Source organism: Eublepharis macularius, chromosome 5 (genome assembly GCF_028583425.1).
Source record: "Eublepharis macularius isolate TG4126 chromosome 5, MPM_Emac_v1.0, whole genome shotgun sequence".
Taxonomy (NCBI): domain Eukaryota; kingdom Metazoa; phylum Chordata; class Lepidosauria; order Squamata; family Eublepharidae; genus Eublepharis; species Eublepharis macularius.
The window spans coordinates 72,998,781-73,059,728 of NC_072794.1; the positions used below are offsets into that span (position 1 = coordinate 72,998,781).

The following is a 60,948-nucleotide window of genomic DNA, read 5'->3' on the forward strand; positions in this document are numbered from 1 at the left end:
TGTCTGATAGAAACAAACATTTTGCAAAGGAGGGAATGGCCACGGGGACAAGAAAGAGCTAACACTACACTAGCAAGTTCATGGTAAGCAATTCTGTGACTGAGCAGATAGCTCAAAGACAAAGAGAGATGCTATGAGGAAAAGAAGATGTGGGTTTAAGGCCCATCCCTAGGAGCCATTGACAGGTTTTCCACAAGAACAGTCTTAGTGGTTTTGGTGTACTGCCAGCAATGAGTATTTGGAACAGAAGAGGGAGAGGCAGCAGGATTAGAAATCCAATTCCCCAAGAGAGCAACATCCTACTATATAAGTATGACAGAGATTCACAATAGAACCTGACCCTCCCAGAGGCCTAACATTACATGGCATGCCCTTTCCCTGGCCCCTGCCTCAAGGACAGAAGCAAATGAAGCTAGACATATAGGGGTCCTATATGAAGCTGTAGTTAGGTGTAACAGTATAAACATGGCATACAAACCGTCCAAGATAGGATCTCTTGCTGTGATCTCCTAGGAGAGAGAACTAGGAATAACACAATGCTATAGCTCGAGTGCATGGCCCATGAACCAGTCATCTAGTAAGTGCTTGCCTTAGACCCCAAGATGCCTTTCATTTAGCCTAGCTCATAATAACCCATCTAGACAAGTTTTCTTCATGCTTCTTTAGCTACTTAAAAGTACTTGCTGGCTATTTACCCAGTGGCCATTCTTATCATTCCTCCCCTTCTGCTTCTCCACCTTTGGTTTATCACACTAACAGTAACTGTGGGAGCAAGAGAACCTTAACTTTTTCACCTCTGCTAGTGTTCCTGGGTCAAGGCCATAGGAGTAAAATACAGTTTGCTATCATTCCTGACAGAGTTTTATAGTAAAAAGCCCACTGTCAGCTCCCCATTGCTCATCTCATTATAAAAACATCTCATACAAGCTGGGGTGTTGGGGGGTGTTGGAAAGGTTCACTACGTAATTGAAATAATGACAGATACTATTCATCAATATCAGAGATGGAGTTCTTTCTGTCAGCATGAAACATAATTGACTTTTTTGGTTGTTTCTGCAGGGTCTCTGTGCCTTTGTAAGCTACATGAACAAGGGAGATGTAGTCGGTTCCGCAGCCACTGTTAGCAGTCAGACCCTCCCTCGTACTGAAAGGGAAGTTTATGAATATGGCAATATCATAAACCTCTTCTCCTCATGTGCCTTGAGCACAAGACATGCTACCTGGCTAGGCAGAATGGTTTCCAATCCAGATGGAATGGGAAAATAACTGGAACATGAGTCATGAGGCACCCTGGAGATGTGCAAAAGTTTAAGACAAAGGAGGTCTGCCAAGAGTTCCTGAGTTTATCTCATCCACATCTGCCTGATCTTCCCTCTTCCTCCTTCCTAATCTGGGCTATTCAGAGATCTGATAGCCCCTCCTATCCTACGATAAGGGGTCATCAGTCACTATTTTCACCTATAGTTTTGTCTAGATATGCACAATCAAGCCTTACCTAAGTCACGAGCTCACTCCCAGAGACAGCCTTTACATTATTGTTTTGGGTGCAGAAGACATAATTCTACCCCAGGATACATTTCACACCACAATTGGACTGCCCTGCCATGTGCTCAGTGTGCTGGATCCACCCACGCACTCTCAGATTACATCTGAGCCCTCTCTTGTATTCCATGAAGCATTGGTTGTTAAGTTGCTCCTCCACAGACCTATTCTCCTTCTTCAAGAATGGTAACTATAGTCCTCCCTGAAATTGCTTTCCAATATCCTCACTGTTTTTCTAGTTTGCCCTGTGTGTATGCTGTGTGTGATTTTCTGTGCAATTGTTTTTTACTGTTCCTTTAATAAAAAACAGAGCTTTTCTTCAGCCAGAATGCAGTGGAATGGCATTCTGGTACCTCTTGAAAGTAATCACACGTCCGGTGGCCCCACCCCCTGATCCTGTTTCCTTCCATGTGCAGCCCAAGGCGTCAAGCTCTTTAGCTTCAGGCAAAGAGCAACCATTTTTCTTGCTGCTTGCAACTAGCAAGAACTGTTGTTTCAAAACCCCTGTGCTTTTCAGCTGATGGGAGGGGGATCCCCCTTCAGCTGAAAAAAAGCTGTGGGTCTTGAAAGCAGCAACAATGCTTTCAAATGCCCACTTGCTTTTTTCAGCTGAGGGGAGGGTGAGGAGGGACCTCCTCTCCTCCTCCTCTTCCCCTCAGCTGAAAAAAGTAGTGGGGCATTTGAAAGCAGCAACACTTTTCTTGCCTCTCAAGAAAAGTGTTGCTGCTTTTAAAGCTGGCAGTTTTTTTCAGCTGACAGGAGCAGGATTCCCCTCCCATCAACAGAAAAAAGGGGCTTTAAAATGCCAGCAGCTTTTTCAGCTGAGGGGAGAGGGAGGAGGGACCCTTGCTGAAGTCCCTCTCCTCCCCAAATACTGCCCTCTCCAGGCTCCTCCGCCCCACATCTCCAGGAATCTCCCAACCTGGATGTCGTGTGCCAGGCTAGCCCAAGTAGAGTAGTCAAAGTCCAGTCCAGGGTCAGAGCACAAGTCCAAAGTCCAGTTCAAGAGCCAAGTCAGGGTGTCTGTAGGTCAGTACTGGTAAAGTCAGGTCCAGATGCGAGCAGAGACAGGGCACAGTCCAAAAGCTACAGGAGCAGGGCAAGGTTCAAGGGAGTGGTCACAGCAGTAGCAGGAATTCAGCTCGTTGCTTCCACACCTAGCTGTTCCTCTAGACTGGCTTTTATATCCAGGCATGGTTTGCAGCCAGCTGCTTGGGCTCTATCCTGATGCTACTCATCATCACTATTGACAAGCAGCTGGCGTCGTCCCAGGAGGAGAGCACTGCGCCTTCTCTCCTGCAGCTTCACTCTCTGCCTTTATCTGCAGCGTTCTTTGGGTGTGGGTGAACCTGGGGGGGGGGGGTGGAAGCCCCTGGCTGGGCTTCCCCTGTGGTGTTGGACATCCCTGGCTGGGCTCCACCTGTGGTGTAGGAGCTGGAGGGTGCTGGTCGCTCTGCCTCAGCTGCTGGCTGTGGACTCCGATTAGCCAGCAGCTGTTCTTCCTGATCACCAGCATTGGCTGAATCAGGGCTTGTTACACGAGGCTCCTCTCCTCACTTTCACTGAGCCCAGACTAGCCCATGACACCGAAGCTGGCAACCTTAACTCTATGGCATTATTCTTTGCTGAAGTCCCTCTTCTCCCCAAACTCCACCCTCTCCAGGCTCCTCATCCCCACATCTCCAGGAATTTCCTATCGTGGAGCTGGCAACCCTATGAGAAAGGTGCTCAAAATAATAATAAAAAATTATGATGATGATTATTATCAGATGAGTAACCCGCTAGGCTTAGCTTCTGAGCCTGGCTGTGGAACAGAAGCTGGTCAAGCACAAGCTGCAAATAGCTCCCTCTGTGACTGAAAATCCAACAGCAGTTCCTCGCTGCCTAATTGCCTGCTGGAAACTGAAACCACTTGTCTGAGAGCTGGGGGTTACACTCCTTCTGCTCTCATAGAGCAGAATGGTAGCTCTCTGGTTGGCAGCCAGAGTTGCCTGTCCAGCTTTGGAGGGCTGACATTGGTGTTTCCAGGGCTGCAGAAGGTCTGCAGAAGTCCACTCCCCCCGCCCACCATTGATTTGTGTCTGCAGTTACAAAACAAAAAACAAAACAAACGAACCACCCTAAAAATCATAGCGGTTTGTCATGGTTCATCAGAAATGCACTCTGACAAACTGCTTGTGTGAACCACGAACTGACCCAGTTTGTGACGAACTTTGGTTCGTATTTTGATTCGTGCCCATCTCTAGTCAGTACCTATACTCAGGCATTCACTGAATGAGAAGAGGTATTATTATCACCTAGAAGCATTCCCATTTTGTGTACCCCAGCCCACTCACTAATATCCCATTACTATTCCACTGTATGTGCACCCTGATGATATACATTTGGAGATTCTCATGTCAGGAGAGAGTCTTATCATGAAGACAATACTCACATGTCCAACATTACAGTTTGTTTTTCTACCCTGACTATGACCCTAAGGGTGAATGATTCACAAATGTTTGTGCAGCCATACCAAAAGTGGCTTTGCTTCCCCCTTGCCTTCCATGGTACATAGTTAGGCTTTTTGTGAGGTTGGAATTCTGAAGGCAAAGGGGGCCCTCTCCTAAACTGCACTTATTCTGTGCATGGTATGCAGAAGATGTCACTGTTAGCTGTTGGATTAGTTAGGTTTGTTTAGCCAATATGAAGTTTCCCCATTTTCCAAGGTGACTGGCAGACATTCTGAGGCCTTGGAGATTTGAGTGCTTATGGTGCTTTGGAGAATGGATTGGATAGAAAATGTTTAGGCATCCTGCTGTTGGATCCCCTCACTGGTGAGCTCATCCACTTTGCTTACCTGTGTGGGGTGCTATGTCTTTGCAGCAGTGGAGCTGAGATGCCAGGAAGGAAAGCAACATTTTTTTCCTTCTCTTGGGGCACTGCTCATACACCCACAGTGATGGTAGCAAAGAAAGCAGATATGTGGGACAGGGTATTTGTTTGACCCTTTTATAACTCATCTTCAAGGCATGTTTATTTGAAGTCATTACGGAGAAATCGTCTTGAGTTTCCTGGAATGTGTTCCAATGTGTCCACTTGATTGTTCATATTTTAACGCTGCATTTGAATTAATGTGTGTTCTTGAAGTTTTGCCATTTTTGCCATGTCTAGTTTTTATTATAGAAAACTTGCCTTAGGCACTATTTATTATTTAAAACTTGCCTTAAGAACTATTTATTTATTTAGGCAGGATACAAGTTTTCCAAATAGAAACCAAACAAAATTCTCTCACCACCAATTAAACCTTCCATACTAGTTCCTCTTACACACTTATATACACACACTTCATTTTAACCCACTCCCTAAAATTTATGGTCTGCTCACTGAAAGAATGATTCATTACTGAATGTATCATTTATCCCCCTGGGAGGAAGAACTAACAAATATAAACAATATCACCACACATGAACTTGAATTATAAGGTATGGTTTATCAAGCTTAACTTGGCATCTCTGGACTTCTGTGTATTTATTTACTCATTATTACATTTTTATCCTACCCTTCCTCTGAAGAACTTGGTGGCATAAATCCATTTCCTCTCCTCCATTTTACCCACACAATAATCCTATGAAGTAAATTAGGCTGACAGAATTTGGCTCGCCCACAGTCACCACCTAGCAAGCTTTTGTGACACAGCAGGTCAACCACCACATCAAGAAACTATGAGAAAAAACATCTTTACACTATTAGGCTTACAACAATATTTGCATTCTTGATATTTAACAGGAAGAAGAACTTTGTAAGTATAATGTATCCAATTAGGTTGCAGTAAAATGCACTGCTTAAAGTAGAAATTATCTGATACTCTAGGTTCTGAAGTTAGTAACAAAGCAGTAGCCACTAGAGTGAAGGCCTGGGCTCTGAGCTTCATCTGCTCTTATGCCTTGAAAGTTTTAAAAAGTGCTTGCTGCTTCCAAGGAAACAAGTCCTCCAATGTCACTGTACTGAGCCACTAGGGAAAAAACTCCCATTTTCAAATCCATTACAAAACAAAAGCCACTTTGGTGTAGTGGTTAAGAGCGTGGGACTCTAATCTGGAAAGCTGGGTTTGATTCCCCACTCCTCCACTTGAAGCCAGCTGAATGACCTTGGGCTAGACACAGCTTTCTGGAGCTCTCTCATCCCCACCCACCTCACAGGGTGTTTGTTGTGGGGATAATAATGACATACTCTGTAAACCACTCTGAGTGGGCATTAAGTTGTCCTGAAGGGTGGTATATAAATCGAATGTTATTATATAATGAGAAGACTTATTTAGGGTCGAATCCACATTCACCCATTACCCGCATGTTTATTGGATATCTTCCGTTTGCCTCCAATCCACGATTTTTTCCTCTTCGTTCACATTCCTGCTTCCAATCCGTCTTTCTCGCGTGTCCCTCTGGTCACACGGTTGCTTGAAAACCGCTTTTTTGGGTGGGACCTTTTTTCCCCACCCATTTTTTTTTATTTTTTTGAGCGCACTTTTCCGTTATTTCGATCTTGCCTTATAAAGAAACATCATTGAAGATAATGATGCCTCTCTTTCCCCCACTGACAGCACTGATGGCTCTCTCCCGTTTCTTTTTTGGAAATTTGGAAGCATGTGGGAAGCTTTCGTGGGCATTTCTTATGCAGGACAGTTCAGTGCCTCAATTTTACTGAAGTTTCACTTCCTTGGAGTGTCATTATTTCAATATTTCATAATTTCAATATTACAGTAATATGAAATAAAAAAAATAAAAAACAGTTAAAAAGGAAGTTTCATGAGTCCGTTCTGAGGATGGATTCACCCCAAAATGATTTTTCAAACTACCAGATTTGATTCAGAAACAGCATAATCAATAAATCCAATGCTATGAAGTCAAAAACAGTCTTTTGCAGACTACGGAGCACTTGCAAGTTGAATCAGCCAACAGGAACTCTCGGAACGGCCGGAGAGACAGGAAGGGGGGTGGTTTTTAAAAAAACCACGTAAATTGCGCATTGGCCCGTTCACGGCCACCGTGAAACTCCCGTTGAAAACCTGTGACCACATATTCGGGAGAAATGCGAATGCAATGCGTCTGTTTAATGAGGTAATGTGACCCGCACTCAGGATTGCGTGGGGAATGCGGGGAACATGCGACTTAGAATGAGTAATGTGGATTTGACCACAGTGGCAAGCAATGGAATTTCACTCCTCTACAGTAGCTAGTCAAGATAAATGTTTGTGGTAACAGTCAAACCAAAATATTTACAAATAACACGAGAGATCTACCTCATTATTCAAACCTTTAGGGTGTAAGCAATTAAGTCTGAAAATCCAATACATTTCCAAACACAAGAGCTCTTTATCATGGTCACATTGTTTAGATGTATCCACTACTCCTACTACAGATATTTTTAATTCCTTCAGGAGGCTATGTTTCTGCAAGAAATGGTCTACCAAAGGGGCTTCCATGGTTTTGTTCCTTATGCGAGAGAAATGTTCTTGGACTCTTACTTTTAAGGGTCTAGTTGTACTTCCCACATAAGTCAATGGGCAACTACATTGTATAATATATACTACATATGAGGTCCTGCAAGTGCAAAAGGACTGAGAATGTAAGGAGGAGTTTAATCCAGAAAGAATTTCTGGAAGTTTTACCATATACTGGCAAACATTACAGTCCCCACAGGGAAAGTGGCCATTAGGAGAGGATCTTAAGGGGATAGTGCTTAAGGGGATAAAGCAATATTTTTACCCTGTCCATCTTCCTTTTAACAATCCCTGGAGCCTCTTATCTACCTGTTAATCCTTTTCAAAGCCTCCCCCCACCCCTGCAAACTTTCCATCTGGCATCTCCTTCACTGATAAAACTAATTTGTCACAATTCCAGTACCTACACCCTTTATCCGCCTGCACCTCTTTTTCATGCCCCTCTTGCACCTCCCCCTGATGAGATGGTCCCTTGACTGTCTTCATCTAAACCCTCTGCATGCTTTATTATTAACCTATTCCTTACCAACTTAGAGAGCAATCCTAAGAAGGTTTACTCAGCATCCTACTGAGGTTCACTCAATGGGGCTTACTCCCTGGAAAGTGCTCCTAGGGTGTCACTGTTAGACTGGAGCCCCTTTCGCACTCAGTTTAAAGTGCCATTTTTAAGCAGCCGCAGTGGCGTCAGCTTTGCACTGATCCTTTCACACTTCCCGGCAGTTTCGATTTGGCCTCTCGTGATTCCTTTCAGACAACTGCCTGGAAGTCTCTGTTCAGTTTTGGACTTTCGGGGCATTGCAGTGCACGTCAGCTTTTTTTTTTTTTAAACGTTGAGCATGTGTGGTAACGACCCTGCATTACATCTTTGGACAGACAAGCCTCCCCCATGCTGCCCCTTCAACCACCCACCCCCACCTCACTCTTCCTGGGATAAAGCAGGACTTGTCTCCCCAGGGGTTAGGCACAGTGGGAAAGGAGCAGACTTATACCCGCCTCTGGCTCTGCTGAGATGCGCCAAGCCGGGGCTTGGCATGCCTTCTGAGGGGCTGTGAAATTCTCTCTTGTGTGGGGATTGCACACATGCGCACGCACGCGCACTCCAAAGAGGAGAGGCTGCAGCAGCTCTTGAACCGCCGGCACAATTTGGCTGAGCTTAGCATGTTGGCTGCATCAAGTGGAGAGCCAGTTGAGAGCCTCTGTGGTGTGTGTACACCTCTCTCTCTTTCCCTCTCCCTCACATCAGTAATGTAACTTTAACATCCCTGCCACCCACTCCTCCTCCACCACCTCATGCTCTTGCTCACTGGCTTGAAAGGGTGGAGAGGGGGAGATGAAAGAGAAGCCCCGCCACTCTGACTGACAGCGTTTTGAGAGACACTCTTGAGAGAAGGAGAGAAATGGAAATGGATCCACGCTGAGGAGAAGGGGAGGAAAACAACCCAACCCGGCTTAAAGAGTAAACAGGCAGCGCTCACATGAAATGTGCCGGGGCACAGGGATAGCACATAAAGCTGAGAAAGGGGAATGAAGTTAAAACAATCCCCCCTTCCTTGCAGGTCCCACCCAAAGGAAAAGTATATGTCAGAGTCATAAAGCAAGAGAGACTGTATGTGCAGCCAAAAAAATGGCGGAAAAGAGGAGTTCAGAGAGCTGATTTATGTGGGTGTGGTTAATTCCACACAAACCAATCAGCAACCAGGGAAACGAAGAGGGTGGGGAGCACTGCAAAACGTTCACATTGGCATTAATCGGTGATTAAAAATTAACATTGGGGTATATCCGCAGGGAGAAAAATCGGGGTAATGGGGGGAAAGAGCGGCACTGCATCCCATGACTAGCTTGCAAATGTGAAACCCCTGCAAACATGGGATGCAGAACAGGTACAGACATGCTTTAAAACCCAAGTGCAAATAGTACCTGGGTGAGGTCAGATGTGATTTTCATGGTTTTGCCCCTCTAAAAACTGCAACTCCAAGGTGCTTTTATGTCCACTGGGAAAATCTTACAAATACAACTGCTTTGTGAAGAGTCTTTCAGCTGGAAAGTCACATGTAGAAAAAGCATGTTTTAAATTCATATGCAAGTCTCTCCCTTCAAATTATACCTTTTGAAAAAGAACCTCAGAACAACACAACTACAATGTGCAGCTGTACCCTGAGAAAACTGTTCCTGCACCATCCCTTTCAATTGGTGTGCACTTCTCAGCTAGAATCATTCTGAACAATTGCTATTACTGAAAAATGATAATGAAATAGATGGAGGAGGGGAGAAGGCCTTGAAGTCTTTCAGCTTGCAAAGATATCACAACTTATTATGATAACATTTGCTTGTGCATATTACCAAGAGAGAACAACACTTGGCTTTAGTCATATGGCATGAAGGCAGCGGAGGACTTCTACATTCAAACAAATTGAGCGAAAAACCCACACAAATCACATTTTATGTGCTGCACTTCCTGTAAGCAGAAATTTTTATTATGTTATAGAGGATCTGCCAAAACCCTGGACTGCTTTAACAACAGCACAGTGAGGTGTATAAACCAAGTCATTAAGTTTACAAGAGCACACACCACTTGATAAACAAACTGTGGGATTTCTCCCTAATGGCACTGAATCCTGTTAAGCTATCCCATTCTATTGGGGGGGGGGAATAATTGATAAACAGGCGATAAGAGACAAAAAGCGATAAACAGAATTTTCTGCTTTAGCCATCTAGAAAATGGTGGTTCCTGTGGAAATCTCTTCTCTGGTTACCTAAACTACCCCATTGTGGAGTGAATAAGAGAGACCATACTGTATCCTCCAAGTTAGCTGGAAGGTTAGCAAGAAGTGCACATGCTTCTAAACTGAATGACTTTGGTTATTCCTCTCAGCTCTTTTGTGTTTTTACCTGAGTGTGACAGAAAATTCAGCATCTAAACACATTGGATCAGATCCTCTGAATCTATCCGCTAATAGCAGAGTCTTCCTCAAGCAGAAGAGCCTCACATTGGTGAACAGATCGGCTGTTAGTAAAATGGGTTCATAGAATTCAAACTAATACTAAAAAATTAGTATAAACATACTTTAAGAATCTATATTGTTGTTGTGACAGACCGGACTGGTTCTAGCTCCTCCTCTAGCTCCTCATCTCTTGAGAAACCAACCAATGGGAGGGGAGAATGCTGAGCCAGGGACAGTTGGAGTCCATTGGAGAAAGTGGGAGGCTGTTTTTCTAGACATGCAGATTTTTAAAGAGTTGGTTCTTCCTATAAAAGGGAGAAGGATAAGGGCAAGAGGGGGAATCATCTCAAAATAACCTATTTAGAACAAAAGCATAAATTGACAGGAAGTAAAAAAAATCTATACAAAGTTGCAAGCTGAGAGGAAAATTTTGGAAACATTGGAAACTTCTAAGATACAAAAAGACCTTTTATTCCTAAAACAGAAGTACTGGCATTCTCATCCCAGGTCTTTGCTAGAAAGTCAGGCAAAAGAAATCCTGAAGTTTTATCAACCACATTACTGGATCTAATAAAAAACTGTAACAAAATCTTCTCAAATTTTGAACATATTTGCTAATTACTATAAGGATCTATATGCATCTTCCAATCCAAACTCACATCAGATTGGGGAGTATTTGATCTCCAAATCAGCCGTTCCAAAACTTATAAAAGAACACAGAGACCTAATGGAAGCCCCTACCACAGCTCAAGAACTTCTAACTATCAAATCCTTGAAAAACAATAAATCCCCAGGCAGAGATGGATTCCCAAGTGAGTTTTACAAGAAATACACAGATATCCTTATAGATCCCCGAGCCAAGGTTTGCAATGATGTCTTATTCACTGGCAGGGTTCCTTAGTCATGGATGCTTTCCAGAATAGTAGTCATACCAAAACTGGATAAGGACCTAACTAACCCTTGTTATTACAGACCAAAAATATTTGTAGCCACCATCACTAATAGGTTAAACTAATTCATCACACATTATGTTCACCAAGACCAAACAGGATTCATGCCAAAACAAAATATAGCAGATAATATCCGTAAATCACTTGATATCATAAATTATAATAGGAAAAAGAAAATTGAATCTCTTATACTATCAATTGATATAGAAAAGGCCTTTGACAAACTAGAGCCTAAATACGTAATATCACTCCTGAATCACATGGAATTTGTGGGACATTTTTTGTGCACCATCCAAGCCCTCTATTTGTCTCCAGTAGCCCAAATTCGAATAAACAAACTATCCTCTAAATCCTTGGTATCAAAGTAAAAGGAGATGAAACTCAGCCTGTTTGCAAACAATATAGTATTATATTTGTCTAACCCATTACAAAACATTTTGGCTGTTGACGCAGATTCTCAGCAATTTCAGAGAATTAGCTGTTGCCCAATTCTCAGCAATTTCAGGTCTTCAAGTTAACCAAATTAAAACAGAAATATTTCCTATACAACTTTCCCAAGCGACTACCTTCCAAATCAAGAAGGCCTATGATTACAAATGGGTCTCTACATTCTAGCATCATTTGTGGATCAAGATCCTTTGATTCAAATGATTTGTTTAAATGTAATTTCCTGGACTTACGCTAAGTAAGCCTAAGAATCAGGGAGGACTAGGTTACCCAGATCTAAAATTTTATCGGGATGCATCAGTCCTAGCAAGTCTATTAAAAACTTTAAATCCAATTCCGACTTGAGGTTGGACACACACAGAGCAGAGATTTGTTTATCCAAAAATCTTCAATCAATATTAAAACCCAGATGTTTAAATTATTAATGAGATGGTATCTTACACTAGTTAAAATTCATCATATAAATTGCAATCAACCTGCTGGAAAAAATGTGGAGACTGAGGTTCCTATTTTGATGCTTGGTGGTCTTGTAAACATGTCCAATCATTCTGGTGTCTCATTCGAACACAAAATATTTACTATTACAACATGTTTCATTCCTTTTAAGCTGGAAGTAATGTTGCTAAATTTCTTTCAAAATAAAGGTATACCCCGGTTAATACTTAACTTAATTGCATTTTTATGTGCCACAGCCTGCTTAGTCATTGTGGCAGCTTGAAAGAGCAGTAAACTCCCTTTTTTATCTGATTGGTACAAGGAGATACGGGACATATTTGTAATGGAGAAAATTCTAGATCAACAATAGCAGATCGAATCAGACCAATATATCTCTGATTTTGCTGAAACATGGCAACCTATAATTGACTTTATAGGAAGAAATGAGGCAACATTCCACTTCACCCACCCCAAATGGTTCCTACTTCTGTGATGTAGATAAATCGCTAGCTGTAGTTATATCCATGATTGTAACTTTAGTTGACCCATTGTTTTTTTAATTACTTTGTAATTCTTTTGTATACTGTTAAAAATTTAAAAAGAGCCTGAACAACTTCAGAATGCCTCCATGGAGCAAGGAGGTGCTCCCCCTTCCCCTCAAGAGGTTTCCCTATGTCAAAATAGAACAAGGGGAGCCCTCCCCTGTTTTTACTGCTCTACATGAGCAGAATAGTCTGTGTGGAGCAATAAAAACAGAGGACAAACCTCACTCCCCTACTATTTTGAGATGGGGAAACAGCTTGAGGGGGGGGGGAGTGCCTCCTTACCAATGGAGGCATTCTGAGGCTTTTTGAGCTCCCCTCTATTTTTTAACAGCTATTTTCCAAAGCTGCTGTATACCTGCAGGGATCTTGAACACAAACCCAACTCTTTAAAAACCTGCACATATAGCTTGACCCTGAGAGAAGGGATTTGGATGCTACTGAAAGACGGCAACAGAGGTATTTGCTGACTGATTACAGACCTGTTCTGTTGCATTGAAACATTCCCCGTTTAACTCAAGTGTATTATATTTATGAGTTTAAAACCACTCACTCCTATGTTTCATCTTGTAAATAAAGTTTCTTTTGTTTTGTTTTACCTTGACTGGCTTGTAGTCGTTGGCTGAAAGAAAATACCACACTCAGGGACCTCGAAAGCTCTGGTCATGTAAAATGGACCCTTGCTTTAATTTATGAGCAGTGGAAATCAACAGGAAATCTATTATTTATTATGGCTGTAGTTCATTCATCTCAAATTCTGGAAAAAGATTTATAAAAAATGCCCAATATATAAACAAGTATTGTAACCAAAAGATACAACTTGCATAGCTAAATATATATACTGGCAATTTCAAAATAAAAACCCAAAGTATATTCAGGATTTAATTTTTAAACACAGTGAGTTGGATCCAAATGTGTCAGTGGAAGGTGATTGCTTGTTAATGTTTCCTGCTTCCCCTCCCCAAGCAGCTTCCACAAAGTACACTTTGCTGAGTTCCTGAAAGAGGAGGAGGAAGCAGGGAAAGAGATTTCACCTGATTCCAACTTACTCAGAGCATTTTCAGGCTGCTGTGAGAAGACAGGAAAAATGAAAATATGTGAGCTCCTTCTGCTTATATATAAGTTTGATCCCAGGCCAACGCATACAGTACCATGCAACTGATTTTGCTTCATTTTTCAAGATTGCACAAAAGAGAGAAATAACACCAACGAAGGAACTTATTTGACATCACCTTTTGCATCTGAAGCAGCTCTGAACATTTTTTTTTAAAATTCAACAACCTGACAAGGAGGAGCAGAATGAACAAAAGGATATCATAGTGATATCCTTTTAGCACAGTCAGATATGATGAACTATTTTAAATATCTTCAGACATTACTAGATGCCCTGTTCCAAGTGTGAATCACAGTCACCTCAGATTTACTTCTGGAAAGAATGGTGACCTTTTTTGTTTCAGCTCCAAGAACAAGACGCTGATAGAAGGCATAGGCTTAGTCAATGGGATGATGTCCAAAGGGTCCCGCTTAAAGTTGGCTTGCTTTCAAAACATTAAAGATAAATGGTCATTTCGAAGAAATTGAATCACGGAAAATTCGTGAGTAGCACAGATTATCGGTTCATTTTCCTTATACTACAGATGCACAGGAATGGAGTCTCCTAATTGCGGACTTTATTATCGGGAAACTGTAATAAGAGAAAACAAGTGGAACAGTATTAGTATTTTTCTTTCATGGCCTGAAATATCACAGAAGTGACACATTTGGTGTGCAAAGCACAGTATACGCCCGGTTAAGCTTTCCAACTCCTTTTTTTTATTTTTTTTATTGGATTAGAAATCACTATGATATCCATTACAATCAATTTCCTTTAAATATTCCCATTCTAACCCCCTCCCTTTCCCCCCTTTTGTTGACTTCCAACAGTTTTCCAACCCCTTATCCGTTTTTCCCCCTACTCATTTCAAACTTATTTTATTCTATTAAACATATACTTTCACTCTCTTCTACGCTTCTCTATTATAACACAGTGCTATCTCTATTCCCTTTCCCACTTAACTTATCAACTAAATATTACATTCCTGGCATATATTCTTTAATAATAACAATCATTTGTCAAATTTTTGGACTCTATATTCTATCTTATTCATTCTTGTCTCGTCAATATGGGACAAACAATTTGTCCCTTATTCTACATAACTTTAAGTACTTCTATAAGCATTGTATACATTCGCTATAAGTCAATCAATTTAACTTGTACTCTATATGTTGCTCTTTACTTCCTTCTGTCTTATATTCATTCTATTTTAGTTATATAATTTCTCCATTATACAATTATCTGCCAGAAATAAAATTAGTTAGTTTCTATCCTTATAATTCTTATAATAACACCTCTATTACTTAATACTATATATAGTAGTCAAATAAAATATTTGCTTAGAATTTCTCATTTAACTCTCCTCCCCTCGGTAAAGTCACTTCCCTCTTCTTTTGTTATATTTCAGTAATTTTCAAACTGCCACAGGTAATTTTGGCTACTTTGCAAAGAAAAGGAATCATCATGAAAATTACACACATTTTTGGTGAGGGCTTATTCCAAGATCTCCTGGTTGCTATTACTCTCATAAGGTATTTTGTGACAAACTCCAAGTAGTATGTATAAAGCACCAGGAGGGGTCCCTACCGCCTGTCGGCTTTCTCAAGAGAAAAAACTGAGCAGTGGAAAGGTATAGGTGGTGGAAGAATATTGTAACCTGCACTGTGCCCCACCTAGCAGAAGTGTTTTCAACATCAGGAGATGAACTCCATAAATACTGAAGGAGGTGAGAGAAGAGGCCAATGCAGTTAGAGCAGGGATGATAGCTTGGGCAGCGGAGTGAAAACTGGCCACATTTGAATAGACTAGATCTGTTGGCAGTTTCTACCCAGGCAGGGAGTAGAGGGAACACTGGTGTGAAGGAGGGAAAGTGAATACATGCATGAGTGCACAGGTCAGGTGAGTGTGTTGGTAGAATAGTATGTGTGCATTTAGGGGAAGAGTACATACACCCTGCCTGAATATACACTGTGGAATGTGTTCACACAGACAAGTCTTATCTGAAGCCTAGAGAACTCTAAAGCCAAATCTCTTGCTATTCATAAAAAGGCCAAAATATATTCTACAATATTAAAAGTGTATGGGCTTATTGCAAAAATATTTTGCTTTGGTCTACCAGGTGCATATTGCAAGAGGAAGTTGTATACACGTGAAAAATTATATGCATATCAGATGAGTCATATCCACCTGATATGGGCGTGATTCTTTTATTCTTTTTAAATCTAAGCTCCTGCACATAAAATAAAAGCCACGGAGTTTTACAGAGCTACTTCATTTCGCTATGTTATCTGCTCAGCTAAACTTTTCAGAGGTTTCAGGACTCACTGAAAATATGATTAAGCAATAAGGGATCTAAAAAGAAGGAAAGAAATTTCAATCCTGGAAGTGACTTACTGCTGCTTTCAGAGCTTGGTCTAGATCTTCCAGTAAATCTTCCGAGTCTTCCAAGCCAATAGACATGCGGATTAACGTATCAGAGATTCCAAGGGCTTCTCTTTCTGCCTTTGGAATGGACGCATGAGTCATGATGGCACTGAACAAGAACAGACAGCCCATGGGACCAGATTAATAGATAAAAAGCAACATACAGACATATAACAATTTAAAAAGAACAAGGTACCCCAAAATGTGATAGGAACGAATGCATTGTTAATTCACTGGTCTGTTCCTAGTCAATCACAGGCTAGCATTTGGGGTCATGTCAGGCTACTGCCTGAAAACCGTAGATCACATACTCTAGGAGTCTGGAATTGCTATGCCACTATATGCAGGGAAGCAGCTGACTCTATGAACCTTGGCTCAGTATGCACAGAATCTGCTGGCAAAAAAACACAGCAGAGGGTGAAGACAGGCATCATAAAAACTGACCTCACATTAGATGCTTCACAACCAAGAACAGGTTTGCAACTGAAAATACAGACAGCCATACCAGCAAAGTAAACACTGGAAGAGCCATTAGTGCTTGCCTTAGGCACACAGTTTGCTTTTTAGCTTTTTATAAGAGAGGCATCAGTTTGTTAAACTATTTATTTGTCATTTCATTCAACTCCCTTTTTAAAGAGCAAAGCTCCTCTCGTGATCTGTCTGGAATGGCAGAAAAATCTTCTTGGTGATATCATGGGGCTGGACTGCCAACCAGTGCCATACATAGACAACTTGCAGAAATGCCTTTTTCACAGATTAACCTGGGATGAGAAATTTGCATTTGGACTATAGTGAAGATGCTTTTAGAATGGTTTCACAGCCTTAGTTCCCATACAGTGCCCAGCTCAATTCAGCTCAATGCCTTATTGATGACCTGCAACTTATACTGGACAATGACACTGCTTTCTCACAGGCATTGGGAGGCAAACCGTTTCTTGCCCATACATATCTCCTCAACCTTAAACAACTCCTCACTCACAACAATGCACTTCCTAACATGGACACGAACTCTGGGACCAGGGCCTGCAATAAACTAAGATGCCAACTGTGCCCCCATATTCGCTCCAACAACACAATCACTGGGCCTAGTATCTCCAGCTATATCATGTCAGCTATATAACATTATATATGCTGTCATCAAGTGTCAGCAATCTCCTTCAACCCTCTATACTGGACAAATAGATCAGTCCCATTGCAAAACAATCAATGAACATAAATCTGATACCAAAAATCACAACATTCAAGAAGCATTTTAACCTTCCAGGATATCTCACCTCTCACTTAATTAGTTCTCAAGCAGAGGCGAGATTGCTGAAATTGAATTTATTTGCAAGTTTGGAACAATGGACCCCCCAGAGATGAACTGGAACACCTGATTTTTTTCACCCTACAGATATTAATTTTCTGCAATTTGAAACCATGCTTTATCAAGCTAATTACAATATGTATTATAGCCAGCTTACTGACTCTCTATCTGTATTATCAAGCCATCTAGCTTTTTCTGCTCCTTGGATCTGATGGAGCTTTGACTCTCAAAAGCTCATACCTTGGAAATCTAGTTGGTCTTTAAGGTACTATTGGACCTGAATCTTGTTCTTCTACTCCACTAGACTGTGTGGTATCATCCTTCCCCATTTTCTGAAAGTGATGTTTGTGTCTTTATGCAACCTCATTCTCAAAGCTCCAAAGGGGAGAAGGCGGACCAATTCACAACTCCACCATCTGGCAACTTAGTGGTCTTGATCATGGGCTAGAGGAATTTGAAGAGCTCATTTCACATGTAATGGTGACTGCACGCACGACACATCGGGAGACTCAAAGGTGGCATGTGCTCCTGGTACATGACAATATAAACTCTGAAAATGTCTAATGAAGACACTAAACCAATGTTCACACCATTATGAAAAGAGTAAATTTAGAACATTATTCATTTATACAGAGAATATTAATCAGGGATACAATGACTGAATTGGGGTGGGAATGGGCTATATGACTGTATTTACTTCAGCTTCTATGATTTACCATTCCACCAGATGACAGAATGTAATAACAATTTGAAAGTATTCTTTTCAGTCTAACCCACAGAGCAGGAAAATGTGGTAAACTAGCAGGTACAATATGGCTGCTAGACATAACACACAAGGAAAAACAGACACTCCTTACTACCCCATATATTTTCCCTCTTTCTGAAGTAGGCAAATGATGGTGTCAGATCAGCTTTAAATCAGAGTAATTTACAGTCTTACAAGTTTACAAGTATTTATTTAGCGCTTTCAATCTCTTCTGTGTCTTTGTTTAAATATCAATATATCCACTTCTCAATGTGGTCAGATCTATAGATAATTCCAGAGACTGGAACCAGGAACAGACAAGACAGATCTCTCTACAAAGCTGAAAAAGCCCCAAGTTTGTAGAAAGATCTGAAAACTTGGGGCGGGGAGCTTAGCCAATACCTTTAAGCAGGGCTTTTTTTCAGGGGAAACACGGGGGAATGGAGTTCCGGCACCTCTTGAAAATACTCGGAAATAGTGCTTGAAAATAATATTATTTCAAAGAATCCCATGTGTTTCTTCCTCATTTTCCTCTTGAAAGTTCCACCACCTCTTTTCCCAGAAAAAAACCCCTGCCTTTAAGAAACAAATGTGCTCTGCAGTGGCCACTGTGAGACTTGCTAAGCAACCACTATACTGTCAACCTTCAAGACTTGGTTCCTGTCAGTAAAAAGCAGGGTAGGGGGTAGGGCCCTTTTCAAGGCTGTTTTAGCTCTCAAGGACTTCTCTGGGCCAGAAGCAACCACTAGGAAACTTGCATGACTCATCTAGGCTCGGCTGCTTGCTACTGTTCAACAGCAGCCACGCCAAGAAAGCCAGAGTGGTGCAGCGGTTAGAGTGTCAGACCAGGATCTCGGAGATGTAGGACTGAATCACCACTCTGATGAGCAGGATTTGAGTCCAGTGGCACCTTAAAGACCAACAAGATTTCCAGGGTGTAAGCTTTCGTGATTCAGAGCTCCTTTCTTCAGATGTGGAAGCTCACTAGGTGACTTTCAGCCAGTTACACATTCTCAGCCTAACTTACTTCACAGGGTTGTTGTGAGGATATAATGGAGAAGAGGCAAATGATGCAAGCCACACTGGGCCCCAGTGCAACTTCTTGGATCCGGCAGCAGGCACTGCACAACTAACTGGGTCATAATAGAGGCTGCCTGGGGAGGGCAGGAGGAAAAAACTGGAGATAAGGGGCAGAAAAGGCCGGCTGGTGGATAAGAAGGAGAGAAGAAAGCAGGAAAAGGGGCAATAGGCTATGAGGGCTTTCAGGGAAGGCAAAGAAGAAATAATGGGAGAAGGGAAATGAGATGTCCCCTACAAGTCTTTGCAGGTTCCCTGCTTTTGCTCTCATGATTACTGTCGTCAAGTGGTGCTACTGAGTTTTCTGTGCCAAGTATGCCCTCCTGTGTGCAGCGTTTAAACTGCAGACATTTTGTCTTTCTATGACTAGACTAGACTGAAATGAGTTCACGGACAGTCTTGTTTCATTGGCCTTCCTTCACTTAAAAAGAATGCAAAGACAGCTGCCAAAACACAGTTTCTGGAATTCTCATGAAAAGAAAGGAAATCACATTATGGTAGCTTATTACTATTTGCCAGGAGATGATAACTTCCTTCTGAATTTGCTTCTTATTTTATTTTACAAAATTTATACCTCCCCAACTTCTGTCCTCATATGGTCCACCATGGTGCTCCTGAATTATATATATTAATTTTTTAAAACTAAATCTTATGGCATAATTGGACCATTTTTCCGTAAGACATGGCACATTTTGTATTTCTCTGCTGGGGTAGGAGAGGACAGGCTCAGTCGCATACAATAATGAGCTGAATCCGCAAATTAGACTGTAGCCCACTAGGCAGACCCTGTCTTTTTAGGTTTTCTACTTTGCAAAAACCACCCCCTATTTGTACAGCTAGTTTTAAGTAAAGCATGTTCTTTTCTTTTGTTTCTCTGAAGACATAGGAATAGGGGTTCAAAATACTGTGATAAATTAATCTTATGTTCACCAGATTATACTTGTTTATATTTTAAAAAATTCATATTAATCTCAACAGAGATTTCAGATGAAACTTTACTTACGGATGCTCTGCCAGACTTTCGCAATCTCCCAGACTTACAGCCAGTGCAAAAAGCTAGAGAAATAAATACAGAACATTATGATTGAACAAACATTCACCTTTTTATTTAACACACACACACAGAGAGAAGAATTAAAACCTAAGAAGATTTAAGTGCAGCTGAGAGGCACAGCGGTAAGTATTTGGGCAGAAAAAATAATAAGAATGTATCAACAACAAAAGGATACACTTTTAAAAATCTGAAACCAATGAGATAGTAAAAGATGCATCTGGTAAGATTTATGTCTGGAGACGCTTCTCACCTGACTATGAGAAAGTATTCTAGATGCCCGAGAAAAGCTTGGTAAAACTCAGCTTCTCTCACAGAGTCGGACCATGAAAATTACACTTGACAGCAGCCCTGCACAGAGATACACTTCTAGATAATGGGGCTGAGGCAGAAGAAAAGAACAGCGTCTCAGCAGCCTTATCTCATGAACCTGGATGGAACCACAGAGCCCCAGCTGCACCACTCAGTTGCCTAGTAGTAACTGCAGACACAGGCGCTTGCCATTATGCAAGGACCAGAGCTGATGGTTTAGCTCCATTTGATAAAGACAGGATGCTACAACATCTGTGACATGGAAGCTGTCCTCTCTTCTGCTATAATTTCACAGGCAAGACCTTACAAGCAATGAGACTGAAGATGCTTTCATGTGGAAATGGGGTGTGATTTTCCGGCATTTTTGTACTTCCATTTTTCACTATGTCAGAGGCCTTAAGAATTACATTTCTTCTAGTTCTACCTTCTGAGCTGAGTTCAAGTTCTTAGCAATGACATGAATCCCTAGATCTGGCAGTCTTAAGAAATCATTTGGGCCCTATCATGAACACAGAGATAGGCCAGAACATCCTCTTGAGTCTACTATCAATAGGCCGAGATCAGGTACACAAAGAGATTTCTCAGAGGTCTGCCATGTCTGACTTTAGACAACTTTTGGAAGTAGAGTTGCCAGCCTCCAGGTGATGGCTGGAGATCTCCCAGAACTATAACTGATCTTCAGGCCATAGGGATCAGTTCTCCAGGAGACAATGGCTGCTTTGGAGGGTGGACTCTCTGGCATTATAAGCTTTTGTAAGTCAGAGCTGACTTTATCAAATGTATGAAAAAATCATAAATTAAACGGGGGAGAAGTTGTTACAGAGAGGACATTTAAAAGTGATTTGCAATCAATAAGAACAATAATATTTGATTTATATACTACCCTTCAGGACAACTTAATGCCACACACAGAGCAGTTTACAAAGTGTGTTATTATTATCTTCATGACAATCACCCTGTGAGGTAGGTGGAACTGAGACTTCTGGAGAACTGTGACTGCTCCAAGGTCAACCATCTGGCTTCAAGCGGAGGAGTGGGGAATCAAACCCGGTTTCTCCAGTACTGCCGCTCTTAACCACTACACCAAACAAAGGATCCACTCACATTAGGTGAGGACTAAATTGGTTTTTATTAGCCATGAATAGACACAGTTAGGACCAGTTTGGGTTTTTATCATCAGCATATGGTTACCTGCCAGGAGCCCTTGGTATGGGTTGTTAATAAACTGAAATATATCATTTCTCTTACCCTCTTAGGGATTTCTGGATGAGACAATTTCATTAGCCGTTATTCCTGTAGCAGAAAGGGAGCTTTTTGCTCCATTTTTGTTAATTTGGTTCTAATGTGCTGAACAAGTTTTCTGAAACAGGTGCAAATCTGTCTAATGCCAGTGGGCACAAACCTAATAATACCTTGCTGACACTTAAAGGAAGCGCATACAAAATGCACAGCTGTATTTAAGGCAATGCCTTTCCAGTGATATGTAAAGATGCAACACCGATTTGTTGGGAGTCTTTTGAAGACAAAACATTTATTTAAGCAGTTTTAAACAGTAAGCTGGTGTTACATCAGCTAAAGCACCACTGTTTTCAAAATTCCATTCATAATCGCAGAGCAAAATTAGGGAGTAGTTGGCACCAAAAGGAATGACTTGCTCAAAAGTATTAGGCAAGCACCAGATACCTGAATGAAGAGTTCCCATTAATTCTAAGACACCCTTTCCCTTCCCTCTCATTAGTGCCACTTCCCATAATTATATCATTTAGTTGCTGATGCCAGACATAACTACATTTGCTCCATAATACATAGGCAGCTTCTTCCCAAAAAGATTAGCCACTTCTTCAAGTTTCCAAACCTTAACCAGGTGGCAATTCAGTGTTCCTCTTTCAAAGGCAATGTACATTCAGAAGGTTTATCTTTAAGTTTTTGAGAAAGGTGGTGGCATGTTCAAGGTTCCCTTTTATGTAGAAGGAAATCATTCCTGGGCAGCCTGTGCACTGACGCTTCACCAGCTCATATTGTGGGTGTGAGGCCAATCCTGAAACAAGTCATGCCATAAACAAATCACTTGATCTCCAACACTACAAAAAGAAGCAGCTTGTTAAATACGGAGGAGGTAACCAAGGACATAAGTAAAATAGATGTCAAGCAGCCCTTAGGAATGCCTTAATAATGTTGAGACCCAAACTGCATAGGTTCCAAAACAACGTTTGCCAGAAATCAAAGAAAGCATAATTCTAACTGCAATTGTAACAGCATGTTGTCATGAAATTTTGGAAGGCTCTGCCTGGGATGAGAGTGCATGATGGAAAAGAAATAAAGCAATGGAGCCATTTATGTGGAAAGACTGGTGGTAAAATGCTAAGAACGGACTATATTGTAGCCCCCAGGGCCTTTACCAAAAAAAGGGCCCCCCATTTTTGATCCCCATCCTGTCTCAGCATGGGCCTAGAAATAAAAGATGGAGTCTGCATCTAACCAGTATCAAACAGCAGTCTGTTACCAGAACTGCTTTTTATAAGGGGGAAATTAGCTTAGCAGTCTGTAACTAAAATTAGCGCGGATCTAACCTATGTTTACGGAGGTCCCAATTCCAGACACTCTAGTGACAAAGAGGCAGACTACAAATAGGTTCCAAACACGTGTATTTTACTAATAGTGTGGCGTAAGCCTGAACTTGCACATACACACAAGAAAGCATACAAGAACTAGGAAATACAGAGTAAGAAACATAGAGACGGTCACATTAGCAGGTTCCCAACGATGGTAAGGGAAATACTCACTTATCCTGAAGCGGAGCAGAGACACAACAGCGGGGTGGTCCAATGCCAGCAATGGATCCACAGACAGACAGCAAGGGGTTCTGGATAGGGAATAGCCTGGGCCACAGACAGCAAGGGGTTTTGGATAGGAATGGCCTAAGCACTGTGTGGTCTGAGAGACCAGCTTAAATACCCCAAAACGTACCCTGGGGCTGGTGCTGTACTTGGTGGTTCTCACAGATTAAAACAAAGACTCTAATGGGTTACTGAATGGCTTGGATGGGCCACTTTGGTAATCTGATTGTGGTAAGTGACACCTCAGGAAGAGGGGACAAAGGAGGGAGGGGGAAATCCGAGTGGGCTGAATGGATGTTCCAGCGGACAGGGCTTGCCCTGATGTCATCAGCTCTGGAATGCGGAGGTTTCTTTGAGATGTATTCTCTAAGTGCTTGGGATGGTCGGCACATAGTTCCTTCTCTGGGGCGGCTCCTAAGATATGCAGAGCAGGGCGAGGTACTCTCGCTGCGGACGTGGTGTGCCCGCTTCGCCGAAATGGCTTCTCAAAGCAGTCTTCTTCCCTGGGTCTTCTGGCTGCCTAAGAACATGGTTGCCGGCTGGGCATAGCTGAGGCTGGTTTGCAGGCTGTCCGATAGCGAGGGCAAGCTCGGGGACCGCCCCGCGAGAGGTTCCAGGCGGGAACTGACCAGGGAGCGCCTAGCCAGGCTCGCTGGAGGTTTCCCCGGCAGGAGCCCGGCTGCTAGCAGCGGCTTCGGCCCAGGTGAGGCAGGCTTCCATGGAGGCAGGGGGAACAGCACGTAAAACACAGTCCAAAGCAGGGAACAGGACGGTCCGTGGCAGATGGCAATGCAGGCACGGGGCACACTGGTAATAAAGTCCAAACACATACTGGGAAGTCCAGATATAGGTCTGGGCAGGGCTGCCCAGGAAGAGAGTCCTTTTGTGCAGTTATCCAAACATGGAGTCAGAGAACTAACACAGTCTATTGCAGCAGCAAGGTAATCAACAAGCAGGCAGGAAACTGACACGTGTACCAGAACACACACGTGCAGGGCACTCTTTGTGTAGCAGTAAAGCAGCAACGCAGGAAACTTTAACACAGTCCATGGCAGGCCTTAAAGCAGGAGAGGGGGCCTACTTGGCAACAAGTCAGTCATGCCAAGAATGCAATGGAATGCAAGGCAACTCATCTGTCAATCATACAATGCCCATCGTAAGTAGAGATGGGCACGAACAGCAATATGAACAAAAAAAAGCCACGAACAGCCCAATCTGCTGTTCGCGAACAAGCTGTTTGTGAGGCCCCATTTTAAATGAACAGGTGGTCGTTGCAAAACTCGTTCATTGCTGTTCGTCAAACGAGACAGTCTGGCACCTGCGATCAATTCCCTTGGCAACGTAGGCAGGGATTGTCGGAACTCTGTCTGAACTCCTGCTGTTGCCCTGGAAACCCCAATCTAAGCCCAATTTAGCTTGATAGGCAGGTCTTCCTTTCAACTCTAGAGCTCCAAATTTGTTACAAGGGAGCAAAGAGCAGGGGGAGGGGGCTCCCAGCTCTGACTTTGCAGATAGTGGAGAGGGAGAGAGACAGTTGCTGTTGGCATTTTGATAGAGTGCATTGGAGCTTGAATTTTCTTTGTGTGTGGTGGGATAGGGATCTACCCCTTCAAGTTCCAGGGCTGCTGCCAGGCTCTGGGCCAAGCTATTATTTATTATTGTTACCTTTCCTGCTGCCTGCTCAGGTAAGGTTTTTGGGAGTGGTGTGCTAGGGATCTACCCCTTCAAGTTCCAGGGCTGCTGCCAGGCTCTGGGGCCAAGCTATTATTTATTATATTGGTACCTTTCCTGCTGCCTGCTCAGGTCAAGTTTCTGGGAGTGGTGCAGCAGGGATCTTGACTTGGATGATGGCTGGAGGAAAGCCTGCTGGCCCCCACAAACAGCCAACCACGAACATGTTTGTGAACAGGGCCATGTTCGTGATTGTTTGTGAGTCCGTGTTCGTGGATGGCAACGAACATCATGTTTGTGGGGGGTTTTTTGTTCGTGCCCATCTCTAATCGTAAGAGAGATTAAAGGAAACGTCATTTCCCCAAGGACTTTGAAGCATCCTCCCTAAGCAATTTCATTCTAATGAACAACCCAGATTTCCAGCCAGCCCACCCCCCAATATCTTAATGACTGAGGAGGAACTCTCCTGCCCTTCCCTAATTTTATCAATCACCCAGCCATGATTCTACCTTTTCTAACCTGCTCAAGGGAGCATACTTTTATTTTGCTCTGTTAGTCCTTCCTTGCTTTAGCTTATTGCTCATTTTCCTCTATGCAAACCAGGAAAAAATCCCTTTCACAATATTAACAATACTTCCTTTGCAAGACTGGATTTGTAGCATGCAATCTTTATCACTCTCCCATTCAAATTCCAATGTTTCTTCCCCTACTCAATTTTGGCAGAAAAGATATAAACAGTTATCCCTCAACTCCAACTTTTGTAGCCTGTTCGGCGGTCCGCCAGTTATCCCAACCATATGGTTGGCCTCTCTCTCGGACCTCCCTTCTTGCAGTTTCTTCCCTGCCTTATCAATTTTCAAGTCTTGACGCTGCTTCACCACTGCAAAAATATCCTCCCCTCTTCTCACTGAGATCAGGCTTCTACATCTTTGATTCTTCCCCTTTGTTTCCCCCTTGTGTATTAAGAATGCTTATTTCCTCTCATTCTTTTGTGTGACATCCTGAATCTGGACCTCAGTATACATTGGTTGAAGATCCCAAAATATTGTTTTAAATATCCTCTCTCCCGCCCCCCCCCCGCCCCCAATACACATTTGTTCCATGCTACCAAGGGGACACCTTTGCTTGATTACAGAGTCTTCACAAGTATAGGAATTTGGGTAACAATATATTGGGTGGCCATGGAAGAAGCCCATTGCCGGGATCTGTTGTTGCTTGCCTAATTTGGTCGTATCAGGCTCCAAAATGAGTTGCACGTTTGCGGAATCTTTCTACTTGTCTGGACCTCTCCAGCTTGTGCTGGCAAAGAATTGTGTAATTACAGCCAGTGGCATTGTTTTTTCAAGGAAGTCACTGCCAAATTCTGCAAGATCAACTTACCAGGGAAAAGGACCCTTTCCACCCTGGGATCTGACTCAAGGTATCGAGCAATCACCTGTGCATTGCGGAAATGTTGTTTCATGCGGATTGACAGTGTCTTTAAGCCCCGATTGCAAAGATAGGCATCAAAAGGGGATGGAACTGCTCCAAGGGCTACATAAGAAACAGAAACAACGCTCTCTTATCTGCTTTAAGCCTTATGAGTTTACTCTAAACAAGAAGGACTTGATAAAACAGTTCTAAATGCATGCCAAGTATATTCTCAGGACCAGAATATCAAACCTTAGCAGAGTTTTAATCTGAAAGATGAACTGCAGAATCAATACGGCACTGAAACTGAAGGATTCCATGGCTTGGACTGGGACCCTCAAGTCTGGAGGTATGAACCAAATGTGGGCTGCCTAAGCCTGGACCTCAGCACCTTCTTTAGGCCCAGAGGGAAATACGGAAGCCCAGCACCAGCCCCTTCCATTCACAGGGAATATGAATCATCTGGACTAATGATATTTAATACAGATTTTAAAAGCATGGCAGTCTATCTTGCCTAAAGATTATCATCAGTTAACTTTTGCTTGCTTCATTTTAAGGAACAGTTTTTCCAGCTCAAGTCACTTACTTCACCTGAGTTGCCGAACTCCCTGTCTGGGTCCAGGATGTGGCGCATCTCTAGCTCCACTCATATATATTGTGTGCTAGATAGACCGCATCACTGTGATGCACTTCGAGCATAAGACAGATTTTATTTTATTTTTTGAAAAAATTTTTATTGGGTTAGGATCAAATGTTTACACATTACAGTCAATATTCCCATTTCCCAATTTCTAACCCCCTCCCTTTCCTCCCCCTTTTTTTGACTTCCAACAGTTTTCCAACCCTTTGTCCCTTTTCCCTTACTCCTTTTAATCTCCTCTATCTAACAAATATATATTCTCCCTTTATTCTAAGCAATACTTCTTTAACTATTTTTAATACTCTGTACCCTGACTATGAGTCCCATTTTCCATAATGGATAAACAATTTATCCCATTTTTCATTATTTCACTTTCAAATATTTCTATATATCATAAACTATGTAAACCATACATTCATATAAATCAACCAGTTTAACTTATACTCTATATGTTATTCATTCTATCTTCTTCTTTCTATTTTAGTTATATTTGTTTACATTAGTATTTCTATTCCCCTTCAGTCATAAGTCTATATATGAAATCAATCAATTTGACTCATATACAACTTCAAATAAACATATTCAGTTTGGTACACTGTACGGAATCAAAAAGAAAATATTATTAGTTAATCAATCCTTATAGTTAACCCTTATGATTAATTATTTTCTATCAATATTCTATTTATTATTCTATATATATCAATCTAATATCATAACTGCTTAGAAATTCTCTTTTACCTCTTCTCCTCCCCGGTAAAGTCACCCCCCTCTACATTTTATTGTACTTCAGTAGTTCTCAAACTGCCACAGTTCTCCTCCCACCTCCCATTTCTTCTCCAAATATTGTTTCAGCTTCTCCCAGTCTGTGTTAAACTGTCCTGAGTCCAGGTTTCTCAATTTTCTTGTCATTTTGTCCATTTCTGCCATATACAGCAATTTGTGGATCCAATCTTCAATAGTTGACACTTCTTGTATTTTCCATTTTTGCGCATACAAAAGTCTAGCTGCTGCCGTCATGTAAAATATCAACGTCCTATGATGGGCTGGAATTCCCTCCATTCCCGATTTTAGTAGCAGGAGTTCTGGGTTCTTATTAATTTGAAATTGTAATATCTCACTCATTTCTCTTATTATTTCCCCCCAGTACTGCCTAGCTACCTCACACGTCCACCACATGTGGTAGAGGGAGCCCTCATGCTTCCTGCATTTCCAGCATTTATTAGAAGTGTTCAAATTCCCTAGCGCAATCTTCTTTGGTGTCATGTACCAACGGTAAATCATTTTGTAAATGTTCTCTTTAATACTAGTGCATGTCGTTGTCTTCATTGTAGTCTTCCACAAGTATTCCCATGCCTCCATTGTTATTTCTTTGTTGAAATTTATGGCCCATTTCACCATTTGTCCTTTAACTATTTCATCCTCAGTATACCATTTCAGCAGTGCTTGGTATACCTTAGATATTCTTTTCTTGTCCTCTTTAAGAAGGGTCTGCTCTAGTTCCGAGTTTTCTGTTCGTATACCTCCCTTTACAGAGTCCGAGTTATATAAATCTCTAATCTGTCTATACTGGAACCAATCATAAAAAGGTGATAGTTCCTCCTGAGTCTTTATTCTGAGTTTAGATTCTTCAGTTCTAGTTATTTCTTTATAAGTTAGACATTGTTGCTCATTATCAACAGCTCTCGGATCTATCACCTCATATGGAACTACCCACAAAGGGGTTCCTTCTTCCAGATAGATTCTATACTTCTTCCAGATTATATATAAACTTCTCCGTATATAGTGATGCAGGAACATCGAGTTCGCCTTTACTTTATCATGCCATAAGTATGCGTGCCATCCAAATATTTTTTTATATCCCTCTAGGGCTAGTAATTTCTTATTCTTTAGCGTCATCCACTCCTTCAACCACACCAAGCAAATTGCGTCATGGTAAAGTCTTAGATTGGGCAGTTGCATTCCGCCTCTTTCCTTTGCATCTTGTAAAACTTTCATTTTCACTCGAGGCTTCTTGCCTGCCCATACAAAGTCTGATATTTTCCTCTGCCATTTCTCAAATTGCTTAGAGTCACTGATGATTGGTATTGTCTGTAGCAAAAACATTACTCTTGGTAGCACATTCATCTTAACTGCTGCAATCCTTCCCAACCATGACAAATTTAGTCTGTTCCATTTAATCAAATCTCTCTCTATCTGAGTCCATAGTTTTTCATAGTTGTTTTTAAATAAGTCTATATTCTTAGCAGTCAGTTCGATTCCCAAATATTTCACCTTACTTGTTACTTCACAATCCGTTATTTCCGTTAACAATTGTTGTTTCTGCTTAGTCATATTTTTGCATAGTATCTTTGACTTCTTTTTATTAATATAGAAACCTGCCAAATCTCCGAACTCCTTAATCTTATCTATCACTTTTGGCATGTTCTCCAATGGGTCTTCTACAATTAACATTATGTCATCCGCAAATGCTCTGACCTTATATGAATAGTCCTTTATTTTAATTCCTCGAATTTTTTCATCTTGTCGTATTTGTATCATCAGGATCTCCAATACCAAAATGAACAGCAGTGGAGACAACGGGCAACCTTGTCTTGTTCCTTTACTTATAATCAATTTCTTAGTCGCTTCATCATTCACCACAATTGCTGCAGTCTGGTCTCTGTAAATTTCCTTAATTGCTCTAATGAATCTTTCTCCCAATTGTAGCTTTTCCATAGTGGCAAACATAAAGTCCCAGTTTAAATTATCAAACGCCTTTTCAGCATCAACAAAGAAGAAACCAACCTCTTTGTCACAACGCTTGTCATAATATTCAATAGCATTAATCACTGTCCTTAAATTGTCTCTGATTTGTCTGTCTGGCAAAAAGCCTGCTTGTTCCTCCTCAATGACTTCCGTAAGCCACCCCTTCAGTCTCTCCGCCAGTATCTTCGCAAAGATTTTATAATCATTGTTAAGTAGCGATATAGGTCTGTAGTTTTTCACATTAGTCAAGTCTTGGCCTTCTTTGGGGATCAATGATATATTCGCTTCATTCCAGGTATCTGGAATCCGCTGGTCCTTTAAAACTCCATTGATCACCTCTTTTAGGAATGGTGCCAGTTCATTGGCCATTACCTTATAAAATTTCGCTGTAAGTCCATCTGGCCCTGGCGCCTTTCCTAGATTTGCAGATTGTATTGCCTTGTTTAGTTCCTCATCTGTTACTTCACTGTTCAGTTTATTTCTCCAAGCTTCCGAAATTACTGGAAGTTTCATTTTCTCCAAATATAACGCTATTGACTCTTTATTTACCTCTTTCTTATTATACAACTTAGCGTAGAATTTGTAAAAGGCTCTACTAATGGTAGTCTGTTCCAAATATGTTTTATTATCTTCGCAAATTCTATTTATTATTTTCTTTTCCCTTCTCTTCTTCAGTTGCCATGCCAAATACTTCCCAGGTTTATTTGCACCTTCAAACGCTTTCTGATTCAATCTTTTAAGATTCCACTCCAATTCCTTATGATTCATTGCTGTTAACTGTTCTTGAAGTATTTTAATTTCCTGATATAATTTCTTTTTCCCTGGTCTCTTTTTTAACTGTATTTCTTTGGCTTTTATTTTCTCCTCAATCTCTTGTCTTTTCTCCTCTTTCTTTTTTCTTGCTCTACCATTTAAGTCCATTAGTATGCCCCTTATAACCGCCTTATAAGCGTCCCAAACTTTGTCAGTTGGTACTTCTTTATTTACGTTATATTGTATGAAGAACTTTGTCTCTCTTCTCAACATCTCCATACTCTCTCCTTCCTGTAGCAAGTCCTCATTTATTCTCCATGCTTTCCTTTTTCTCCTTTTCCCTAATTTCCACATGATTGGATTATGATCTGAGCCTACCATCGGCATTATTTCTACCTCCTTAGTCCATAACGCTAAGTCTTTTGAGGCCCAGATCATATCAATTCTTGATAGTGTACAGTGCCTTGCAGAATAAAAAGTAAATTGTCTACTTTTAGGATATTCTCTTCTCCATACATCTTCTAAAGTCTCCTGTTGTATCAAGTCAAAAAAAAGCTTTGGTAATAGTCCTCTTTTCTTTTGTGCAGTTGTTGTCTTTTTATCTAATTCCAAGTTCATCACTCCATTGAAGTCTCCGGCAAGAATTATCTGGTCGTATGAAAGATCATCTAGTTGCTTCCTCAAATCCTCAAAGAAGCTTTCCTTTGCACCGTTAGGTGCATAAACTCCGACTACCAACACTCTCTTTAAGTCCCAAGTACATTCCACTGCAATAAATCTGGCTTCCACATCTTTCATTACAAATTTTGGCTGTAGCTCCTCTTTTATGTACAACACCACTCCCCCTTTTTTTTTATTGGAGGCCGCTACAAATTCTTTGCCCAATTTTCCTGATTTTAAATATTTTACATCCTGCTTTCTGATATGGGTCTCTTGCAAACAAACAATGTCACATTTTTGTTTTAATAGCCAGTGGAAAATATTTTTTCTCTTATTCGGTGAGTTTAGTCCATTTACATTCCAAGATAAAACTTTACACTCCATACTCATAGTCTTGTTGGTAAGTCTTTTTCATTGTCCCTTATAAATCGCTCCATCTCTCGCTCAGATCTGATGCGCTTTTTGGCCCCTCCGAACTCAAAGGACACACCTTCTGGTAACTCCCATCTGTACCTGATTTTCATGTCCTTCAAGATCTGAATTAGCACTTTGTATTTTTTCCGATCTGATAACACTGACCTGGGTAATTCCTTCATTATGATAATCGTCTTGCCATCAATCTCCAATGGATCTTGAAACTGTTTTGTCACAATCTTCTCTTTCATATTTCGTGTCATAAACTGCACAATCACGTCTCTTGGTAATTTCCTCTGGGTTGCAATTCTCGAGTTCACACGATATGCCACATCTAGGATAGCCACAACTTCCTCCTCCTCCTTCCCCAGGTATTCAGCTAACACCTCAGTCATCTGTTCTTGCGCTGATTTTCCTTCCACTTCTGGCAAGCCACGAAAACGTAACTGCTTCTCCATGTGTTTAGTTTCTGCAACTGACATTCTCCCCCTCATCAGTCTCATCTCTGTTTGTTGCGTGTCTGCTAAGTTCTCCATCGCGTCTTCTACTGTTTTAACTCTCTGCTGCGTTCCTTGTAGTTCACTTTGTATTGTTTCCATACCTTTTTTCACTTCTGACAGCTCCGATTTTACTGTCTGTGTAACCTCTTTAACCTCTTTAATCAACTCCAATTTCGTGTCCTTAAGTTCTTTAATCACATCTAAAAGTTTTTTATCCAGGTTTTCTATTGCCAATTGCCACTCTTTTTTTGACATCGTGGGGCTTGCTTTGGCTCGCTCCCACGAGTCCGCTCTCTTCCCTAACTCCGTGGCGTAAAATTTAATGTCCTTTTATTTCAAATGTCCCGGTCTTCTTACAAAAATTAAATTTTAAAGAGTCCAAAATGTCGGGCATCTTTTCTCTATGGTTTCTCTATGATTTTGCAATCCAAGATGGCCTACTTCCTTTTCCGCTGAGGCCGCGACCCTTCCCCTTTCAAAGATCGCGATTCCCTTCTTCCTGCCCTCCAGCAAGGGCCGCTTCTCTCCAGCAACTCTATTGTTGTTACGCACTTCCTGTCTCCCGACTTCCCACAGTAGGTCTCGCGATGGTGTCTTTTTCTCACAGCTCCATAACCGCAAGTATTCAAAACAATAGTCCAATTCCTTTAATAACTTCTTTAAACTGAGTCTCTTTTCAAATACAACTCTTGCCGAGTCTTCCCCTCTTTATCGTTAGCCTGTTGCAGTTTGAAAATCTACTTTTATTCCTCTCTGCTTTAATCAATCTGTCCCGTAACAGAAGATAGTGATCTTTACCTTCTCATTCACTTTTCTCGGGTTGTAATCGCTGTTTCGATTTTAACTTCTCCTCTCCGTTTCTTCCCTCAATCGAAGCTTGGGTATGTAGGTCTTATGCCAGCCGAATTGGCCCCAGAACTGCCGCAGAGATTGTAGCCGACCCGTCGCAGGGTGGGACCTCAAGGATCGGGAGGGGACCCGTTGTGTAGAGCCCCCCCTCGTCCGAGATCTAGCACACCCTAGGGTCTTGAGCGTTCTTTGCCTGCTCTCCGCCTGAGAGCAGTCGGCCGCGGGCTATTTTTCCCCCGCCGGCCACTTAAAACGGCAGTCCAGTCAGCTCCGCAAATGGAGCTGCGTCAGACCTCCATGAAGCCCAAACCAGAAATCGAGCATAAGACAGATTTTAAATAGCATATGAAGCAAAATATACTGCCCTCCAAGTACATTTTTTCACTGCAGCGTTACACCCTTCTAAGCCCATTAACTTAAATGGATTTCAAAGGGTGTTACTCTGCTTAGCACTGCCCTGTTATGTGACCCACCACTAATACAGAGAAAGATTGGGGTACATTGACATGTCTAGAGTAAGAGAAGTGCACTGAATCTTGGGATTCTTAGAAGGGACTCTTATTATTCCCTTTCTGTCCCTCACACACCCCTCCCCAAAGGCACAGCACCATCAAAAACCCAATAGGTAACAGGGTCTAACATCCCACAGGAAGAGATTGTTTTATGATGAAACATTGGTTCAGATTAAATATTAAGTAAAATAGCTTTAATGCAAGAAAGGAGAAAGCTGCCTGAAGTAGTAGTGGAACTCTTTTACTGGAGGTGTTTGAAAAGCCAGATAAGCTTCAGGCACAAACTCTACATCCCAAAAAATGCAAGTGTGTTTCTGAGACTGGCTAAACAGATTCATGCATCACACACTTTTCAGCATGCTTCAGCCCATTCACCGCTTTCCGACTTTGATTTATACTCACAGTATTGTAAAAATTTGAGCCTCTCATAGAGATCATTGTCATTTACTGATACCAGTCCCATTACAACATCACTGTGACCTGAAGACACAAGGAAGTAAATGAAATAGCAATTTGCTCTAGTTAAACAGAACACACAAGCTTATTTTGTTATAGCTCTACACAGGTGTGATTTTAAGCCACACCAAGATTTGTTCTGAGTGTTGCCATCTTTTCTGAACTGCTTCCATTGAAGTCATGGTCAGGGCCATATTGGTGTGCCAACAGGCCTGCAGAATAATGCCCAGTCCCTTTAAAGATATTATGTACCAGGTGATGCCATGAAAAGCTTCATGCCATGAAAAGCTTCAGCTGTCCATTTCCACACATTAAGCTTCTGCGAAAGGGACAGGGCATTCTGGGCATTATAGGGCCAGGCAGGTGCTGCAGGCAGCTATACGCCCGATTCCAAGAAAGTAATCCTAAGCAGTTCTCCTTGAAGCTATTTAGTGGGGATTTATCCCAACCAACTTTTGACTGTACTGCAAGTTTAGTAAGACTGGTAGGATCCACTTGATTTTGTTTAATTTTGGCAAACTGCTCGTCTGATATAAAACACTATGTGAAAATAGGAGACATCAAATAAACTTGTGTAATAGATTAGTTTTTGTTTAGGAATTTAAGAACAGCCACAAGGTTTTGTTTGAATCCAGGTACAAGACGGTGCAGAATAACCCACTGATAGAGAAGTTACTCTGATGGAGAAGTTACCATGTGTGAAAAGTTACTCAGATCTAGATCAATTCTTTGAAAAATGGTCAAGTGCTTCAAACAGTTTTCACTTGAAATTTAAAATAGGCTTAGCGTTGTAATTCCCACGATTTATTAGCCATGCTTAAATATTCTTCTTTATTCGATTGCATGCACAATTGTCCTGTGACCCAATGCCTTATTTTTTGTTTTGTGCTTGCTTATATTTGTCTCAGCTAGAACAATCCTAATAAATATATACACATATAATCTAAAGAGCAGTACCAAAAAACCTGGCAAGCTGTGACCTATGAGCCTGGCTCTGGTAAGCACACCCTTCAACTAGTTCCGTACACCTGAGGTGTTCCAGTCTTGTGCTTCTTAAAGAGCAATTACATAACATGGCAAGCCACACTTGAAATTGATGGGAGTTCCAAAAGTAGCTTGTGGTTCACTAGAGGAGTGTGCTGTTCAATGGAAAATAGTCCAAATTACTGCCCTAAACACAAAAGCCTTTCAAATAAGACTTTCCCTCCTGGACCAGGACTGAGAAAGCAAAAAGGAAGATGCTCCTAATTCAACAACACGTTGTGCAAATAAACTACTGCCTTGTAGATTTACTGTTAATTAAAGACACTTCAAAGGGGAGCCAGTCTGGACATATAATATATTGGGAGAAAGGCAGTTGCTTCGTGCTTTTATGAACATCACTATAAAACAGGAATAATTGGCATGAAAGAGTCAAGAAATGCAGTTTATAATGCTATTTAAAAAATCAAGATAACGTGAACGCTTTGCATATGCAGACACGTACCGTTCATGTACTTAGTTGCTGAGTACATACAGATGTCTGCCCCCAGAGACAAAGGACGCTGAAACAGAAGGACAGCAAATGGATGAAACCAGATAGAAGAATCCATTCATTTCCTGTTGAAAGAATCAATAGGAATTATACATTGGAGACGAGGTGGCGGTTAGCACTGCTGAACTGGACCACACAGTTCAGCCATGAAGCTCAGTGGATGACCCTAAGCTAGTCGCTCTCTCTCAGCCTAACCTACCTCACTGGGTTGTTGTAAAGATAAGGAGGGAGAAGAATCTCCTGGGCAAGTTCCTTGGAAAGGAAGCATTAAAATTTGCTAAATTAATAAATAACTTGACTAATAGTTCTTTAAAGTAGAGTGTGCCCAAAGTTTCTGTTACAAAGAAACCAAAGCCATCATCCCTGGGAAAGTGTCCAGGGACATCATTTCCACAATCTCGACAATGCTCTCTCGAGAGAATGAGCAGTAATAATTCTTGCTTTAAAGTTTTAAGGGGGCATAGCCATAAAACATGGTGAGGAGACAAAAGTGGGAGAAGGATCTGAATCCTGATCTTGCTGAGAAGCATGCAAAACTGAAACTCAGTCCTTCATCTGCCATCTTCACATCTGGGATTCATCCCAAGATTGTTCCCTCAGAAATAAGCAGATTTCAACAGAGTTGCAAATGAACTCTGGTCTTTCCAGTCCACATCTAAATCCTCACTCAACAGTATAACTTGCTGGATGGCTTTAGGCAAGCTATTACCTGTGCCTTTGCTTCCTTGCTAGTTTGCAATGAAGATAAAATGGGACATCTCTGCGTATGCTGAGCTCTTCGACTGAAGGGTGGAATATAAACGTGGACAAGAAAGTAAGCGAGCTGATGTCACATTTGAGTGATTGTAATTTTGCCGGTGAAAGAGCCTGTAAGGAAGGCACTCAGGACTGTTCTTGGACCTTCATACCAGGTAAATCATACATGACACCATTGGTTTTTCCCTAGCCAACCAGTAGCCACTTACCTGAAGCAGAGGCAAAGAAACATATAATTCAGTTTTATCACCCATATTCCATATTACAGAGGAAAGGGAGGAAAAAAAGTAGAGAGTGCCATCAACACCACATTTTTAGTAACATAGAATTCCCGCCTTCCTTGGATGCCTAAAGCCCAAATCTCATACTTTATCTCATATCAGAAAGAAAGTTTTCTTCAGGAGAACCTGCTACTTAAATCTTGGAGTTTCCTTACATTTTCATAGGGTATGTGGTATAATCTGCTTAATTCAACATTAGTTTCTGTCCTTTTTAAAAAACAATGATTTCCCTAAGAATAGGGAAATCATGTCATGGCAAATTTTCTTTTCTTCTGCTTTCTGCTTGCAGCTCATCATGGCACTTTGAATCATCAGATGCTATTCTATTGGCTAATCTGCTAGGAATGTTTGGTCCTAGAGGATTAGGGTAGGAGAATGGACTGGACTATGGACCCACGTCATCTTCAGCCTTCTCATTCTATGAAATAAAGTCCTTCCATTTTACTGCCCTCCTCTTTTCCAAGGGCTCTGTTAGTGCAGCAGTGTTATTAACCATGGCAGCTCTTCCTGTTTTCAGATCAGTTACTAAATTACTGACTCTTTACTCCTTTAAACCCTGTATTTTGTTTGTTCTGGGTCCTAAGAAAAAAGAATGAATGGAATTCTAGAGGCCCTTAAAATCAGAAAAAAGATGTTTTTTAAAAACCGTCTCAAGTTTTATTTAACAAGGCAAGCAATATGAATACCTCTGTTTCTTACAATGAAGCCAGCATGGCAGAACACAGTGGAAAGTGTTACCTGAGGCCACCCTCAGCCACCCACTTCTCTGGATCCTTCCTTGTTTCCCAGGCATGTTAAAACACAGTATGGCAAACCATCCATGTCTAATAGAGCTCCTTTGGCTCTTGCATCTAGCAAGAGTTTGGAAGCTCGATTGGGCTCGACTAGTTTGCCACCCTGTCTTTCAAGATGCCTGGGAAACATGGAGAGATGTGATATTACAGCTCTGGCTCCAGGGTTGGTTGGCAGGTAAGGGATAAACAAAGGACAGGTGGAAATGACTCAAGGGAAACACAGGCAAGGGAGAGAACCTAGTAGTGATGCTGGGGGCTGCAGCTTCTCAGCAATTCTAGTTGCTAGGATATCTAGTTGCCCTTTAAATCAGAAAAAAAGATGTTTTTTTAAAACCCTCTCACGTTTTATTTAACAAGGCAAGCAATATGAATACCTCTGTTTCTTACAATGGAGCCAGCTCAGCAGAACATAGAGGGTGCTGCCTGAGGCTGCCCCCAGCCAACCACTTCTCTGGATCCTTCCTTGTTTCCCAGGCATCTTAAAACACAATATTGTAAGCAGTCGGCCCAGCCTCCGCCATCTTTAACAGCCATTTTTGTTAGAGCGAGTGTTAAACTACGCTGCGGAATTAAACGCTGAGCTGGTCAGAGAGGCAAAAGCTTTATTTGAGGAAGTTACATACTTGAGGGAAAGGGGGAGAGATAGATCCTAGCTATCTGACTACATCTTGCAGAGACAGAGAAGAAGTGTGGCAGGAGAGAGAAGAAGCAGGATATTGCCCTGTTTAGCCCAATAGGAGACAAGACAAGGAAATGACCCCCAGGAAACAAGAGAGGTGCTGCTCTCACTGTCCTAACTAAGTGATCCTTGCTGCCCCCTGCATGGTAGGCTCTTCTTACTTCTTGCTGCTGCAGTACACCAGACATTGTTATTTCTAACAATTTTAACATGGCTGCTTGTGATATAAAATCACCAGGCCTCTGGATTTAAAATAGCAGCTTGTATTGCAGCTAGAGGACCTCCAGCTAACCACTGCTGAGTCCCACCCGGGAGGCTCAGGCATAAATGGAATGCTACATGGGAATGCGGAGTGGTCAGTGGTGATTGAATGTACAGGCTTCCCAGGCCCTAAGGAATCCAGCGCAACAAAGGTCTCGCAGAGTCATCCCTACTTAACACATCCCTTTCCCTCCTCTCGTGATGAGATCTCCTGTCCTTGATAGAGGAGCTAATCAAATGGCATTCATAAGTATTTATAAATTCATTCCTGGGAAGGTATATTCTCCAACTAAATTCATCAACTTAGATCCAGTGGACTTCATTAGCAAATTGCCCCTTTGTGCAGCGCTAGAGCAAATTCTGCATTCTCTTTCATACGCCCCAGCAACTACCAATCAAGTTAATCAAAACTTTTGTTAATTCCAGGAACTGACCGTTGGAGTCTTTGTTCTAACGGTTAGGTGGGCCATCTCCCCTCAGGGCATGTTTTATTCTATAAGAGTAGTGCCTTGGCCCATTCAAATTGTGCATGTGTCCTGGTTGCTCCCTTAGGGTCACTTCCCTAAGCCTCTCTCTCTCCGTACAGGCTTATTGGATCTAGAGCACTGTTCCCTTTAGGTTTGCCCTAAGCCTCTTGCTCTCCTGGCCAAGAACACTGACATTTGAAGCTCTCCCTCCATGGACTTCTCTGCTCTCCAATCCCTCAAATCTATTCCACTTTGACCACTGCTTTTCCTAGGCCACTTGTGTGTTTGCGTACAATCTTGTGTGTATGCATTTGCCCCTCAAATAAAACAATTATCCTTTAATTAAGAACACTGGCTTCGTGTGTGTATCCTTGGGAAAGGACTCCGTAAATTATTGGTGGAAAAGATCCCATGGTTACCGGCCTCTCACATAGCTGTCTTCCTTGCTTGCTAATTCCCTCATAAATTCTCTTACTCACAAGGAGACCATTCCAGGTAACAGTATGGCAAAATATGCATGCCTCATTGAGCTCCTCGGCTCCTGCATCTACCAAGAGTTTGGAAGCTCGATTGGGCTTGACCAGTTTGCCACCCTGTGTTTCAAGATGCCTGGGAAACATGGAGAGATATAACATTACAGTTACATCTTTTAAGAGTTTTTCATGCCATAAGTCTTTGAATGCCAAGAATGTCTAACCAGTTCCATTTCACAACATTTGGAAATGCAGTCAGAATTGTGTCTACATTGATGAAATGCCAACCACCCATCCAGCATTTAACACCAGAGCCAGTAGATTTAAACAGAAAAAAGATTTCTTCCTTCAATAATCTTTTTAAAACCAAAAATTGTTGGTGCCTGGGGCATTTATAACAACAACAACAACAACATTTGATTTATATACCACCCTTCAGGACAACTTAATGCCCACTCAGAATGGTTTACAAAATATGTTATTATTATCCCCACAACAAACACTCTGTGAGGTGGGTGGGGCTGAGAGCTCTGGAGAGCTGTGACAGACCCAAGGTCACCCAGCTGGCTTCAAGTGGAGGAGTGGGGAATCAAACCCGGTTCTCCAGATTAGAGTCCCGCGCTCTTAGCCACTACACCAAATTTTAGTATAGCTCTGGGCAATCGGCTTACCTGGAAATATGCGGACATAAAAGTATTGTCAACTGCTAAGAGAATGCCTTTATGCTTATGGACAATATCTGCACACCCTTGAATATCAATCACTTTCATCACTGGATTTGTGGGAGTTTCGATCCAGACAAGCTGTTATTTTGAGAGGATAAGTTGTTAGTAAAGGTAATAAATTGAACAGTTATAGCATTTATATATTCTAGATCTCTTCCTCTTCCTTGCTCTTGTGTACAGACACACTCATATGTCTTTACTATGGTGGAGAGTGCCCTCAAGTCATAGCTGAATTATAGTGACACACACACACCCGGTGGGGTTTTTATGGCAAGAGACTAATAGAAGTGGTTTGCTATTGCCTGCATCTGCAGCCCTGGTCTTTGTTGGAGGTCTCCCAACCAATTACTAACCAAGGCTGACCCTGCTTAGCTTCTGAGAACTGACGAGATCAGGCTCCCCTGGGCTATCCAAGTCAGGGTATTTCATTACTATATCCCTTAACAAATTTTATTTATTTATTTATTTCAAATTTCTATTCTGCCCTCCCCACAAGCGGGCTCAGGGCGGATGACAACATATTAAAATACAAAATACAATAAAACAACACATTAAAATACAATAAAAATCCATACACATTTAAAACAGGATGGTGGACAGCCTTCACAAGGAGGGTTAAGATTTTATACACCCCCTTTTCCTCTATTATAGCAAATAAATTATTCCATATATCACAAGGGCTTTCACAGAAATAAGACTTCCAAAATTCCTGAGTTCTAAAATACTTCAAAGTGGCCTATATAGTTAAATTTTTGGAAGGCTTGTATATGGTTGCAGGTGGTTGTAGAAGATAGCTGTCCTGTCCCTTCAAATTCTAGGATTCTGCGAATGGCATTGTAGGCTTTTTTAGAAACAAGGGTAAAAACATACATAGAAAACCTTTCAAGAAGTCATACACATATAATGTGGCAGCATCATTTTTTTTCAACTATCTCACATGCCTACAAAGGATAGCTCTGCATGCTGAGTGAGGGGAAGGAGGAACCTCAAGAAGACTGAGAGCTGATCTACCAATGACCCTCTTGCCCTCTACTTTTATTACTCCTCAAACATTTTATTCTTTGTTGAGCTTTAAACTGTTTTTTTAAGATTGTAAGATTTAAAGATAAAGAATAATTTAATTACAAAAACTGGCCTATACATCTTTCAAACAAATAAAATAACAATTCCTGAAATATCAGCCAACAACTTTGAGATGTAAGCGGAAGTTTGAAACAGCTAATATTGATATAATAAGGAGTGTCAAATTCTCTATTTTGCATATTGTCTAATATGCATCACTTTAACAGAATGCATATTTACATACCAACGCACTCCATATGCTTATCTGATAATTTAGAACTGCAAGAGATTATCGGGCCAAGAGGGGATGACATTCCAAGGACGTTATTCTAAATAGAAACAGTCCCACAACACAACAGCTACAGCTATATTCATGGGTGCCCCTTTTGTGTGAGAACATCTTTTTCCCACCCTGCACAAACCACAGATGTGCAATGCATGATGCTCAGTGGTGCTGTGCAATGCATGTTGCACGGCACCAACTGTTTCTCTGAGCATTCCATGTGAGTTTCATTTGGTGTATCACACGTCTTTCAAAGGGATGCTTCCTCTATTTGCACAGGGGGTATGAAATTTAGAGAAGATAAGTCTAAAAAGAAATCATCCCACAACCCAATGGCCACAGTTATATGTCGGGGTGCCCCTTGTGAGTGAGAATTTCTTTTTCCAGCTGTGCACGAACGTCAGATGTCTGTGCAGTCTCCAAGATTGGTGATGGACTCATGGTTTTGCACAATAACCTTTCAACACAGGAGAATCCTCATGACCATCCTAGCCTGATTATTGGTGGAGTCATGGTTTGTCTACTCAAACAAGAATCATGATCAATGTTTTGAGGTGTTTGAGCATTGAACACTTAATCTTGCCATATCAGTATTACTGTCTAAGTAGCTCCTTGTTACAGAGTGAAATCAATAAATTGACACTGCTTGAACTGAAATGCACAATGTTTATTTTTCAGCTCTTCGCAGGGGTAGAGAGAGGCCCGCAAGCGTGGGAGAAATTGCTGGGGTTTCTGAAGGTCAGGAGGAGGCAGCTGTGGGTGAAGAGCATCAGGAGGAGGGCGGCGAGGAACGCCCCGCAGATGCACCTGAGGGTAAGAGCAACCCACCCAGAGGAAATGTGCACTGGTTTCGCCTCCCAGGATTGATGCCCATGGCCAATTTAACGTGCTTCTATCGCAGCATCAGTTTGTTTGCTGTAGCCGCTTTATCGTCAGCTGAGTAGGCGATATGCAGCCATTCATTCAGCCATTTGTGTCTTACTGTGAAAGAGTTTTACAATGCCTTCCTCTCTGATTGACCAGATGTGTTGCCTTATCCCGCTTCTATGATTTACGAGTCTAGGTTGGGAGACCCCTTGAGCTCTAGGCGGTGGATCCTGGGGTGGGTGGGGGGTTCCGTAGGGGAGGGTCCTCTGCAAGCGCACCGGGCAAGATATTTTCCCTGTTCACAATAAATCAGATTTATTTTAACAGTAAAATACAACTTCATATAGCTGTTGAAACACCATTTTTATTTGTTGAAAAAAAAATTTTCTCCATGCAAGTACTTGCCAGAGCTGGAAAAAGTATTTTGCGTCATGCCAATAATCAACTGTGTTTATAAACACCATTTATTCAACATAGAAAAAGGGAACAATTGTGATGTTTGCTTTCAGAACTCACTGGAGGAGAAGAGAGAGGTCAACAGGCAGGGGAGGAAGCACCCTCTACTAGTGGTCGGTCATCAAGGCCAAGTGCAAGCAGTGAGGCCACCCTGGTCACCATACAGTCCTCGATCCAGTCTTTGGAGGAACGCATGCTAACCTCCTGTGGGTATCAACATAAATCTGTATCGATTCAAGGAAATCCTTCATGTGAATCATTGGTCTTTATTACAAAAAACTATTTTTTCTTCCTTACAGTCAACAGCCTACAGTCACAAATCAGAGGGATACAGACCAGACTGGCAAGACACGGATGCCGGCTGCTGTCCCTCGAGCGACAACAGCGCCAGAGGGATCCGCAACGACAAGTAATGCCTGCGCTTGGTCATGACCCGTAGACTGTAACAACGAAAACGTTGTTAAATGTTGAAATGTGTAAATAGGTTCTTTGTCCAGTTTTCATTTTAGCTGTTGATGTGTACATAGTTTTATATTTGGGATGATACAAAATGCTTGGTCAACTGTTCATGTGCTCCTATCTTATTCTAAAAATTATAAAGTTTTTTTAAATTTGAAACGCTTGGTCTGTCTTTCCATTAGCATAATTCAAGACCTGGGTTGGTCAAACAGTTGCACTCTACAGGGTCAAGCGCTCTCTAGCCTTCCCAACACAGGATCTCTTGACCGCCACCTTTCTTCCAGTCTCTCCATTGCTCTCGGGCTGTCTCTCAGCAGCTGGGGCCACCCCTTAAGCAATGGGAACCTGTTGAAGCATGATTGCCTCACCCAAAGTTTTAAGTGTGTCCACAGCCGCACGCATCACATCTATGTTCTGTGACCACCGTTCCTGAAACATCCTGCGTTCCTGCCGTGTCTCCTCCATGAATTCCTGCTGTCTGCGGCTCTCCTCCTCACGCCACCTCCACGTTGCCTGTTGCTCCTTCTCACGCATGGCCATCTCCTCTCGGTGCTCCTCAGATGCTTGAGAAAGGAATCTTTCTGCGGCATGGTTGATCACCGCACCGCCCCTTCTACGCCTGCGAATGTTTGCCAGACGTGTCCCAGGGGAGACTGCTTCTGCGGTATCAGGGGCTTCAAATCCCTGTGGAGCTGTAAAAATTTGAGACAGGTCAATGTTTGCTTGATAAAATGTGACCTCATCATCACAGGAAAACACCTACAAGTTATACAACATGTGTTATGGCTTACTTGCATCTTGTTTTTGGTGGCCACTGAAAACAATTCTATGTGCAAGCCCGAAGAAGAAATATAACACATTGAATCGATCATGGTTGGTACACATCATCGCCCTCACAACTCCACTGATGAGCCTGTGCAACAGATTCATGGAAGCCCACTCAAAATACTCTCTCAAATCAATACACTTAATTTTTTTCAAAATTTGGACCTTGACGTTGGCATGCGGGGTGGCCCCAGTAAAGAGTGGATTCTTGGAATAACTATCTGTGATGAGCCCACTCACAATTACCTGCAACTCCAATCTGATCCCGGGGTGGGTTGTTCTCCTTTTCATTCCATGCTGCTTGACCTCCCCCGCCAAATTGCTCTTCATCTGTAAATTCAAATGAGAAAGACACCCATCAGAAAACAATGTATAGCGCAGATTTCCCCTCTCTAGAAGCTGCCCCTGAATGAGAACAGCGTGGGGTGGGAAAAAGGGAAGATTGTCTGCTCCTGCAGCAGAATATTTTAATAACCACTATTTTCGCTTTGCATGCACGATGTAATCGGAAGAGAATATCAACCATCAAATGGACACCAATCATCACTTCCTGTGGTACATAAGGTCTCCCTGCAAGCAATTTTGAGATAATGCTAATTCTTTAAAAATAAGAAAAAATGCTTGCTGTCATATCATGATGACACCATGTGTGAATTGTGAAATTGCTTTACCAGCAATCCAAGATCATGTGTATGAAAATAAAAACAGAAAATCACTTCCAGGACCTACATTAGACAGCATGTTATTCTGGTGGTACATAGCAGTATGTGTTTAACGCGACAGAAAAAATAAAAGGCGAAATAGTGATGTGGTACACTGTCCCTAGCTCAACTCCCAAGAATCATAGATCCCCCCTCCCCACAGTACAGCACTCTCTTTTGAATAAAGGGTTTTTTTTGAGCTGTTTGGTTTTGCATGGTGTGTTGTAGGCCAGGAGAGAGGGTGCTTTCCTGACCTCCTCAGGCAGGTGCTTCCACCAGACAGTGGCCACCACAGAGAATGCCAATGTACTGCCTTCTATTGATGTTACCCATGTGCAGATTGGCACCTTCCGGGAACCCCGTTCAGAGTATTGAAGCTGCCACAGAGGAACATAGGGAGGGAGGTGGTCCAGCGGGTGTTCCAGAGGAATGCTGAAAATTACTTCAAATGTAACAACCAGAAACATGGACAAAGCTCAGTAAATGTTGGCTGGCCAGTGGAGCTGCTGAAGGATGGAAGTGAAATCGCCCCCCCCCCCCACACACACACAAACACGCCCATGATGACAGACTCCAAATTTCGCCCTGGTCTCCATGAGTCGGTAAGGTGTCTGTACGGCCATTTTTAAAATTGAATTCACATGCTGGTCTTTTATAATAAGCTGAGTTTTGTCAAGTGTCTCACCGTGCTGATTGAGACCGTCCGGTGTGGTGTCCAGGTCCACCTCAAAACCATAGCCATTCTCATTGCATTGGTCACTCAAGTCTCCTGAAATAGAAAATCATAGTCATTGTGACAAACCATTCATAATCCACATAACACATTTCACATGCATTGATGAACCAGAAGATGTCACCTGCCCCAATGTGCATGGCAAGTCCTTCTAAAGGGGCCATCGCAACCAATGCTTGAGCTGTGTTCTTCACCACCTCTCATACATGTTGCATTTGAGAGTGACCTCTGGATCTTTAAAATGTGGACTGTGTCAAATGGTGTGATGACAAACCTTTACTTTCAAACCCCCACCTCCCTGATGATGCATTGTCCAGGGATCAAGCCCATCTTTCCCAAAGCTGACAATAAATAAAAACATTTCCCCACCAGCCCATCATGATTGCATTGGCTCTTACCTGAGTGGCAAGGTGATGACATCATAATATCTTCTCCATTTATAGTCACCAGATCATGAGAGAACAGCTCCTCAGATCCCTCTTGAAGAACCACCTGTTCTGTTCGCACCTGGCCCATCACCTGCAGCACCATGCTCCGTGCAAGCCTTTTTGGGTGCACGCTGGCATCACCTCTGAGGATGCTCTCCAGCTCACGATAGTAAGGACAAGTTATGGGTGCGTTTCCTGACCTGGCATTGTGTGCAACGACCTTTTTATATTCAAGACGCATTGTCTTTGTCTTGGATCTGCACTCAAGAGCTGATCTTCTATGTCCCCTAGCAGCCATCTGCTCTGAGATTCTCTGAAAATAATCCAGGTTTCTGTGTGTGCTTTTAAGCGCCTCCTGGATTTTCTCTTCCCCCCAAAAGTGAAGCAGGTCTAATATCTCTCTGTGTCTCCAGGAGATCCCCCGTTTACCACTGCTCTCTGTTCCGAAGGACATTCTTCAAGATCACAGATGTGGTGAGAGGAGAATATCAGAAGTCGGGTTCCTTGTGCAAGGGTTTGAAGAAATGAGTTCTCGCTCCTGAGAAGCCAGGAATGCCGCCTCGTGCTGCAAAGCATTAAAATCCCGGCAAATAGGAAGCGGAAGTGGATGCGACGGTTACTGATAATTCAAATTTTCCCGCGGGAAAAAAAAAAATTCAAAGTTTCGCTATTATGATGTGATGTTTAAAAACAAGAACGTTATAAAAAAATTCAAAGGGAATAACTTTTCGTTGGATTGAGACGTCAACCTAGCATTGCTTTGTGCCCCGAAAACATATCTTTATTTTACCACGTCGCAATAGCGACATAAGGTCAATTTTTTTTTAAAAAAAAAAAAAACGCTGTGGGGGAGCGCGAAATGCCGCGCGTGGCGAGATAACACGTTATGAGGCGGTATGAATCGCTGCTGGGTGATCGCACGGATACTGGTTATGGCGCGAAAAATGAGTGAGAAATGGAAATCAGACACTCGCAACAATGACGGAATAAGTTGGGTTTTTGCAGGGAAAGAGCGCCATTTTAGCGCTAAATAAAAGCCCGTGTGACGACGGCCAAGGATTCATATTATCTCCCTACCTGTTCAACCTCTATGCAGAGCATATCATAAAGAAAGCTGGATTAGATCTAGAAGAAGGTGAAGTGAAAACTGGTGGGAGGAACATTAACAGTTTGAGATATGCAGAAGACACCACATTACTGGCAGAAAATAGTGAAGACTTGAAACAACTACTGATGAACGTTAAAGAAGAAAGCGTTAAAGCAGGATTACAACTCAATATCAAGAAGACAAAAGTAATGACTACTGAGGAATTATACAATTTTAAAGTTGAGAATGAGGAAATTGAAATTGTCCAAGTTTTTCTATTCCTTGGCTCAATCATCAACCAAAAGGGAGACTACAATGAAGAAATCAGAGGAAGATTGAGACTTGGAAGAGCATCTGTGAGGGAGCTAGAGAAGATCCCTAAAAATAAAGACATCTCTCTGGGAACCAACATCAAGATAATCCAAACTGTGATATTCCCCATTACTATATATGGATGTGAAAGTTGGGGAGTGAAGAACTCTGACAGGAAGAAAATGGATTAATTTGAAATGTGGTGCTGGAGGAGAGTTTTGCAGATACCATGGACAGCCAGAAAGACAAAAAGGTGGATACTAGATCAAATCAAGCCTGAATTTTCCCTAGAAATGACAAAACTGAGGCTATTGTACTTTCATCACATCATGAGAAGATAAGACTCTCTGGAAAAAATAATGCTAGGAAAAGTAGAAGGCAGTAGGAAATGAGGAAGACCTAAAATGAGATGGCTTGACTCAATCAAAGAAGCCACATGTAGGCTGGAGTAGGCATGCCACACAGCCTCCATTAATTGCTCTTTACATTTCTACATTCCTGATCTCCTGGTCAGTTGGCATGCCACACGGGAAGACTCAGGGAGTAGTTTAAATGTGTAACATTAAGTCTCTCACCATTCACAGAGCACAATACTCCCATACGCTCTAAGTAACATTCTCCTATGCTCAGAGGCTCATGATGTACCTTTCTTTCCGTTATGCTTCCTAGATAAGACAAAAGTCTGATCGCAGCATAAATTGCTTAGTTGGCTGAGAATGGAATGTGTAACTTGTAACTGTTGCTATAACCATATTTGGGCATCCGGGAGTTCCTGAATACAAGTGAATAAAACTCTCGCCTCCATGTTGGAGGAACAGACTTTGCATCCAGACCCTGTCTCGTGTCGTTACTACATCTGGCGCCTGAACAGCCAGGGACCCTCCCCCATCTACCAGCACCTGGAATAGGCCCCATATCGAGTGCACTCCCCTTCTTCAACTGGTAAGTATGGGTACATCTTTGACGCATCCTCAGCGAAGGCATGCGGATGAATTGTGTTTTTTAGTCAAGAAGTCTGGCAGGACCAGCACTTCAGCTCAGATAGCAAGTCTCATTCAACATCTTCACCTCCATTGCCCGGCATATCCGGAAGGAGGTTCCCTGAACCTACGGGACTGGGAGAAAGTAGGGAGAATTTTGCACATGGAGCCACGAGCTCCGGTGGAATTGCTACAAACTTGGCACCAATGTCGCTATGCTGTGGAGTGCTTTAACTCACCTTCAAAACCTCCAGCAGCTTCCCTTCTAAACGTCCCCCCTTCATCTTCCCCCTGCTATCTCTTGCCTCCTTTGGCATCTGCTGCTATTTCAGCTCAATTATCTAAGGAATGTCCACCAAAGTATGCTGAGGTGCAGTTGCTTCCTCCAGCACCGCTCAGCTTTCCCTCCTCTCCACAACCTTCTGCACCCCCCAGTAAAGATTTCAATCCTCCACCTTCTGCTGGAACAATCTCAGCAAGTCTTGTGAGGGAGGTACAGGAACAAGATAGCCTCCAGGCTGCTCTAGCCGAGGCTCCCACTGAAAGCATTCCAGAATCAACGGAAATGCTGTCAGTGAGCTCAGTGCATTTCACGGGAAATGTGGATGCTGCAGAATTAACTGAAATGGCTAAATCTGAGGATGTGGCAGAATTAACTGAGATGCTTGCTAACTGCCCAGTTCATTTAACAAATCAAGTTACTGACCAGAGCCACCAGACTGTGGAATATCAGCCTCTTTCTTATACTGTTCTTACTGAGTTGAGAAAAACCACAGAGCCCTATCCAGATTTTATCCAGCAACAAGTTAATAACACTGGCTCTCAAGAAAAGTTGCTCCTTAACTTGGCTAAAGAGAATGCTACTTCTCAGTACCGAAGGGTTATTGCAGGTCTGGGAAAAACCCCAGACTTGGCAGACATGGTTAGAGCTTGCCAAGAGATAGAAAATTCCTTTCATCAAGACTTTTGTCAGGATCCTGGGGGTACAGGTGTAAAACAAAAACCTACCAGCCCGACTGGAAATGGAACCCCCCCCCCACAATTGTAGCTTTACAACAGCTTCTGGGTACTTTAAATTGGGTCAGTCCCTCTTTTGCACTTCCTACCAGAAGACTTCTGTTCTCTTCACTGACCACTGCAAGAAACATCCAAGTGATGTTATTCAAGTCTTACAATCAGTTAATGGCATTCTGGCTCAGCAGAGTGTCGATCAGCTTCCTTCCATGAATTCAGGATTTTCCTTGTGCATTTTTCCTACCACTCAGATTCCTACAGGAGTTTTAGCAATTTCTCAAGAGTCTCTCCAACCTTATGGCCTCATTGTAGCTCCTGAAAAGGTGCAAATTGTGAAGCCTATCACTCCTTTGCTGCTCTGATAGTTCCTTGATCAAAGTTCCTGTCTCCGCTCACCCTCGTTGCTTTGCAGCAACTCCTAGGCAACCTTAATTGGGTACAACCTTATTTTTCTTTATCTACCAGTCTAAGTCCAGTGTTTTCCTTGCTTCCTACCACGAAACATCCCAGCAATCTTATCACTGCTCCCCTGCCAACCCAGGCAGCCTTTACAACAAGTACAAGAGATTTTAGCTCAGCAGTGTGCTAACAAAATCCCTGTGGGGCTTGATGGCCTTCATCTTCTGGGAATATCATGGGAATGTCTTTCTTGTAGAATGATTATCTCTCTCTCTCTCATGGCTCACAAAAATGCTCATGCCACGGCTGATCTCTGTGCTATGGCACGAGAGCATGCTATTACGCACTCTAGTTATGTTTTGCTGTTCATAAACTCTGCTTTTTTCCAAAAAAATGATTTCACTCACCTCCTGTGTAATTCTGTGCAAGTTTCAGACTGTTCTTGCAAACTTTGTGGGAGATGTCTTTTTTCAGTTACCTAAAGATAATAGTTTCTCTCTCCTACAATCAAGTGCCTGTTTTCCTAAGCCGCTGCACGCCGCAGCCGGCACAGTTTTTTTTCTAACAGTAGCCGCTCCAAAGAAGTTATGTTTTTCAGACCGAAGGTCACTGAATTACTAAATATTCTCTTCAAGTTCATCTCTAACTCACATTATGTTTATAAACTAATCAGCTGTCTTCCTAGTGCTTATTTAGCACCCCTTTCAATTCTAATCTTATAGCTGTTTCTACACTCCTTCTTTCACTGTTATATTCTATCTTAAAATCTTCTGCCTTGTAGGATCGAGAGAAATCCTGGTATCAAAGTACACAAAGCCTAAAAAATGTTTTCTGAAAGCTCTCAAGTCATCTGCCTCAAAAAAACTTCTCTAGTTTGATTGGTTGTCTGTTCTTAAGTATTCACATTATTTCTAGTCTGTCTTTCTCACTGAGACTCCAAGTGAATTACAGCTTGGGTCTGTAAGTTCTCCTTAGATGCAGAGAAGTTAGCCGTGTTAGTCTGTGGTAGCAAAATCAAAAAGAGTCCAGTAGCACCTTTAAGACTAACCAATTTTATTTTAGCATAAGCTTTCGAGAATCAAGTTCTCTTCGTCAGATGCCTGATATCAGGCATCTGACGAAGAGAACTTGATTCTCGAAAGCTTATGCTAAAATAAAATTGGTTAGTCTTAAAGGTGCTACTGGACTCTTTTTAAGTTCTCCTTAAAATCTTAAATCTCTAAAGCAGCTCTTCCTTCCTCTCTTAAAGTCTCAAAAGGTTACTGCTTTGAAGCATAAGGGTTATGCATGCATTCTTCCAACCAAATACTAACTAGAGCTAACCCTGCCTAGTTTTAAGAATTAGCAAGTGTTTACTTTCAGTCAAAAGAAATAAAAGTTCAACTGTTTGTGTTACTTATTTGCATGTAACCACTTAAGTTTTCTAATAAAGATTCCCACCATAAAAAGGAAAGTCTCTATTCTTCATGAAATAGACTTAGAATTCTCTATTAGACCACTCCTCAGAGGAGAAAAACTGCATTTCATGTTCTTTCCCATCTCCTGGGATATAACACTGACAGTTACTCTGGGATATCACAAAATTAAATGTTTATTTTTCAAGAAGCATATTGGTTTCATAAAAGTAGTTCTTAGTTCTTAAAGTTACTTCATCCAAACTCATTCACACACATCACTTATAAGGTTTTACACACAGCTATCTTCTCTGACTCTTATTCACAGATAACATTTCTCTCATCACCACTTCAACATATTCAGGCAGCGCACAGCCAGCCTGCTTTCTTCTCACCCCCCCTCTCCCCCTCACTTCCACAAACAAAGCTAAGTTAGTGAACATTCCTGAGGTGGGAGCTGCTTGACTCTCAGCTTGCCAGCCACTCTTTCCAAGCAGCTCAGACATTGTTCTTACTCAAAAAATCCCTTACAATTCTACAGGTCAGGCGATTGTACAACATGCCAATCGCTCTATTAAAACCCTCCTCTCTAAACAAATAAAACAAGGGGGGAGGAGGGTCCCAACTACCAATGCTGGGAATGACTATGCAGCAAATTCATAAATGTTTGTTAAATGTTTGTTCATGTACAATCAGCTTAATTTTTGCAGCCACAAGCTGCTGCCTCCTCAAATACCTCTGCCTCTGATAGACATTTCTGGCAGAAACCAGAGTTACCTACTCTGCAGGTATACTATCGAAGCCTGCTAGATAAGACCTGGCAGGGGCCAGCCCCCTGTTAACGTGGGGAAAAGGGTGTGTTTCTGTTTTATCCACAGGTCCTTTGTGGGGCCATACCAGCCAGCTCATGTCAACCCCAGATGGAAAAAAGCTTCAAACTGCAAATTCACTTCTCATTCCTTGTGTGCGTGCTGTTTTCTTCCTTGCAACTTAATGTCTCACAACTTTTGCCTTGAGGAGTCTGCAGATTAATTGCTCCTCTATTGAAAAGTGCTATGCTAGATTCCAGCTGTGACTCTACAGTGAATCTCCTAAGTGATGAGAGGCTTTGTCCCTTGCAGCCTCTCTATGTTGGTCTTCCAGTGCTCACCATTGTGAACCATCAAACTCTTAGCAAAATAGCTTGTAGCCTGACTAAGACAGTGAATCCAACTTCAATTGTAATTGCTGCCCTGAATGCTGAACTCATAGAGCTCAGACATGCTGCTTTGGACAATCATGCTGCCTTCTTTGTGGACATTACTGCAAATTCTACACTCATTTTGTGTGTGCTTCTCTGTTCTCTGCCAATGACAGTACACACTGACACCCAGCCTCTGCAGGACTATCTTCAATCCAAATTGTGGAAACGGCTTGCTGCACAAATGAACAGTTCCAACTTTTGTTTACAGCAAACGAATGACATGAACTTATTACTAGTTTCTTGCATTATTCCTGTGTGTACCCCTATTGCCTTGCTTTTGAATGATACATCTTTAAACAGCAGTAACATGAAATATACTCAAATGTATGATTGGGGTCCAACTGTGCCCTGACTTCCATTGTTTGCAATGTCTCTTTACACTCCTTATGTAGCTTCCAATTCATCACAAAATCAAACTGTCTGTGCTCAAATAGTGAACTGCACCAAGCACAAATCCAAACCTCACTGTCTTTCTGTATGACCAAATGTTCTTAATTGTTCAAAAACAGAAAATGTTTCTTTTGCCTTTGCATATACTCAGTTACCTCCAGGTTGGTTCTTTACCTGTGTCTCAAGAACTTTTAATTACATACCTGCTAATTTGTCTGACTCTCTCTGCTGTTTAAGTTGTTTAGCTATTACTTTACCTTCCAAAGCCATGTTTACTGCTTTTCGTGAATGTCACTCAGTTACTCTTAATGCTACATGCTCTGAAGAAACTTTTCTCATTAATAAAGCTAAAACTGTTGTTTTAGGAGCCTTTCATATAGGGGTTCCAACCCTTGCTATACTTAAGGCTAACAATTTAAGACATTTAGCTTGCAACTTAGCAAAAACTATTAATGCCACCTCTGTAGCTTTAGCAGCACTAAATTCTGAGCAACAAGAACTTTGCAATACTGTTTTAGACAATAGAGCTGCTATTAACTGTGAATCTGTAAAGAATATGTGTTGTTTTAATTTGTCTGATAATTCTAAAACTCTAAGCAAGCAACTGCAACAACTATCTCACTTACAAACTTCCATAAAAGAAGATGTTTTACCCTCCTGGTGAAAAGCTCTATGGAGCTAGCTGCCAAGTGGCCTCTTTAATACCATTGTAAAGTATGGTGCATATGCTCTAATAGTGCTTATTGTAAGCTGTTGTTATATTCAATGCATTCCTTCCCTTATTGCTTTAATAATTCCAAAACCACATCCTGCTGCATATTCAGTTACCACTTCAATATCTAGTTACCCAGCCTCCTGGTTTACATCCTCTGATGATGAGGATGAGGAAGACTGCTCTTGGAATGATGCAGAGAATGGCCCTTTGTTGCCACTTTAATTAAATAAATAAAAACAGAGTGAAGTGTAGGCTGGAGTAGGCATGCCACACAGCCTCCATTAATTGCCTTTTACATTTCTACATTCCTGATCTCCTGGTCAGTTGGCATGCCACACGGGAAGACTCAGGGAGTAGTTTAAATGTGTAACATTAAGTCTCTCACCATTCACAGAGCACAATACTCCCATACGCTCTAAGTAACATTCTCCTATGCTCAGAGGCTCATGATGTACCTTTCTTTCCGTTATGCTTCCTAGATAAGCCAAAAGTCTGATCGCAGCATAAATTGCTTAGCTGGCTGAGAATGGAATGTGTAACTTGTAACTGTTGCTATAACCATATTTGGGCATCCGGGAGTTCCTGAATACAAGTGAATAAAACTCTCGCCTCCATGTTGGAGGAACAGACTTTGCATCCAGACCCTGTCTCGTGTCGTTACTACAGCCACACCCTCCACTTTGCGGGATCTGAGCAAGTCTGTTAATGATAGGACGTTTTGGGAGTCTTTCATTTATAAGGTCACCATAGGTTGGAGGCAATTTGATGGCACATTACAACAACAACAAGACTTCACTTCTAACGCTGTCCCTTTCTTCAAGTTTCAGAAGAGGAGAAACCAGAGTTAGAAAGATAGACAGGTCAGGGCATCTGTTTACTCCTTTACTGCCCTGAACTATCCTTTGATGTGTAGATTGTTAATCTCAGAACTTCCTCCTCAGGAATAGATCAGTAGATAGAAATTTTCTCTCCACTTTCCAATCAAAGTATGGAAATCCGATAATAAAGAACTCTTACTTCTTTTCTAAAATGAACGCAAGTATAAGTTTGTTATTTTCTCTTTCTCTTTTACACTGACACCAGCCATCATGCTCCAACCACCCATCATGATGTTTTCTCTGCAATCAATGCTACTCTGTTAAGGAATAGTTTCTGTTCCTTTTAATAGGGAAATATGAGTCTCTTTTCAGTTACTTTATCATTACATTTTATTTTGGAAATGGAACACTGGGAAGGGGTAGACCTTCTGTTTCCTTGCTGAAATAGCTTTGTTTGTTTGCTTGCTTCCTGTTTTTTGTGGGGGGGGGGCTGGGTGTGGGAGAACAGTTAGTTTTTTCATGGTAGTGTGTGGGGGTGCTTCAGCCACTCCTAAGCTCCTCTTTCAATTTCCATTCCATTTTTAAATGGAGAGGTGGTATCTATTGCCGAAAAGGACAATTCCTAAAATGGCATCCTGAGTACTGTCTCTCTGAAACAACAAAAAAGTCCATCTGCATGAACAAGATGTGCAGGGGTGGGTGGGGGATGCAGATCAGAGACCTTTTAAAAATTTCCTTTTGCCCTGTGTACAGCCTGGAGAGAACATTGGCAAGGAATGTGCACTTAATTATGTGATTTTGTTAATAATGTGTTCTGAATGTCTGTGTTTTTAAGGTGGAGTTTTTAAGCAATGTGCTAAGAAAGCAAGGTATATACAATCCTAGGTAATATAACTGTGAGTTTTCTTTGGGGTCGTGACTAGCACTGTTCTGAATTGCCTCAAAATGTGCTTGTACTCACTTAGCAGATATCAGTTTGAAATGAGAAGGAGATTGCTACTACTCTGAACTCTGTACATTGGTCAGAAATCGAGTTCACAGCAACTGTTTTGTATTCTGCCCTGGTTCAAATTTCAACCACACATTTACCAAGTGAAGGCATCTGCAATACCACAATTTAGTAAATTTCAGTACTAAGTCACCCTTATGAGTAAGGCAGAATCAAGACTCCTGTAAATGAACATCCGGGAAAACTTAATAATTTTCCCCCTACAGGCTTTTCTGTGTTGACTTTCTTAGTGTCAAATTTGTGACCATTCGTTTGTCCTATATACATGGCATGTATATTTGTAGATCTTAAAGTGACTATCCTAAAAGTGAATTTCAAAAACAGGACATAGCGGGAGATTGCTGAGATAGCACTATAACCACTGGCCAACTCCCACCTTTTCCTAGGTTTGGCTCAGCCCGGGGGGGGGATTGTTTGGAGGGTCCTCATGGGTGCCTGGGTCCCCGTAAATTTGTGGGGAGCCCCTCCCTAAATCCGCCATGGCCTTGCCTCCATAGATGGTGGCAATGGAAGCCCCTCCCTGTGGTGTCATTGGCTTCTCCCTATGATGTCACTGGACCCTTGGTTCTTTTAAGGACCAGATATAGACTGCCTCTGGCCCAGCCCCAGACACACCCACCCACCCCCAGGAAATTGGAAAGTCTACGCCCCTGCATGGGGCATCGAGTGTGCAGGAATAGAGGAAAGAGAACTACAGACTGTACAGTAGAAGAAACAGTTACATGACTGGATGGATGACATGAAAAGAGGATGTAATGAAAGGAAGGATGGGGTAAGCAGCTGAAGAGGAGACAGGGCAATGGCGGGAGGGGGGGCACCTGAGGAGCACTGGTGAGCGTTGGTGACGGGAAAGGCATGAAAAAGGGGTTTCGGCAGATGGCAAAGCGGGACTAGAGCTTGGGGAAGGCACGGGAACATAAGCATTGCGAAGGGCGGGGGAGGGGGAATCGCTAACTGGGGAAAAGAAAGAAGGACCTCCCAGCCGCCGCCGCCCCCAACTACACGCCAGCCCCGTATTTCCCACCCCACCACGCCACTCACACAGTGCTCTCCCGGCGCCTGCTGCTTGAACGTGGTTGAGAGGGAAATGGGGGGCACCACGGCCATGGACTTCCATTGTTCGGGTTCCTGCCCCACGTGGATGGCCTGCGTCGCGAAGTGCTTGAAGGGCGGCAAGAAGCCAGGGCGCCTCTCCTCTGCCTTTTCCATCGGGCTCTCAAGGGGCACAGCGGCAAACAACTCCCTCGGGATTCACAGACGGCAGGCAGGCAGCGGCTAGGGGAAGATCGCCGGCGCTACTGCTGATGCAAAGTCACAGCTCGTTGCGCCTTCACCGGCTCTGGCGTGGCTGGCAGGGACAGCTGCCTTAAGGCAGGCAGTCAAGCACCGCCCCGGCCGGCCGGCTAGTCCTGAGTGGGTGGAGAGCAGGCAGCCCTATCCAGCCGGATGGAGGGCGAGCTGAAGGCCCTTCATTGGCCTTCAACGGAGGCGAGTCGGAGGAGTGGCCGGGTCGAGGAACTGGCGAGCGCGCGGCTTCCAAGGCCGTCAGCGGTTGTCACACAGGGCGATCAACTGCCGCGCCCCTCGGGTAAGTCCAGGACCAATCAAGTGAATTGCCGGCAGTGCCCGGAAAAAGCTGCAGAGTCGGGACTGATTTTTCCACCGGAATCAATAGGGCGTGCTCGTTCACTGCACGCCAGCTGAGGAACAGAACTGCTACTTTGACTCGATTCCCGCTACTCCTAAACTCCTAACAGAAGTGTGGGAGCCTTTATTCCAGTTGTTGAAACTGGAAACTGTAATTGCAACCTCCATTTCTCTGTCCATTGTAAATTTTCTGCAAGGGAAACAGAAAACTCTATCCCTTGAAGCAAGAATGCCCATCATACCAACTATAACTGGAACTCTAGTTGGTGCATCCAAAGTTTGTTTTCACCTAATTTGGAAGTCAAGGTTGTGAGGGGTTTTTTGGACCTAGGTCTGGAGGACAAATTGCTTCACTTCTCTGCAAACTCTACTGCAGTTCTGCATTTGAAATCAAGCAATTCTTGGTGTCCAGTTCTAGTCACAAACCTGTCCATTTTTGAAAGACAATAGAGAAGTTATTAAATTGATGGCAAGTGAGACACCCAATATGCTAGTCAGTTATAATTTTTTAAAAATGATTCATGTATTAAGCACAGAACTAAATCACAACTCAAACCTTTTAAAGGTAACACCCTGCAAACAGGTAAGATCAATAACTGCCTGTACAGATGCATTTTCAGATGTGGCCACCACCTTTTGGAATGGCCTGCCTAAGGAAATTAGGAAGTCTTCCAAGCTTCCATCATTTTGCAAACTGTGTAAAGCAGAATTGTTCAGGAAAGCATTTCTATAAAGATAATAGGGCTGTATTGGAACTGAATGGTTCATAAAGGTGCTTTTATAAAGGGGACATTGACTGTGGACCATATCACTACAAGTGATATATTTTCTTGTATATTATCCTCTTTCTGCATTGCTTTCTACCTTTGTAATACAGTATAATGTATTATAAACATACCATGTTAAAGAATTTTTGTTCTGTTTCAAACTTCTGTAATCATAGTCCCATTGCACTGTTTATTAGATATCCCATCCTGTGCCTTGAGTCTCAGTGAGAAAGGTGGGATGAAAATAACGTAGATAAATAATACACGTCGGAACAGGCTACGATAATAATATGCTACAGTCAGGCTACACTGGCATAATTCTAGGGCTGCCCACAGGGGAGGGATCCCTTCCCAGCACTTTTCCATCTTCAGAACAAATGCCACAGCATCTCCCCTATGAACAGAGATTCCTGCAGGTAGCATATATTAGCAAAAGAAGTCTTGTGCTCATTTACCTCTGGGCCTTAGCTCATTATTTGTCTCCAGTCAAAAATAATTTCCTGAGCAATACGAGGTCTGTAGGACTGTTGTAGAATGCTGTCCCCTTCCCCCTCTTTTTCCTTGCTGCAAGTCTGCTACAACAGAATTTTCACTCCTTCACTCCTCAATTAGCTTCTCTCTTTGTTCTTCTCCAACATGATTTTACTACCCACCCCTTTCCTGCTATTGGCTTTTAAAACAAAGGCTTTCCTGCCCTGCTAACTTCTAATTCTGTTCTCCTCACATACAGAGAGAAGTCACACTTGGAAAATTTATGGCATGACTCACACGTTTCTGTACCAATTTTCCCCTTTGTATAGACAATTTGCCCTGACCCTGGATAGCCCAGATGAGCCTGATCTCGTCAGATCTTAGACGCTAAGCAGGGTTGGTCTTGGTTAGTAATTAGGTGGGAGACCTCCAACGAAGACCAGGATTGCAGAGGCAGGCAATGGCAAACAGACTCTGTTAGTCTCTTGCCATGAAAGCCCCACCAGGGGTCACCATAAGTCAACTCTGACTTGAAGGCTCTCTCCATCACCTTTGAAAAACTAATGCTCATTGACAAATTTTTGACGGGGCATGGCCCCTTCTTGCACCACCATACCTATGGGCCTGCCCCAAAACGGAGTATGTCTGGACTGCAGCCTTATTATTGATTTCAATTTCAAAAACCAAAAGGAAAACACCTATTTACAAAGCTGTACAGAGTGGACAAAGGAGGGTGCATGATCAAGCTATTATGCTCTCCCATGTAAAGTGAGCCGAGGGGTCTGTTTTGTTCTGCCAGGTGGCAAAAGAGGATTTCACTACCTTTCCTTCCCCAGATCTCCAATTAGCGAGGCAAAAGTCTCCTAACTCCTTTGACAGGGTGACACAGTGGACCACTAACATATGATTGATTCTCTCATTTTCAAGTAATGTACAGTGTCATGCTAAACAGAGTCCCATTCATTTCAATGGATTTAGAAGAGTGTGGGCTATCTGGGCTGTTGGTGGCAGCCCAGATAGCCCAAGTTCATCAGAGCTTGGAAGTGAAGCAGAGTTGGCGACAGTCAGTACTTGTATGGGAGATCACTAAGGAAGACTGGGGCTGCTAAGCAAAGATGGCAATGGCAAACCACCTCTGCTCATCTCTTGCCTAGGACACACCATGGTTGGGGGTCACCATGAGTTATCATACATTCATTGTTTTTAAAGACGCCTCTAGACCTAGTGTTTTAACAGTATGCTTTCCTAGTCTAGTAAAATACTATGGAAAATAAGTAGTTTTCATTCTTTTATTACACAAAATACAGTTGATTAGAAATATATCTAACAATACTTGCAAATTGTATAGCGCTCTAACGACATAGCTTAATTATCTTATTAAACTTACAACCATGTTTATCGTGAATGCTGGTGAACATCACAGAAAATGTGATTGGAATTCGGGTTTTCCTTGCTTGCATTGCCTGGTTTGTATCGAACACCTCACCTTGACAATTTGCTTACAATTCAAATAAAATGGAATTTCAAGTTGTGTTGCATGGTGCAGTTTTGCCACTCATTATGGCAAAAGGCTAGACACAACTGCCAACATACATTCACTAGGACTGGTTTGCTTGTGTTATATAAGTGGCCTCAAGAGATCCATCAGTAAAGAGATAGAGAACCCATCAGCACATGGATAAGAAGGACCAAAAAGTTCACTCCTATTTCTGTAAACAGTGAGGGGCGATAGTCATCACTACTATTGCTGTAAGTATGATCTTATTGGGTAGTTCCTATGCTGTTTAATATATCAGTCATGGAATTTGTCTATGCTCCGTTTCAACACTGTTAAATCTTTCTTTTCATTCTTTGTTTCTCTTTAAATCTTGCAAGTGGAGGGAGGTATTGTAGGAAAGGGGTCCCAGATGTTTCGCTAATGAGTTAGGAACCAAAGACTTCACCATTATGGTGCCTTACATATTATCTGTTGCTTTAAATATGTACTCCTGTATACTACCTGTGCTTCATGTTGTTTAGTGTAAGTCCTAGAATTGACTATGTTCTGTTTCAGCAATTCTTCAACCCCATATTGGATCCTTGCTAATGCTATGTCTTTGTAAACTTGTATTCATTTACCCTATGACATTGTTTATGGAAATGTTCTTGCTACTGTATGGAAATGCCTGCCCTTGTCCTTGCTACTGATTGTACTAATTTCACACTAAGTAATCCGCCTTGAGTCTCCGTGAGAAAGGCGGAATATAAATGACATAAATAAATAAAATGTATATACCCATTACATGTATATTGAAATGTCATGATATTGATTGTACTGACTCACACCATGTAATCCGACTTGATTCTCAGTGAGAAAGGCAGACTATAAATAATGTAAATAAAATAAATTTTTAAAAATAATTTTAAAAAAATTTAAGAAACTTTAAATCTACCTCACAGTGTTGATAAAATGGAGGAGAGGAGAACTGTGTAGGCTGCTTTGGGCCTTCATTGGGAGAAAAATAAGGTATAAATGAGTATATATAAATACTTAACTGAAAGGATGGAAGACAAGGCAATTAGATTTTAAGACACCATGGGACATCTGTTTTATTTTGCAACAGTAGACTAACAAGATTTCCCCTCCAGCATGATACACCAACCCTTCTGAAGCAAAGTTTGCACTGGTCTGGCCAGTCTCTGTGTAGGTGATACATGCCTGGAGAAGAATATCTTGTGTTCCTTTTATTCAAGCTTAATGTATGGAAATGGGCCAGCTGGCAACCCTAATGCGAATATGTCCCCTGTAATATACATTTTAACTGCAAGTTTTGTAGACCTCAGAATTCAGCATATTCTCATATATCCCTATCACCAATCTGATTTCATGACCGGTCTACCTGATAAATAAAGGCAGACTTGTATACAAATTATGTTTCTCCGTTAACAAAATAGTTGAAAAGACACAAAGAGAGATCCATGAATTTAGAAGGCTGTGTCTCTTCTTAGGATTGTCCTATTAATCAATTATTTGTGAGTGTCTGGCTCAAAATACAAAGTATCCTTTAACCACTTAAAATCTTTCTAATATATGTTAAATTTCTAAAATTCATTATCAACTTGTGCCTTTCCTTCCTATTTAAC

The 60,948-nt window shown here is 42.1% G+C and overlaps 1 protein-coding gene across 4 annotated transcripts; it reads right to left on the reverse strand.

Annotated features, from left to right (window-relative positions):
- Positions 1 to 12,998: 12,998 nt before the first annotated feature.
- On the reverse strand, positions 12,999 to 56,331 carry LOC129329784 (cystathionine gamma-lyase-like). Of its 4 annotated transcripts, XM_054979413.1 has the most exons (9): positions 55,982 to 56,331; positions 39,712 to 39,843; positions 35,282 to 35,339; positions 33,742 to 33,819; positions 26,237 to 26,389; positions 22,265 to 22,386; positions 19,989 to 20,041; positions 15,828 to 15,966; positions 12,999 to 14,024 (listed from the first exon to the last, which is right to left on the reverse strand). In XM_054979413.1, exons 1-9 carry the CDS (start codon positions 56,147 to 56,149, stop codon positions 13,998 to 14,000), a joined length of 930 nt encoding a protein of 309 aa, XP_054835388.1. In that variant the 5' UTR covers positions 56,150 to 56,331; the 3' UTR covers positions 12,999 to 13,997. The 4 variants fall into 4 exon arrangements, with proteins under 4 accessions (XP_054835388.1, XP_054835390.1, XP_054835387.1 ...); XM_054979415.1 differs by lacking the exon at positions 22,265 to 22,386 and having other exon boundaries at positions 26,292 to 26,389; XM_054979412.1 differs by lacking the exons at positions 12,999 to 14,024; positions 15,828 to 15,966; positions 19,989 to 20,041; ... (3 more) ...; positions 35,282 to 35,339; positions 39,712 to 39,843 and adding exons at positions 42,366 to 42,637; positions 43,261 to 43,584; positions 43,964 to 44,047; positions 45,104 to 45,187; positions 45,550 to 46,144 and having other exon boundaries at positions 55,982 to 56,070.
- Positions 56,332 to 60,948: the final 4,617 nt, after the last annotated feature.

Coding starts and splice junctions, on each gene's coding strand:
- LOC129329784 (XM_054979411.1), bottom strand. CDS start 46,033: ATGTCCTTCGGAACAGAGAGCAGTGGTAAACGGGGGATCTCCTGGAGA. Junction 44,048..45,103: donor GGACGGTCTCAATCAGCACG/GTGAGACACTTG, acceptor TTGAATTTACAG/ATGAAGAGCAATTTGGCGGG. Junction 43,585..43,963: donor GGATCAGATTGGAGTTGCAG/GTAATTGTGAGT, acceptor AAATTTTTACAG/CTCCACAGGGATTTGAAGCC.